Consider the following 72,089-nt stretch of genomic DNA (forward strand, 5'->3'; position numbering starts at 1 on the left):
TTTTCACTGACAGCAGATCAAATCAATGAGTTACACTTCAAAAATACTAACGTGGAAAGGAGATCCTCGGATATGTTAAAGCGACATGGCCTTAGAATATATCCACATCTACTGAATACACGTTCCACTGGCGCACTAGATGCAGGAATTGACAAGCATCTTTGAACTACACTGAAGAGCATTGGATACTCATTCTTTCTAGTCGCTCAGAAATGCAAAGAATCACCACCTTCAAATCTACACATGAGCTTACAGCAGTCCCTTACCGAGCGAGATAGTGTAATGGTTGTGCGTCCGGCTTCTCGATCGGTAGGTCATGGGTTCGATCCCCGGCCGGGTCAGACCAAAGACTCGAAAATTGGTATCCGCAGCTATCCTGCTAGGCGCTCAGCAATCACGGATAGCATGGAGGAGAAAAAACCGGGGGTGCAGACTAGATGACCTCACTGTAACGGCCGCATCGCATCTCCGTCGTCAAAGCATCTCGATGGTGCAGGCGAAAAAGAATACCATATATCTCTCTCTCTCTCCTCCAAGTACTTGACCATCTGAGTCATTTCATTGGTTCTAATTGAACTTTGCTTCGACTGTTCGCTTGTCTTGAGTACTTAGATTGCGGAGGATCTAATACCTCTAACTGGATGATTTTGTACATTGAATCATCCAGTGAAATATGCATTGCTACTATGTACCATTGTCTGTTCTTTTTACGGCGGCATATCTGATATCAGACGAGTGCAACAAACGCAGTGGTGACAAATAGCGATGTCGGCAAAATTCGTCAGATACATTGCGATTCGCAAATTTCTTCATCTTCAAGTCATATAAAATAAGCCGAGTCAATGACTTGGGTCGAGTCATGCGTAATGACTCGAGTACAAGTCGAGTCAATCCAAATATTGACTCGAGTCGAGTCATTTTCCCATTTCAAGAAAATGACTCGAGTCAAGTCGAGTCACAAAATAATCATGTCATGCCTCGAGTCATTACAACCCTGCGCCTTGATGAATATTTGTATGTGCGTCATCAATTATTAACCAAAGCATCAATACATTCCAAATTTATCCAGACAATAGACCGATCGGCGCTCATTTAAATTCTAGCAGCGAGATAACAATTGTGATGAAACTTTGGATCGAAAGGAAAGGATTCTCAAACAGCATCCAACAGGTTTCAGATCGATTGTTATGGATTAGTAATTTGATCGGTTTTCACATCACTGCGGTGTACTACTGCGACAAATTGCTGTCGTGTTGTATCAATAGGATGCGCCTTATACTAATTGCCGGGCATGTTATACTCAGCGACAGCCGGGTCATCTTCCTGTTAGAGTCAACGAGTTTCGGTGTTTCTGTGTTATCATCGTACAGTTGCCATATATTGGTAAGTTGTTGCACACATGCACCGCATGTAACTGGGCGCGTTGCCCGCGTCTTTTCCTTTACCACAGCAGTTGGAATTATTTAGCAAAGTAGGATCATGAAAATATCCTGCGGCTCGGAATAGGCCTTCGTTGATATTCGATGCAACAATCAATTATGACTGCGTCAGGGGCCTACGACTAGGGTTGTATTTAAAACAAAAATCAATTTAAAACAAACATGTTTAAAACAAGGCCCTAATTTGAAACATGCTTTTTTGTTTTTGTTTTTTAAGCTATGACCTCACGAATATTCAATCGTGACGTCATAGTAGATTGGCATTTGCAATTGAAAATGTAGGGTAAATAAAGCTCCTTTGACGAAATATCTGCACTATTGCTATTGAACCAGCTATTTTGAGGGTTCCAACCATCCCATATCGATATACGTCTGCTATATCGGGTGGTAATTGTCCGTAGGCTCAATGGCTCATACAACATGTTTTTAGAAAGTATTTACACAATTATGGCAAAATTTTGCAGCTTAAAAAAACACAATTTTTTTTTAATTTCTTTGTTTAAAAGACTGTTTAAAACATGTGTTTTAAAACACCGTTTATTTTAAATGCAAGCCTACCTACGATACTATGTAAAAATGAATCAACATATTTATTAGTAACTAAACGCTTCTCCGACAATAACGTAGGCTATGTTACCAAAATTATGTCACCAACCATCAGATAGTCGGTAAATCGTTAGGAAATCTGCGGCCTCGTCTTCCGTTTTGATTACTTGTTTTTATCATTCTGATTGTGCCGGGTCAGTCCTGCAAAGGTGCGATTTAGTGACTATAAGAACATAGTTTGCATATCCCTTTTTGCTGAATAATTACAGGTAAGGCTGTGAAGATCGCTCCTAGCTCTTAAATCCAAATTGAAGATCAATTGTAATGATTTGGGACGAGTAATCCGAGAATATTTTTTCATTGACTGAAGTAATACGCCCAGCGGCACTAACAATTAATATGTTAACTAGTATTGACGTAGTTTGGGATCCCTTCCACCTTCCTTGGGAGCTGTGAACTCTCGGTTTAGCGTATCACGATGTCAAAATTTTAAAAAATGCAAGGTATTGCTACTTATGGTCGTGAAAGCGACATTTATGTGCAATAGCGATCGCCACACAGCTCCAGTGTGACAAGCGCCATCAAATAGATGTGTATGGGAAACACCGTTTTTGTATATTAATGTGAAGTATACTGGAAGTGTTTCGTTGTGGTTCTGTACAAGGTACACGTTCGAATCTTTCGAATCGTCCATACTGATATGAGCCTGATACTTGACTCGGAATCGCAACACGCAGTTACTCGATTTTGCGGAGCCTTCATTGAAGTCAAACTCTGCAAAGCTAGCCCATGCAAAAGGCGTCCGAAAGTCTGTGGCTTTAAAAGTTTGTCGAAAGTCACCAAAGAGTACCACACCAGACCTTAAATAACAGTGATTTTCAGTGCGTTAGCGAGAAACCAATATAATCAAGTTTAATTCCATCTAGAAAGGGTTTTTTCAGCGGCGTTGCTTTCATTTTCAGCTACCTCTTTGGTGTTACCGACCGCATGGCAATTTTCGAGGGCTAGGCTTTAGAAAGTCTGTAGTCAGGCTTTCATTAATTGAACAGAGGTCGTGTGTCGAACCTATGATTATAGATGCCGGCTTAATTTCACCCTCACGTTGTTTTCGGGTGTACGATCAAAGATTCGGAACGCTCTTCATGTTGCTATAGAGGAGATTATCGTTGCTGCAATCCTGCTAATATGTTACAATTGTATGCGGTTGGCGTTGACTTGCTTCGATGCTATAGCATTTCCGTGATAGAACTGTTCCTGGGATAATTTTCCCCGTTCTTCGTTTTCCGGGCGCGGTATGGTCAAACTGTGATTCTAATGTGGTGTTGCTTCCATAGGGGGTCGGAGCTCGTACGGAAGTTCACGTAGAAGAAATGTGGAAAATGAGAGATCTGAAAAGTAACCAAGTAAATAGTTTGAAGAAGTAGATTTGGACAGCAACAAATTACTTTTACTTTTTCTGAGTAGGTTCCTGCTTGCACTGCTTACTCAAATGGTTATCTTTTTACACTATACTTCCACTTCTACATAATAATTGTGTGGCCATACTATACTTACTTTTACATTTCGGATTTCGTAAAGTGGAAAGAAGTTTAGGAATATGTTTGCGTCACTTTCACGACTACCATTTTCATAACAACTGGTCTTTGACAGCAACTCGCGATGTCGTGGAGCAGCACACATCTATAAATAAATAGATTGGTGTGTACTTCTCTGTTACCAATTCTGGCCGTTTTACGGACTTATGTCGCTGCGGATGGTGTGTACGGGTGTGAGTCTGCGAACTGTATGCGTAAAGAGTTAGTGGTGAAATGGCCCGCCATTGAAACGTGCTGGATCTGTGAAGCGAAGCCTCGCATAAGTTTGCTTATCACCCTATGAAAGCACGTGACCAACGTTGACGGGGGCTGACGAACTGTTGTTTGGTTCCGATTCTGCCATGACTGTTCGATTTGGGTTACCTTGCATCAATGCCTATAGGTAGAAACCACGAGATCGGTAATGTTTTCTTGTAATGTTGCTTAATTCCAACCACTCAGAGAACATGTTAGATATAGGTCTCTTATATAGTCTGCTATCAACCTTGTAGAAATTATGCAAATATCTGAGCCAAGTCTCTGCAAATCAATTCCGTTACTTGGATAGTTTTCAACATTGCTAATTCATATACCTAGAAATACATCCAAGACCCGCATTTACAGCGGCGTTATCAGCTGTAATAGCAGGACAATTACGCACAATTTTCTATCCTCGTAACTCGTGTTCCACAGCTGGTTATGTCAGTGTTATATAATAACGATGACTTGAAAAGCGTTATATCTGAAGCGGTGAGGTGTTCAATTTTGAATGGGCTCTTGTGACGTTATACCTCTATATTATCATTTTTCTAAATAATGACAATTACCTGATCATCACCATCTCAAGAAAATATGGCACCCGGTCGATGTGGAAGGTCCTCAAAATAAACGCAGACCAAGCCTGCATTTGCGTTGAATCACTGCGGCATATGGATCGACGATAACCATGGTCTATCAATATAGTTCAAACGCGAATCATGGGACTTTTTCCAATGGTCACACCACCAGTGAGTACACCATAACTCTATTACTTTAGTGAGGGGCAACATTCATGAAGGACAGAGTACTTGTTATATGCCCCCTGACGCATGAAATTACCGTTTCTCTCACGGTCTCAACCGCAGATTCGCATTTGATTAGCCTTCACCGTTAACCGATCTCTTATTCAATCGTCGAATATATTGGCTGTCTCGATTAATGTCGAGACAAACCGAGCGCGTGCATGGTACTTATCACTGACTTTGTAGGTTTAACATTGCGTACATATTCTTAAATAAGGTAATAGAGTAGTCATACACAACCGAGCATAAAATATCAGAGTATTGGAAATAGCAAATGTGTAGTTTTTGCTGTAAGTTAAGTAGACGCGATTTTGGCATATCGCCTACCGCGGCTACCGAGCGACTCCGTGGCGCCACGGCGCCACGTGTGACTCCAGATCGGAAGGTTGCGTTTTCAAATCACGTCGGGGTCACTCTACTGCGTTTTCGCAATAATTTTCCATTTTTGTTACTTCATTGACAGGGTAATTTAAATGCATCTACCAATCATAGAATCTCTTGTCACCGTGGGGTGGGTAGTTTGATCGGTAGGTTGAGACTTGAATTGAAGCAGTGGTCATTTCAATATTTCTATTCTTAATCATGCAACTTGCAGCATTCAATTAAAACAGGTTTACTATCCTCGGTCTTATCTAACAAAGCTCATCAGGCCACCTGTGAGTTATGAGTGTTGGAGAAATGATCCTACAGACATTGACAAAATTCGGCATACACAGCAGAATGCAGCTCCAGAATCCTAAGTATTTAAGTTTACGGGTTTCAGGCGTTTTTACGGGATCAAACCTGCTTTGTGGTTACACTGTATACAGTACGGCACATGTTCTGTCATGACAATTAATGTGAGGGAGAATCGGAGATGCCTCTTAGATCATCGTATATGTTTGAAGGACAGGGAGAATTGTAACTTTTTGATGTGCCCACTGGCATAACCTTGCTATACACTTATACAGTGATCTGCCCTGCATGAATAACACACCGACTATAAGTTTCAGTGCACCCTCTACTCTGGCGGGGCAACATTTTGTGGTAATATTGACTCCACTCGGGGCCTACGATAGGTTATCGTAGGCCCCGCTCCACTGTTACGCCATAGAAATATTTTGACACATCTCAATCGTGATCATAATTCGTAAGCATACATTTTCCCAGTCTCAGCACGAGATTATTACCACTAATCAGGTGTTATGGTTATGGCTTATCCATAAAATCAGTCAGATGTATGGCTGGTATTGTACATTACTAATTTGATAATCCATTATTGGTTGGTACATTTATGTACCTATATACTGTATTTCTCTATTCCCTATTTTGGAATGTTCAACGATCAAACATATTTCATTTCTAACGTGTGTGAAGAATAAACTGTCGTTATTGGTGTAACATTTTACTGCGAACCAGTAACTTGACGAATTAAAATATCAAGTGCCTCCATCCGACCCGATAATCCTCCTTAATATGTTCGAGTTGAAAAATTGAAACGTGTTTTGGATATCTTTCAAACGAATTCGGTGGAATTTTTTAACAGTTTTCTTAATTTATATCATATCTATGTAGGGTGAATCAATTAATGTTTGCGGAGTCACATATCGTTTTTCCATTTCTCCTATATTTTATGATTAGAAATTTTCGGAGTATGGTGAAACAGATGTTACTGTTCAGGACACTATCCGTAGTAATGTTAGCATAATGCGCAATCAGGGATTATATGATCTTATTTTGCGTTTTTGTTTTGTTTAACGATAATCTTGTGCAGTAATATATTCATCTAATTTCAAGTAATCCGCAATTAACCATACAATAGGCACAGAGCGATTAAGGATATTTTTGTTTGCGATCACGACGTTGCAATGCGGAAACGTGTGGCTAATCCCTCCAAACTAATGTACGAGACTTTGCTCTTCTCCGATGTCTATGTCTGAATCGCAGAATTGTTGTTACATGGAAGAGCGTGAGCCAGAATTATATTTTACTCACTTCACTAAGTCCGTGTTCAAGTGACGTGCATTGATATGACGGTTGGGTATAATTAGTATTTTGAAAACATTCCGAGACTATCTTCAAGCTTACAAAAGTAGATGTGTTGGAATGTCGCGTGTGTATACTAAATTTTAGAAGATATTAAACGTGCTGTTTTCTGCTTCCTTGTCAACAGGAATCGAAATTATCAACGTTGCCTGAGTAGGTGCGCATACTAAAGTAGGCCAACGCGGGCCAACGCTTCCTTTTAGAGTAATGCGACAATTTTTAACGCCCTCATATTTGTCCAAACACAGCAGGGGGCGTGGCAAACTAGAAATTCAGAGATATCTTTTAGATATCCCTGTAGAAATCCCGTCCTATCGAGTGGTAATCCAGTGCAATCTTATTTGTAAATCCATTGCAGCAATTAGTTAGCATACATAATACCGTGAGAATAAATCGTCGAGCAGGGCGTTAAAATGCACTGGTGTTGACAATAACCATCATCTACCTACGGTGTAAATTATTACGAGCACTGCGACAATAAAATCTATGCTAAGTCACTGCAGCTTCTGTCCTGCCGAATGCGAGGACTTGTTCTCTTTGGAAAGTAATGCGCGTACGTTCAACACATCCCACGTATCCTCATCGTCTAATTACCACAAGGCGTGAATGATAGTAGAACAATACGTTCAATCAAGGCGGAGGGTCCCAAAGTGTAGAAGTTTGTCGCACTGGATATCCGAGCGAACTCGAGTGTGGACATCGTTATTATTTGTAGTAAAATTCTGAAAGTCGCGCTTATCGCATCACAGGTTTTGCACGCCGGGTCTATAAGGATTATTATAGCAATTTGTTATACTATATACATGGAGGTGACATTAATGTTGGCGGATCTATCTTTGACGATAATGCGGGACCCTGTCCTTCAACACGTCTCTTCATCGCTTATCCACATTACGATAATTCTCTAGCTAGATAACTAACTTACGAATAGATGCTCAACACGTGATTGTGCGGTTGAGTTCACAGATATCGCTGGCGATTGATGGCCGCTTCGTAAGCAGATATTGTATCCTAGCGACCGGATAACATTATGTCTGGGGTAGATTCGAACTGTTTTACCTCTCGAACACCCCATCATGGGCATGTTCGGATTTTGTTGCCACTCGGGAGTCATATCTGGGGTCGCACTGTGCTCGCACTGTGTTCCCCCACTCGGACATCGTGTCTGGGGTAGATTCAGGCAATGGTGCCACTCGGACCTCATGACTTTGGTATGTTCGTACTATGTTGCTACTCGGACATGGCGTCGGACGTATATTCGGACTGGGGTATGTTCGAACTGTCTTAGCACCCCGGTTATTATGTCTGGTGTATGGTCGGACTGTGTTGGCACTGGGACATCATGTCAGGCGAATGTACGCAATGTGTCATGTCCAGGGTAGATTCGAACAATGCTGCCACTCGGTATGTTCGTACTGTTTTCTGCCACTCGGACATCATGTCTAGGGTGTGTTTAGACTGTCTTGCCACCCAGGATAGCATGTCTGGGGTATGTTCGCACTGTGTTCCGTCGCTCGGAAATCATGTCTTTGGTAGATTATATTACCGATATTCAATTAATTGGTTTCGGATGCCGAATTAGTTCATTACCTAGCTGGAAACATCCCGATTAATTGCAGCATGACGTTGGTATCATTATCTATGAATCTACCTAATAATTATCGTCGGAAATTAATAATTTCTGAGTTGAATCGATACCCGCGAAGATGCGGTAATCTTTTTTCGAATCTATAGCCTCTGTTGTAGCAATTCTCAAAAAATGACGGCTTTCTTAGATTCGCGGTGATAAAAACATAATCATTGTTTATCATTTACATCACTGCCTGCTAAGCCTTATTCACGCAAGCTCTTTTGCCTAAACAAGCAGTTGCGATACAATAGTTTCATTATGACCTTGCTGACTCCTGCCTTCTGCAAATTAATCTCACTTGCGAGTTTGGCTGAATTTTATATTCTATATACTGACTATATTGTATGCTTTCTGTACTCTCTGAAGTCTGATCGTTACACAAACAAACCAAAGATCTTGCAAAAATATAGATAAGTATATTGCACAAAAGGATATGAAATTGCACTTTAAGAAATATAGAAATTGAACTGCATTTCGAAGAGCGACGTATTGAAGTGACCGGCACTGTTGCGTTTTATTCCGAAAATTTAGAAAAACATTTCGTCCGATTCGTCGATTGCTGGCAGTGTTGGTGCCATCATCGATAACAAAGCTGATCTTCGATTTCTTTTGGCCACGAGTCTGTTAAATCTTCGATTGACGACGTGATTCTGTTTGCTTGAAAACGCAGGTATCGACACCTCATTTTTCTTTTCCTCATTAGCTGTAGCTTCTGTGATAGCGCCCAAAGATTTGAATGATTGCCTCAAACTGGTTCTTGTGCGTTTTGAACTGGAGACGTTGCTTTTTCTGTCTTTTATATTCCAGAGACTATTCACAGCTGACGAGCGTCTTACACATTCGTTGTCTTCAGAGTTTCGTTTTCGGCACGCGTAAATATTACGATCCATTTCGATGCGTGGGCAGCTTATAGTTCGTATTCAACTAGATCTTTTTCCGTATATGCCATATCCGGTCTCGTCCTTGACTTTTATAGATTATAGAGAGGTACCGTGGAAAAAAATTCGAGATAACTTGCCTTCTTCCTTTGTTGGTCCAGCGCTTAATGTACTTTATGTAAACTAGATTCCCTTGTGAAAGTGATCACTCACTTGATTTACTTATTGTACCTAAAAAAAGAATCACATGGGGATTCCAGTACTTAGCAGGACTGCGGAGTCGGGGGTCGGAGTTTCGCCAATTTTTGCCTTAATGGAGTCGGAATCACAAAAAGGTTTTAGCACTCCTTGTAGTCGGAGTAGTGAAAAAATACTGGTTGGAGTCGGGGTCGTAGTTTGTGGAAATCCAACTTCTTTATTATGAAAACAAGTGCTTCCGAAGGTCTCTTAAAATTACTAATAATAAATAAAATAAGATTTGTATGTAGCCTACCAACAATCAATGCTATTAGTAACGATATTGCTAAACTTTAACAGTCTTTGAGAATTGCAATTCAGTGCACAGAGGAAAAAAATTGCAAAATGCATCTTCGTGACCAACGCAAAATTTCTGATGCAATCACAAATTGGTGCTATTTTTGGAATTATGCCATGATACTGTAACAGAGTAAATAAATCATTTGGTTTAGAAAGTGACATCATCATTTTTAAAATTGATTCAATTTTAACCAAACGCTGCTTCCCACTTGACAAGATCAAAACTAATTCTAGTAAGTAGATCAGCCGCTTGGGTCGAACAAATCGTTAGGAAAGAGTGCAAAGTAGGGTTGGATTATCCGGATAACGGTTAACCGGTTAACCGGTTAACCGCAGGTATTTTCACTATCTGATATCCGGATATTTTACTGCCGGTTAACCGGATAAAAAAGAATCGTTGCTAATGCATTTTACACGTTTTAGTAAGCTTCAATAAGTCGTATTCAGTGTTGGCGCGGCCGATTAACGATAAGCGTGTTGCCAATTAGCGAGATGCGTCTGTACACATTGCACAATGTAATGTGACGCGATCTCCTGCTGAGAAGATCGTTAAATTAGGTCATTGATTGCCGCGCGCTCGGCTATCGTCTCTTGCCTGATTTATCGCGTCTTCAACAAGCCGATAGTTCCACTGGATTGAAGAATCGCATCTGCAATAGGCCATGTGAAGTGTACACACTATTCCATCGCTGGCCTGCACAATCGCATCTTCATTGGCTTGGTGCTCACGATATTATCGTTGACCTACACAATCGCATCTGCAATAGGCCCTACGAACGATATAATCGCTGGACTAACCATCTCGGACCCAGCATGCCCTGGCTCTTATCTCTCGATGGCTTGTTGACGATATGCCGTTAAGTGTATTCTAATTAGTGATTCTGAGAGTGACACCTCGAAACTGAATGACATCGAATGTTATCAAAAATGTGCGTGCGTGCAAGCGTAATTGATTTCCGCTGATGATTAATTCGAAGAAAAAATCGAAACCCCCTGATTTTATTTCAATCCCCCTACATTTTCGGCTGGCTGCGTGCCTGATCACGTGAATTACAGCATCGTATCATGTCGGCATCAATTCCAGTATCAGCTAGTCGTCCTTCTAGTACTCCAAACCTAAACATAAGGTTGGTCAAAAGGATGTGAAGCCGTTGAAGTTTCCGGCGTACGACCTGCCAACCTTTTGACTCTCTACGAAGCGCTGCTTTCTATTCAGCCCACTTCTGTGGAAGCTGAAAAAGCATTCAATGAACGTGGACTCTTTGTTACAAAATTCCGGTCCCGGCTACAGGATCCCACAATTGATGCATCTGTGCTTTATAAAGAGGGCATTGCAGAAGCAGTGAACATTAAATTTGCGTGGTTTTTCTCGTATTCGCTCATACTGCGCGCGTAGGTAGGTAGCTACTATACAATAACACTGTGTAATGATTTTGCGATCCGTTTTACATGCAGACCTAATGAAATCGATTGTCTCACTTAGCAGTTATTATCCGGTTAACCGGTTAGATAAATCCCAAAATGTCCGGATATATCCGTTATCCGGATAGTGAAAATTATTGATATCCGAACTAACCCTAGTGCAAAGTCCATGAATACGTAACTATAGCGAATGTAGGCATATGCTATTTGACTACTCCTTAAATTTCGTTTTTGATCAACGTTTATTACTAGTAAGAGAGTGTGCGCTTGTCATCAGTTTAGTGCGTAGTGAGAAAATTTGTACATCTCTCTATTAGTTGCTGACACAAGAGATACACTTCTATTGTTTTATCCACCTTTTAATTATACAGGATGGAATACATATCATGTTTGATTGATTGATTCATATCAAAATATCCGTTGCTTGTCTATGTTATTTAAACTTATAACATATGAAAAAAGGAAGGAAATTTTGAAATAAAAATTTCTGTGGCAATTGTACAGTGAGCATTTCGAGCTGTGCCACAATTAAACAATTTTGTATGCCATCGTGAATAACTTGTTTGCGTATCGTTATTGTTATATAAAAATCATTAAATCATAACTATAGCATATAATTTACGAAGTAAATTTGTAGAACACTGTTGGAGTAGAATTTGGAGTCGGAGTCGGAGTTCTGTGAAGAAAATGGTTGGAGTCGGTTGACTAATTGGCAGTCACTCAAGCGCAAACGCCATGGTTGAAATTATAGCCAAAATATCACAATTCCGGCCTCAACTCCAAATCAATTGATATCTGAAATTGTTAAAACTAGCGCTCCTGGAAGGCTTTTGGCACAGAACGCGCGCTTTCATGTATCATTACCTACTTCAAAAACATAATCAGTTGTGTAGTGATGTGTCAATAATGTTACTTCATATGGCTTCGAAGAACAATTTAACGTAAATTGCGACATTCGAAGTCCAAAAACAAATGACAAATACTCCTCGATGTGGCACATATGTTTAAAGTGTGCAATTATCAGCAAAGAGTATACGCACGAGAGAAGGTTCCTATATTTTCGATTCAATTTTGTCTTGTATTAGGTCCTCATAATTTAATATAAATAGACTATCGAAAACTATTCTATATCGAAAATATTGTTGTTTGTGAAATCGCTAGGCATCCGAATGATGTTCGATCCGCTGAAGCAGTCGATCCCATTTAGTCGACTGACTGGAATTATTAGTGTTTTCACAATTCCGTCCAGAATATATCTCATCCAGCGTGGGCTGGTGTCACGTATTAGTGACTCTGAGTTTTGGAATTGGGGGCTTCATTTTGGAGTCTTTTACGGTAATCATAGATAAGTTAGAAATGCATAATACAGTCATTGTAACAGGCAATGCTACCCCATGTCGGATGGTTGCGCGTTCAAAACACGATGACCCTACATTATAGAGTATGAGTCATACTCTATACCTACATTATGCAAACTTCGGAATGGTTGCTTAAATAATAGTACCCTTTTCACGTTTGCTACTTATTTATACTGTGCAAGTGTGCATGTCGAAATGAACTGAATTAGCGATCTAACACCGTAGCGCAACATTTGCGTGTGCCCTTAGAACAGAAAGTTGCGCGCTCAAGTCATGACAGGGTCCTGCATTTTGAAAGGCTAGAATTTCTGTTTACAATATAATTTTTATGATAATCAGCACGGCATATCTACTTGTGAAGAGCCAAGCGGACGTACGACTCCGTGGCGCAACGGTACCGTGTCAGACTCCAGATCAGAAGGTTGCGTGTTCAAATCACGTCGCTGTCAAAGATATATAATCCTCTGTGATTATATTGACGTTTGCTATTGATGTTGTATACCTGTACGTACGTGCACACTGCACACGTACGTTTGAGACAGGATTAACATACGATTTCGCAGCGCAAAAAGAGTGTGGGGCGTATGCTTCCGCGTCAGTCGTGTATACTTTGAATCATCCGCCCTCCACGAGATTCCCCAGCTGAATCCAACTAGTACAACTAAGTCACGGCGTGGTAGTCTCTAAAGGTCATGAATAGGTTTTTATTGTTCAAAAATTTGTATTCCAGTCCAGACTTTATATTTTCAACTTCGCTAGATAGTGACTAACCATGCCAAACATTGACTGCATCATGATCGTTGTCGTATCGGTGCTATATAACGATGCAAAAGGTTTGACAAATGATCGACAAGGCCGCACACTTAAGCTATCAAATTACTGAAGGTAAATGTAAGATAGATCGGTAAATTCATAATCTTGCTTCTTGGGTTATACAGTACATTGTTCTATGGGTCTATGATAGCATGAGGTCTGTCGATTAATGATAATTCTCTCGTGTATAAGAATCGAAATCACTTCTCCGAATATCACTGCAGGCTTATCGGATAAAGATTGGGAGAATAGAATTAAGTAGGGCTGCATTTAAAACAAACATATTTAAAACAGGGCCCTCGTTTAAAACATGTTTTTAATTGTTTGTTTTTTTCTTGTTTTTTTTAAGCGATGACGTCACGAACATTCAATTGTGACATTGCAGTGTAATGACATTGACCTTTGAAAATATAGGGTAAATATAGCTCCTTTGACCAAATAGGCTTCCAACCCCTGTCACATACGGACCAAAAATATCTTTAACCAGGACTGCATCGTCATGAAGCATTTCTACGGTCAACGGCCATCATCATCGGAACATTCATTACGTATACCAATGATAGATATCAATACGTACTATAGCTATTGAACCCGACTAATACGACGGCTCCATCCATTCCATATCATATATGTCGGCTATGTTAGCTGAAAATCGTCCGTGGGCTCATACTACATGTTTTTTCCAAAGTATTTACATAATTATACAACAACACACAATTTGTTTTAAAAAAGATCTTTGTTTAAAACACTGTGTAAAACATGTTTTAAACAAAGTGTTTCAAACAACTATTTGTTTCAAATGCAACTCTAAACGTAAGAATGTACATTTTGGCCTCGCTTAAATAACATTCATAATATGTTTCGAATCATATTATACTATCTGGGAATCTGAACACCACAATCAGGATAAATAGGTAAAAGCAAATGGGTTATCAAAAACGGCTCGCGTTCGAGATAGATAGTGTTAAAACAGCGAGTCCAAAACAACGAGTGTCTTCAGCGAGACATGCAAAATATAGTGAGTCATTCAAAACAGCCCAGTCCAACCCCAGCCCCATACCTGGCATACTTCATGCTAACAGATATTAAACCGGCCCCGATCCTAACCCTAACCCAAGCCTAACTCGGTATTTTGCAAAACTCTTTTTTTTTCGAATACCTTGCTGATTTTCCATTGCCAGCATTTGGATTCTAGCCGACGATTTTCAAATAAAATTGCCACTATCCTGTCTGCTAGATCGCAAGTATAATAAATATATTTCTCATAATACCCTCGAATTTTGATATTCAGGACTTCTTTGGGACGCATTCGCGGTTAGTGCCAGGCCGTTTTTTTTTTAAATAATTTTGCAGATGTGTCGTTTAGCATAAGACGCATCAAGGTATTGTTGTATCCCATTTCTCGGGACTTGCGAAAACACATCATCTCACCATGACATCAAGTTAATCTGTTGTTACATTAGTGGAGTATCATGAAAAAATTTGTTAGTGCTTAAAGTTCGTAACAATGCTTGCCCAACTTTCAAACCGCGACCATATTCCATTGTTATACGAATCACGATAATTTTCTGCAGCATATGCATCTCAATAAAGGGTAATTAACCATACAATAGCGATAGACAGATTAGATATAATTTTCGTTAGGTATCATGACAGCGCGGTAATGCAGAAACAATGCTAATCCCTCCAGGTTTACTGAAGGGATTTGTTTTCTTCGATGATGGCTAACCGCGTAAAGAGCAGAATTTTTTTGGAACACTGGAAACTGGGATAATCTTTTGCGTGAGAACTTACAGTCATTTTAAACTTTTTTCTTCACTTGACACCACATTACATTAGAGTAGCCTACATTAATGTGGCGACCCGCGTTTAACTCGGGTTTTGTATAACAGTTCACAAACTATTTTCAAGCTTGCAAAAGCATGTATGCTGGAATGTCACACGTGTTTACTAAATTTACGAATGTCATGTTGGCAAAATAAGTGAAATTGTCAACGTGGCTACAGCATATGTGTGCGACTTACAGATGCGCGTGTTTCCTTTCACGGTAATGTAGTTACGGACCGAATCGATTCTTAACAGGGCGCTGGAGCTTGGCAGCTGATCACTCCCACAGTATGGAGTTTCAATCAAGTAAGGGAGGCATAAAGGCAGACCCAGATCGGGTTGTAGGATTCGCATCAATATGCGTATTATTTCCAGGCTGTCTGAAGCTCTAATGAGACTTTACCCTGCGACTGACTGTTTCATATATTTGAATGACAGTAATCAAAAGTGTAATTGGATTGTGAATATCTAAGTTATAATCGAGTAATCATAGGCTTCTTGGTGGCGACGCTCAATGTCTTTACCATCGACCACTTAATATACTCAAATACAACAAGTATGAGTCCTACATTTTGATCCCGGAAAGTTCCTAATCGCTTCACGTTGAGTTATATCTACAGAACAACGAGTGACATGTGGGGTTCATGGTCTTCAATAACTTTTATTAGTGATTCAGTTTGTCTATAAAAAACTTGTCCTGTTACAAGACCTACGTAGGAAATTTAATAGATAAATTACAAAAGGGGTAAGATACAACTATAAACCGGTTTGTCTACGTTACTCTTTCATCTTCAGCTTCTTAAAACGCTGATGATATACATTGTATATACACATGATAACCCTCAACCCAATCAGCTTAATCTTTCAGTAAAAGTTCTGTTTCATCGTACATTCCATGTTACCGCCGAAATTCGTTAATTACGGTCACTTAAATGAAATTCGGTACGAGCTCTCTGTGATCTTGAATGATATTTTGTGTTCATGTAAATTATTTCACGTCTTATTTGCAATTGCCAAGCCTATATGCGAATATGTAGAATCACGAAGGATTCGTTGCACCTAATTATCCGAATTAGTTCGTGTCAATATTTCTAAAATGCGGAATACATATTCCCCAATCACAAATCTGTATCACGTTTGCTGAGGTATCTTGGTGAAATTCTGATCGAATTACATTTTAAAGTGTTCTCCATACCGTGTGCCACTGACATCTACAAAGATAAGTCTCTCCGGCCACATTTAGACAATTAAATAAAACCAGTAATCCAACGGTAACTATATGTTGAACACATCTGCTCAGTATCGTTTCATGAAACATAACGCACTGTTTTTCGTGAGAGATCTGGAACTGCGAGTTATTGATTATTGTGATTCTAAACGGAAGCATTCAGCGAAAGTTGGAGCAAGCGTGCAATGTGTGCAATTTTATCAAGAATTGTTAAAACCTTTGCTTTTTACTGGTCCAGAGATAGTTTTTAGAATTGTCTTCCACATTCGCGACGCTGCTGATTGAAACTGCGAGATTGCTGGTGGAGTAAGCCGGAACGATTCAAAAACGATTCTTTTAGGATCATAGCCTTAGTTGAAAGACTGACAGTAAATTACATGCTTCGACGGCAAGAGTTGAGGAGTTACTATGTAACATTATATGGAAATTCCGGGCTGCTACTTGCATCAAGATATCATTATTTACTCGTCGAGAATGCTTTCTCAGAGAGACAGGTTGTTGTATTTAAAAATCCCACTCATAACATTGGGATAAAGTGAAACGTTATTGACAAACGGAACTGCACTGTTTTTGATAAATATTGGCCCGGCTTCTTTGATAACCTTGTCTTCCTCCTCCCTATCCTATTCACGTATAATTTTGTTAACCACTTCATTACACAAAGGACTGAGCCATTGTCAGACGCATTAGCAATTGTCACAGAACAATTTGACCGCACGTGTCAGCCCAAGTGCGGGCGTAAGACGTAAAAATCCCCGCAACATATTGCAGATCGCAAAACATCCGTTCGGAAGTGATACAGCGGCAATTATTTACGCCATGCTGCTTACTTTTTGAGTTGCTTCCGCTCCACGCGAAGAATAGCAGCCGATATTTGCAGCACCGCACTTTTCAAGTAATTCGCATGGTTGCCGGCAGGCCGCAATGGTGGGAAAAGCACAATTGTCGTGCACTCGGGATTTTTCTCACTCCCACCAATCAAGCTAGAACATGCTCCTGCTGGAGAACCCGTTGTTGATACATTGCCTTTATCTCAAAAACAAACATGCAAAATATGTTGCTATCGGCGCGGGGTTCGTATCAGCTTTAATCAATCAATCAATCAATCAATCGACAGATTATATTTTCATCTGCCCAAGACACACCCACACAATGTACAATGCAATACACAATGTAAATCTGCGCCAATGCGCATTACACTGTAGTACATTTGATGTGCGAGTTTGATACAAGTTAAAATAGAAGGATCTAATGTCATAAATCCCAGGTCGGTTACTCGTTTACGGATTCTGTAACATCTACTCACGCTTTGAAGCAAGCTTCATTCTGGCTCTTTGGCCGGAGAGATGATACAGCGCCTGCTGTCCCTTCTTATATCTCTGATGTTATTTTTTCGCAGTCAACTTCCGGGGCGGATTAATTAGCACGCTGTCACATTGGAGATTCGCTACTCTTCTTTCTTGAGAATGTCAATTAATAAGTCTCGAATGAAACGATACTTCCGCTGATGTGTGGAACTCCGTTTAGTGTCCGATCGAAGATTGCTAGTACTTTCAAAGTTACAGGTTGTAACTTAGCGACTGTGCAGAATGATCAACGACACTGCAAATCGGTGCTATTTTCGAAAATGCATTCAGCTACTGTCACCAGGGACTATTTCACCCTGCAGACGTAATGGCAATTACACTCATAAACGGGATGGGAACATATCGCAAATCTCTGTCAGCTCTACGAAATCCAAGGTGCAAAAAGTAATTACGTTTTGCCCATAAATCAGTTGTTCCGACGCGGCACTGAAATCAATGAGTGGCGCTTTATCAGGTGTCGGGATCCTGTCTGCTGCACACTAAATCTGGCAATCTGGGTACTAAGCAAGCGTTGCGTATCTCAAATCTCTTCTGTTTCAAATACAAGCAGTCCAAAACATACAATACGGAATAGCTTGTTCAGAAGATACGTTAAATGGCGAGATTCGCAAGATTGCTTGCTCGTCCGATAGCAGTCGAAATAGAGAATGAAACAACAGCAACAGTGAAATATAAAGGAAAACGAGAACGGACGGTGCAACAATTAAATTAACCAATCATCAAATCAAACAAGAGCAATTAAGAGTTGTCGTGGAGAATAACGGAATGCAAATAAAGGACGGTAACTTAAAACATGACTCGTCAAAACACTCCCCCGCTTGACCGACTGTAATCGGTCAACAAATTCTTTCATCATCTATCCAAATCCCAAAGACGAACTAATGGATGTAGAATTACCGCCGAGCCCGCTAATGTCGAGACAATCGCTTTTAATCGGTGATAGCTTCAATGAATCAGCTAGATCACGAGGTACCAAGCTCTTCCGGGAAAAAGGGTCAAATGCGATTTTAACCGGTTTACCTTCACCATTGTGGTTGATCCGTCCCAACGCAATAGGCAGTAAAGTGTCTAAATCTGAATCCCGCAATGCAGGGGTGGAAACGCCAATAGTTGATACCATACACTTGGAGTTGCTCGATGATTCCGCTGAAATGTGCAACAATTTGTGATGGGGTTTCCCACAGCCAGCGACGGAACAACGCTTCTTACATTGATGAAAATGCTTCGGATGACCTTGATGTCCTTTCGGTGATAAGCATCTAAAACACACTTTCCCAGGCTTCATAAGCAAGTCAGTCCATCTGACTTGCCAGTATCACGACAATACACAAATCTACCGAAAGTAGCCCTACGATGAAAACGCCCTTTCTTATGATCGAAAGTGAGATCTCTTCTCTCTGTTGCCAACTAATCTTTTATTAATTCGCAAGGATGCTAAAAGTTCAGAATATTTCTCTTCCAATTTCCAAAGCCTACTTTAGATCATTTATACCTTGTGTTGATGGACTACTCAACGTTCTGAATCATCTTGGATTTCAAAATCTTCATCATTAGGCCTTCCATCCCTGAGAGGAGTTTCAAGTTATCCTGCGCCTATAGCTAATAGTAAATGTAATGTTTGTTTTTCTTGCCATATCCTGCAGTTTGCATTAAATATGCGTCAGAAATATCCTCGGATGATTGCATCCTCTAACCAAAAATGGGTGAAAGCATCGGCCTAGATCAGTGGTTCTCAACCGGGGATCCACGAAGCATTTTCAGGCCTCGAAGCCTCGAAATAGTTGATAACCTAATTTGTATTTTTTTTTAATTCGGAAAATCACGAGGCAGTTTCGCTTCATGACTATAGTAAAACTCCAGAGCTCTCATCAACGGAATGGCCATCTGAGATGAAATATCCTACTGTGCAGACTCATTGTAATTGCTAAATTGTCAATGGCCTACTGATACAAACATTTTGATGTTTAGGGATGTTTTGTTTGGGTTTGTGGAAAAAAAGTTGGATGAGTAAGGTCAATCACGGTGACTTCGAAATGTTTACAAAATCCATTTTCTCCTCTGACATACATGATATACATAACCTTTTGTATATTAACTTCAAGATAAGTTGCTAGATAGAAATGACCAGGCTTGACGTTATATGTTAAATAGAAAATTGTTCGTCAATTTTGGTGGCATATTTGTTGCGATCATACCCAAATGCGTCGTCGCCGTCGGAAGCGTTACGCGTTATTATTACATTCGCCACAACCTATATTTGTGGAAATGGATTTTCGGCACTCGTTCATAGAGAAGTAATATGGCTAAATTCGTGAAAATATTCATATTTTTGGTATATGTCGTATAGCAAAAACTTGACGTGCTAGAGCAGTGGTTCTTAACCTTGCCTCCAGCGCCCCCCAGGGGGCGCTGTAGATTTTGAAGGGGGCGGAAACGCTCAGGGGGCGATATGGGGGGCGCTGGGCTCAGGGGGGCGATATGGGGGGCGCTGGAGAAAAATGGCTTCGCAGTAGATGATGTGGTGGTAGAACATATCCTTAATGAGTATTCAGAGCAAATTAACACCGAAAACTTCGTTATATATAGCCTACAAAAGACATATAGGTTTAATTGTCCATGGGCGCCTAAATGACTGGCACCAAATGTTCCTGTCTTGGCAATCTGAACCTCAGAAGACGAATTCCATCTGGCGGGGAACAATTATATGTCAGTGAAAAAATACCAATTTGAAATCGTGTGCGTCTTTTAGTTTAGTACGATTGGGAGACAGGGATATGTAGAACTAGATATCCCTGTTGGGCGATATCCCTGTTAGGCGATTCGATATTTTTTGATATAGCAGACAGGAGGTCACGAAATAACATCATGCAACGAAGTCATACCAACGGGCCCGCCCGCCCGAATATGTTTAATTATTAATTACGTGATCTTGATTTTCCAATGTAACAGCTCACTCAGCGCTATACTGGTAAATCTGATTACGTGGGCTGAGAGGATAAAAAGTTTATAGCGACTTACGTATGTAATTACCACCTATTCATTCATGCATTATAGAAAATTTTGGTACCTAGGGCGACCAGGCCACACAAACTTTGCTGACCATCGAAATCACGCTACGGGGTTCTTGGGGGCGAAGCCCTCAGAAGTTTGGTTTATCACGCTATGGGTGCGCAAGGCAATTGTTTTAAGGGAGTTGACGAAGTGCTGTTACGGCCCTCCCTCTTACTCATTGTGTTTATTACATTTCTTACAATATGAGGTCGGGGGGCGCTGGAGCACGATAATTTTTGAAAGGGGGCGCTGGAGGAAAAAAGGTTAAGAACCACTGTGCTAGAGGAAAGCCAGCGGCATTTTTGGAATCAGCACACCAAAATTAGCCTAAATTAAGTGCAAAATCAAAGTCAACAAATTTTTCGTTCCTAATTGATGCCCATTTTTATCCTCGCGCACCCCATTTTCAGTCATAAACGTATTTGTAAATGAAGCTTGTGTGTATTCGTCACAACGATAGTTTTTCTTGGGTCGCATGTGCATCAGAAATGCGTCCAGGCACTTGTGTCCCAAATTAGTACGTTTCGTTGGTTTGAATTATACTGGTGGAATTCCCAACTGTGACTCTATGTATATATAGTAGCATTCACTGAATTATGTCAGACAATTCGGTAAAGGCACAAGTAGCCAACAACAAAATCAATCTCAAGTCTTAGCGGAGTCTCTAATCCCTTTCTAGAAGCTTTCACTCTCGTTTCAACATTGCGGTGCAAATCAGCATTGTGTATGTAAAAATGTAAAAAAAAATTCGGGGGAGAAAATCCGGTAATTATGGTAATCCGCATCACAGAAATCGAAACTTTGAAAACGAATCTAAATTACAACAGGAGGCAGATGTGGTTCAATAATAAGGTGTTGAATGAGGATTGCCTGGAGAATGGCAAAATCCACGCGGAAATCTACCTGACCAAGGTGAAGATTGTGTAGGATCACTTGACAAAATATCAGTCCTCAAGCTTGGCATGAAAATGCCACAATCATTATTAATCGCTAATTTCAATTATACATATCTATATTTAAACTCATGCAATCATCGAGGGCATTGTAACATTCAATATAATAACCTAAGAAGCATCGTTGTCGAATTATGTATCATTTTATGATATTCGTGCACCAGTCTCGTGTAGTCGACCTGTTGTGGATAATCCAAGTCTTGTGTTATAATTTCTCTTAACGAGATAGCCATATTTATATCCCATCGTTGTAGCTAAACAAAACGAGAACTTGTGGTTTTACTTTGATGAGCAATGGGTGTTCTAGATACAGCTTGTCAGAAATTAGGGACGTGAAAGTGTGCTCGAGGCCTGCAGTATCCCTAATTGTCAGTTGTAGTTTCCGTACGAATATATGTGATGATATAAACTATTCTGTGTATATTTAGTCGCAATCTGACTAATTCAAGCTCATTTCCTCTAACGCGCGCTTTCTACACGTCGTCTTAGATAATCATGGTACTCCTTAGCACTAAATTATTCTTAAACAAAGCACTTTTGCGACATATATGTACATATTGTACACTGTACATCTATAGCAAGGGAATCTAGTGATATATTTTATGTAACTGTGTTCTCGTACCATCAACTTTTTCAATCAACATGAATTTATGCGATTGTAACTTTCAAATAATATTTCGGTATAGTAGTTATATGCCCTATTTACCGCTTCTTTGTGGCGAATTGATTTACCTATCAAACCATGGGACCCTTTCGCCATCGCGCTGCACCGAAAGATCAGTACTAGAGAATGAATTATAGCACCATAGGACCACACCATGGGATCATCAAAACTGTGAAGCAATCCAATTGAGCGTATCACACATCTATTCATTGGTGGTGAGTAAGAAGTTGTTTGAGATACCGAAGATCTTAGACCAGACATTGCAAGCATAATTCTCCCATGCCATGTTGCTGGATCCAGTGAAGCGATGCCGTATCTTGGTCATATGTAGTCCAGCAGTTATAATTTGCAATGCGGCGTTTGAAATAGGAATAAAGAATCGTTGTAAGATGCACTATAATACCTAGAAGTAGAATTTAGCCCATGCGCTGTTTCAAAGACCGTATATACGCAATTCGTAAAGTATTTTTAGACAACATTTATTAGGTTTCAAATCGGAAAACATGACATTTCCAGTTGACACAGTCGTGCTGCTTATAGCTGAAAGTATATCCCCTTCTCCACACTACATACAGACATTTTCCTCAAATTCGTCAAAAAGTCTATCTTGTCAATCTAATCCGTAACAATCTGATTGGTAATCCATAAATTACTCCGACAAATACGGTGAATTGTGCATTTTAAGGTTATTATGGACAGGATAACCAACGTTAATATAGCATGAAATATCGCACTGAGTCGGATTATCAACATGAAAACAATGCGGATCATAGATAATCCCCAGTGATTTTTATCATTTCTTTGATCGGCGGAAGATATGCAATATTTATATTATTTTCAAAGTCGTGGAAATTCTATATTTTGTCTGGCGAGGCTGACAAAAGCGCAAAATGTGATATTTTATTTTATATTTCTACCTTCCGGTTATTTTCTGGCTCAGTTGGTTATTCTAGAGTCGACAGTGGAGATCTTTTTCACAATGACTTAGGATACATCGCTGTCACTAATCCCTCTCTTCACATACGATACTATATCAATATGATTGTACGGTGCATGGAAATATTTTGGAGGATTATTTTTAGATTGTACAATTATATAACATTTGTATATGGTGAAACGGTGTAAGCTTGTTGTAATCAAGATCAGTTGCTGCGTAGTTGAAGCATGATATGTCTTTTGGCTTGTCCTAGTCTAGTGGTTCTCCACGAGGGGTCCGCGAAACCTATAAAATTGCGAAATGGTAGATAACCGAATTTTTTAATTAATTTTAAATAAGGAAATTACGAGGCAGTTTCGCTTCATTACTGCTAAACCTTCATGACTCGCATCAACAGAATGACCGTTGGAGGTGAAATATCTTACTGCGCAAACTCATTTCAATTGAGTTTTAATTGAATTGCCAGATTGCCAATAGCCTACTGGTACAAACCTATTGCTGTTAAGAGATGTTTTGTTGGGGTTCGTGGAAAAATAAAAAGTTGGAACAGTAAGATCAAGCAGGTTGACTCCAAAATGGTTGCAAAATCCATTCTGTCCTCTGATATACATAACCACTTCGAAAATCCGACAAAACCGATGTTGATGGGATTCAGTAAAAGTCATGTCAGTGACCTCTTGAAAAACAGGCACTTCAGACAATATCCAGAGGCCCAGCGCACGCGCCTTCAAGTACTTTCTGTTGCTGCCGTCATGTCGCAAACCGTAAATTTCCAAAGACACCATGTGACACTTATAGTCTTTGCCTTAGTAGGTTGAGATTATTGAACTTTTTGATATTACGCAAAGCGTTCAACTATAACGGCTTCATTCTTCAAGCCATTGTGTAGACCCTTTGTTTGATGTGAGCATGGTCACCTCACCTTCTTGATTGCACGGACCGGGAAATATAATCGTGTCGGTGAATTATAGTAAAATTAGAATCTTTTGTTTTTCTCGGCCATTATTGAAATTCGACTCACGAAATTCCCGTCTGTGGGGATTTTACGGCGCAGATCATTGATATTTGCATTAAATTACAACTGAATCCCTATTCTTCGTAGTGGCCTACAGCCTGAAAATGGATATTTACTCACATCATTTTATATGGCGTAGCGAATAGTACGGGAAAAGCAATCTTGATCTTTCTCACTTGTGACCGTAAATATAAATGAACTCCATTCACTAAGACTAGTATTATTGCTCTGTTGTTATATTCTGTTATGTTCGTACGTGCATCATCAATTCATGTTATTCTGTAACCGCCATATATGTCACCAGATTGTTTCTACTTCATTTTGCAATTGCTCGTTATTTCGTGTTATCTCCTTTCTTCATACACTATAATATGTTCAATGACCGTAGCGCAAAACCGACAACAACAACAACTACTATTATCAACGAGAATTGTAATTTCGGAGCCATTAAACTTCGGTTGGTTCCATCACGGCGCCTAAAACATGGTACAAAGTAGGGATCATGTGAACCTCTGAAAGGTTCAGGTTCTGGTGAACGCGAACCTTTTTGAAAGGTTTTGTGTGAACGTGAACGTGAACCTATGACATCACGTGACGTCATATTGCTAATTCCAACTCTACATGTCAGTGAAGTGATGTATTAATGTACATTGTACACGCTAGCGACGACTCAGGCTACATTATGCCACAATGCTGAAGTACATGCTGACTTGCAAGGGAGCAAAAGCTTACGCCTTAACGGCGTAGGCAGGGGTCGGCAACCTTTTGCTAGTCGCGGGCCAAATTTCAGGTGCACAACATGTTGGCGGGCCGGACCGGAATTTTTCCTAATACTATATTAAACGGTCACGTCGGTATATTACCCTACAATGCTGCAATCTCAATCATACAAATCACAAAAAGAGCAAAACACATGTATTTACACTTCAACAACGCAGCATAAATGTGACACAGGGCGCAGCTTGCTTTGTGAAAGGTTTTCAACTTCTGGTAACAAGTCAGATGAAGCTAGAATCAGGCCATATTCTGAATGTGCGTTGGGATACGTGATCTTAGCTTGCTCTTCGTGAATTTCATTGTTGAAAACTATTGTTCACATGCGCACGTGCTACCAAAAGTCGATGCTATTTCTTTTGCATTGTTGGTCAAGCTGGGATGAAGACCCATTTCAAGAACTTACTCTTTGTCAAAGTCCATCAGCGATATGCTCTTTGTATGAAATTTGTCATTCAATTCAACTGCATCGCATTTCAAATGGGCCCATTTGAAATTTTCTGGCAATGGTATTGGCGCCCATATTAACCGGAGTACCTGGTAGTCAGAATTTATTTTGTACAGAACGAATGTCGGAAAAGCGGATGGAAATTCATTAATAAAATTTGGTATATCACAGTTACAAATGTATAGTGCTGGTACCAGGTTTACTCTCCTCCAGTATAGTAAAGTGAGGTTATTTAGTTGTTTCCCCCTGAAGTTGCAAATTCAATTTGTTTAGATGTGACGTTCAATATTCTACGAAAGCAAGATTAGATACCTATTTTCGATGACAAAATTATGAGTCGGCGATGTTTGTATTTTCAAGGAAAGTTGCTATTTCATTTCTCAGTTCATACACTCGTGCAAGCAGCTCGACGTAACAAAGCTTGTACCCGTTTTGCCAGTGACACTTGCAACCGACGGGTTTGCCCAAGACACAGAAAACTTCAGAAGAACGCATATTGCTTGGAATGCCGAACAGCGTCTTGTAGTTGAAGTGCTCTATGTTTCGTTGTTCTTGTGTTTGAAATATACGTGACAAAGCAATGCTTATTGGGGTAGTCCTATCTTCACTATTGCTTTTGGGTCTGCATTCATTACAGTGGAACATATTGACTCAAAGGCTTTTCGTGTGCGCCTTGTCAGGAGTTAGCGACACAAGAGGAGGTTACTGAAATATGGACATACGAAAACCAAATCGGCAAAATATGACGTAACAATGCAATAATAAAAAGGATTGCTAACAGCTGTACCGGTACTCCGGTAGTCATAACAAAGCGACAAGAGAAAATCAAATCATACAAAACCCAGACAATAAGCGGTATTTTATTTAATATTTTAGAATTGCATAGATAGGCCTACTCTTTGTGCTTGTTATTGTGCCGTTAACTCTTTGATGGGGACACACGGTGGATCTTTGAGGTGATGGATTATGCTGTGGTGAATGTGGTTCTGAGAGCAATATTCAAGTTCAGTACCGCCAGTAACATTTGAGGTATCTCTGCATTTCTCTGAGAGCTATTAAGGTGATCAACATTTAAAAAGTGGTATTCTGCGACTCACGCAGCAGCCAGATTCTAAAATCGGAATATGACGAACCCGGACCAGTACGGGGCTCGTTCACTTTCGGACCAAAAACCCCTTTTCTCCGTAACGCTGTACTGAGTTTGGTCCGAAAGTGAACGAGCCCCGTTGGTGCGTGAATTACATGTTCCGGAATCATCATCCGTAAGTGGAAGAAAACATTATAAATTTTGACATTTTTCGAAGCAGTGCTGCACTGCAGATTGGAACTCATTACGAAACGGCGGGCCGTATTCTTGTGGTAACTAATTATTTCGTCGCGGGCCGGACGATTTCGCTTGGCGGGCCGGATCCGGCCCGCGGGCCGTAGGTTGCCGACCCTTGGCGTAGGCCATACCGGACAATGTATTCGGCGTCTGACTATTGCTACATTTATATTGAGCAGAGCATTAACCGGGTTTTTATACTTTCTATACTGTATTACCCCATTAACAAGCTATAGGCCTACAGTAGCCAACACCCCAATCGCGTGGATTTCGTTTTTATGATACAATAAACATATTAAATCAAGATGGATGCCGTAGGCCACGCCTGCTAGATCTTTTACGCTAGACAACAGTGTGTTCTTTACATCAATTTCGTTGATTTGTTGAATAAGCCTCATTCACTGACTACCTGCATGTAGCGCATTTCGCTTTTGATGTCGTGTGATTGCGGGTCAAGCTCACAGCAGAGAGTCACAAAATATTCACAAACGGAATGCTGGACCTTTCGAACAAACTTTTGTAACGAAGCAAGTAAAATGTTTGAGATTGGTAAAGTGCATACTCGATTAGTGTTTTTTATGCTGTCAGCGCCATTCGTAGAGTGGACGGAAGTTGAAATGCAAATACTTTCAACCAAAGATGTTATAACGACGTGAAAATTGTTATAGATGAAAAAGGTTCACGGTGGAGAACCTACCAAGGTTCGTTTGTGAACTTAAACCTCTAAATTTCCGAGGTTCACACACAGAACGCGAACGTGAACCTGACGTTCACACCATCAGTAGTACAAAGGTTCATAAGTGACAACGACATTCAAGTCGTGATCAACCCTCAGCATAACACAAAGCGCAAAAATACCAAATTATCTGTAATGCTGTGTACAACTGGTATTGTTTTCTTTTTAGTCGCATAAAAGGTACTCCATCGAAATCGAATCACTCAGGCATATTGTATTTTTTTTTCTCAGTCATAATAATAAACTGTAACGGTGTGTGCAAGTGATTTTCTATAATTTTACACTTTTTAACTTACATCGAGCATGTTTGGAAGGTCCTAATGGGACGGAATGAAATTTACAAATCACTGACACATATACCGCAACCCAGCTAAACTTACGAATACGGTGGAAACTGCATACGTTGGCGGACTTCACCTCAGAACAAAATAGATACCAACGTTTCTCGACGTTTTGAAGTAGCACCGTCGCATCTTCGCGTCTGTAATCATCGGTTCAGCGTAGCCTTTTGCACACAGAAACGTGATAAAAGGGATTAAAACGAGTTCTTAAGCTCGCAATTTAATCGAAATTGAAAAGATTCGAAACGAAGAGAACTTAAATTTGTATACGCTTTGAATGTATCTTTTGAGATTAGCACTATGCTAATACAATAACTGTCAATTATCGCTTTTAATGAATAACATAAATTCGGACTTGCGGTTTTTCGGCGGACTGACAAACGGGAAACCGCGCCTATACGCAGACTTTCGGTCGCCGTTTAATGATAAAGTTTGCGAGACTGACTCGATATCTGACTGACCCTGTGAACTTGAAGTCCGATTTTCAATTTCGAGATGTCGTCTCAGAAGTCATTTATACTCCGCGCAATACTATGGGACACGAATTTTACACTTCCTAATACACTTAAATGGAACTAAGCTTGCAACGTTGTGTATAGGCAGGATATATTTATGTATCACCAAGATTGTCCGTTAATGAGCTGGATTGGCACAAAATAGTATACTATTGCTAACAAAAGCAAATTATAGCACAATAAATATCACAAATGGACTACTCCAGGCAAGAATTGAGTGCAGTTGACATATACCAGTGGTTCTCAAACTGGGGCGCACGCCCCTCTTGGGGGGCATGAAAGCATCTGAAGGGGGCGCGAAGCTGCAGTCAACTGAAATTTCGCGATTTACCTCCAATTCGCAATTGTTTCTCTGTGTATAGTTCAAATTTCATATTTTAGAATTCTCTCATCAACAGTCATCTCATAACCTTCCATGCCATCAAACTATCCGTTGGGATTGCTAGCATTCTGGTTTCATTTTGTGATACGACGATAAAGGGGGCGTGAAATTTTTCACCATCATAAAGGGGGCGTGTCTGAAAAAGTTTAAGAACCATTGACATATGCACAACATGTTTGTCACCGTGTGTAGAAGCATATATATGGTAAGTCGCATCTAATCTATGAGGCAAATTGTTTTAGCGTCTCAGATGAGCCCTATCATGGTCTGTGTATTTGTAAGAAATATCTTCACTTTCAAATTTACAATTATTCCCAAGCCGGAGCGAAAACGATAAATTTACATTACCGCTACTTTCCTAGGCGATTTTCACTGATAAATATATAGAATAATTTAATATGTTACAGTTTCGACAGAGTATTTCACTTGTATTAGATTAAAAAAGTTTTTAATTTTTTTTTCTAGTTTTAAGCCTCATCAACTGCTCAACTTCTCATATAGATTGAACTGACACAAATGTATTCTCAACGGCACGATCCAAGTGAATTGTGTTTAGTATTTACGTTCGAAATCTCTCCCGCTGTAAACATACGTGTTGTGTCACACGAGCTTTCCAACTAATCTAGAATTCTTGTACTTGATTATCCGCAATGTGACAACGTTTGTATTAATTCCAAACGAACCTGCCAAATGAAGCGCGTAAAATAACGTGTTATGATTTGGAGAAATCAGCAAATTTCTTACTAGTCGAAAATGCTATTCTAGCAATGTGGAGAAACAAACGGATTAAATATGTTCGCGACATATTTACTCGGACGATTTCCATAAATTCGCAAATTACATGCATCGAAGAATAGTTGTATGTCATAGTCTTCAAATTTAAACATATTTTTATTCCTCTTGAAATCGGGTATATCTGTGGCAATACTTTATTAAGGAGAGCGGGAGGTCTTAATGATTATACTACTATAGAAATATATGTTTGAAACTTCCTTTCACTTCATCATCTAGCTAGAGTCATCGGGCATGGGAAAATAAAGCAAATCGATTTGATTCTTTACAATGACAATCTTGTTGTTTCATCAAACGATTGAGGCAACGTTTCATTACCCGTTTCGGTTGCCGGATGACTGATAGTTAATGGCCGATAATAATTGTGTCTATACCTGTGAGTAAATTTAGCAGCGTGTACATTTAGTAAGTGCTGCTTTTCATCGCTGTAGATACTCGTATTTAGGTCCAACACCAGTCATAGGACAAAGCCGTTTTAAAAAAAACTGGTGACACAACACATGACTGAAGAAAACAGTGCGGCACCAAACACATTTGGCATGTAAATGTGACGATATGGTTGGCAGATAAGATCAGCGAGGTAATCGCGCTACAACTCAATGGGAAGTTATACGTCTCAATATAGCCTATATCACGCTTAAATCTATCCAATCTACGTATCCCCGTTTTATTTTCCGTTACTAAGTCGTTTTTGTCGTCATGGTGATATGTTCTTGATTGTCGAGATGGATTGTCATATTGCAATCGAGAAAATTTTACTTTCAGGTAGGCCTACCCACCTTTCATACTAGAAATATGATGTGACAGCCGAATGAGTGTCATATTACAACGAAATATGCATATTAATTTAAATATTACAACTTCACGACATGGCATGTCACCCGCAATTTCATCGGTTAGTGAATTAGCGAGTTTCAGGATGATATTGAACATTCAACCAATTTAACTTTTACATATAGCTCCCATCAATCTATAGGTCATCTACTCATCGACATGGTGTAATTACCGTCTATAGAGCATATGGAGATGGTTTTTATGATGTCATAGATTTTGGGCGACACCATCCCAAAACTATCCGTAGTAATCAAAGTAATTTTCGTATGAAACCTCCATAATGTTCTACAGAAAATATATAATAGTGAACAATGAACATGAAGAGTGAACACCCTCGTTTAAATATATATATATAAACTGTGATAGCCGTATTGATCTACTCTATTATAATGCCTGCGGTAATCACAAACGGAAAGGAAACTTGTGAGGCTGGCAATCAATTGCCCTCGCTACGAATACTGTATTTCATTTTACGTGTATTAAACCATATTGTCCTATATGGTGTCGACACAGGCAAATCTCACGCCTCAGTGAAATTGTATCACGTCACAATTTCCATTTGGCTACAGGCAATTTGACGGTAATTTTTGACCGGCTTGCCGAGCATTAAATTTGGTAAAACGGGTATCAATCGAAAGCTGACTCTCCACTGATTACGAAAATATAAATTTTATTCCGCTCGTGTCCCTGGAACTCCCACAATCAGCCTCGAATTTTTCATTGTTATGGAGATTGGCATTGGGACGCAACAATGGTGTCTGGCTCTTTTTCTCTTGAGCTACTCTCTCGTTTCGCCAGACAGCATTGTTGCGTCCCAATGCCAATCTCCATAACAATGAAAAATTCGAGGCTGATTGTGGGAGTTCCAGGGCCACGAGCGGAATAAAATTTATATTTTCGTAATCAGTCGAGAGTCAGCTTTCGATTGATACCCGTTTTACCAAATTTAATGCTCGGCAAGCCGGTCAAAAATTACCGTCAAATTGCCTGTAGCCAAATGGAAATTGTGACGTGATACAATTTCACTGAGGCGTGAGATTTGCCTGTGTCGACACCATATAGGACACTATGATTAAACTCTCACTGAGGGTTGGAGATGCAAGATTCACATTAGGAGAAAAAAGATACTCTCGTTTCCGTAAAGACTCTCGAATGGGAATGCCAGAAAGTATATAACGGAGTCCTAATCCAGAACTTGTCAGTTAATTTTTCGAGAGCGCCGTCTATTCGAAACGAAGGATAATAATGGAGCTTAACAACGTAAACGCGTGTATCAGTCGCAAACGAAATTCAGAAGGCAACTGCGGAATATACAGCAATCGCACGACGTGCATATCAAACCTTTGGCATAACAAGGACAACAAGAAGACATGTTCCAAACGTACGCGAACTAGTTTCAAGCCAAGTTTCAGCAGTTTGAACGCGATCACGGAAGCTTCGGCGATGGAAGAGAAGACAAACCAAATTTTAGCTGTTTCTGCCAATAATAAACCAAGCCACGTCGTGAGCCGTCGATACAACAGGCTTGCTAAGAGAAACCGGCGATCAGTACTGGCGAAAATGATGGTATCCTCGCTGCCTGTGATTGACGAGTCGGACGAGAAATGCTTATAAGAATTGTTCGCAGTTTTGATCAAGCGCTGGTCGTTGCAGTATTGTTTTTATATGCAAAATGCAATATTCCGTTTACTGATTCGTGCAATATATTTTTTACTGAAAATACTTTGTGGTCCATACGGGTTTTCCGAATGAGGTTGGGATTGCAAATTTGGAATGAAAAGCAGACAAATGACAGAACACCTGAAGCGTCGTCTTTCCGTCAGCACAAAATGAAGTCAGTTGACTTACCTAAAGTGTCCGAGTACATTCACTATGCTCCCTGGCATGGAAACTAATAAATACCCACTGTGTACATGTCTCCTTAATTTTTAGCTTGATCGGCATTCACAGTCGGCCGGTACTTAAGTGGACTAACGGAGGAGCTACATACTTAAAACAGTTGTTTTAACCTGTGGGAACCCCAAGGGGGGTTTGACATTTTTACGGTTACATTTGGCCCAATTACACTAGATTCATTCAATACCCTTAAGACATTCTAGCACTTTGCGCCATATTCTAGTGAGTCCAGCCTTGGTTCTTGTGACGGCAAAGTCGGGTCACCGGTCCCTGTTGAAATCCTTAGTATGTTTTCATTATATAACTCATTGTCATTGTACATATTTTGTTAAGTCTTGCATGTGAATAGACCTGTCGTACCCCCACAGCAGTTACGACAAAGAACGGGAAACCGATATCTATATTTTATTCTTGGCAGCATGATATAGTCGGCCTGAGAGAGCACTGCGCTTCATTATTGCCATGGGCCATGCAGTTGAGTGGTGTATGAGCATACAACCGGTGGCGAACGTATGTACTGTACATGCAACTGCGTAATACATAAAAATATCATGTATGGCTGTGTAGTCTGTCCATTAGGGTTGTTCAAAAATAACTTTTTTTCCGGATCCCGGGGATTCGCTAAATAAATTGTTAGGTTGCCAAAAAAAACACTCCACACCAAATTTGGCTAAATTTCAACAAGTATACGCCGACGAAGACCCAATTGAATTTTTCGAATTTACTATAAAAAAAATAGGAAATAAAAATTGCAAATTTTAATGTCAACTCATGAAATTGTTGAGCTGTCTACAACAACGATGAAAAATAAATTTGACGCAATTTTAACCCGTCGAAACAAATTATTTGCAGCTGAAAGTTGTGGATTTGCAAAAATAGCATAGACGGTAAAAAAAACAGAATTATGAATGAAAAACTCAAATAACTTCGCGTCTTGGGGTTGGAATTACGTAAAATTTGTTTTGCATCGTTTTTGTAGACAGCTTAACGATTTATGGGGTTGACAGTAAATTTTGGAGAAAAAATTCAAAAATTTCAATTGGTTCTGTGTCAACGCATACTGGTTGGAATTGAGCCAAATTTGGTGAGCAACGTTTTTTAGGCAGCCCAACAATTTAATCAGTGAACCCGCGGGATCCCTAAAAAGATATTTTTGAACAACGCTACTGTCCATGTTCCTGAAGGATGTTGGTCGTCGCACGACAAGGTCAAAGCACCTCGTTTCATTAATGCTCTAGCTACCAAATGTACAATGTACATATATTGTTGGTGCCTAATTTGCAAGTCTTCCATTATTTCATACGCCAGTACACTGCAACCACATGCACGCAGGTAACACCCACAGATATTGCTATTTACATACTAGTGAAGAAAATGTTTAGAGCTGGTGCGAAAGACCATCAGATAGAAGTAGAGCACGAAAATTTCACCCATACAACAACAAAAATATGGGCATTATACAGCTCGCTTGAGTGTTTGATCACAAGTACTGAGGGTTATGTATATATGAAATGCAGTAGATCTACACCAAGGGTCACCAACCTTTTTGCAACAAAGAGCTACTTCCTGGGTACTGATCGAAGCGACGGTATACCATTTAATCCATCTGTTTACCCGTATCACGCTGAATTTCCGCTTTGATACTCATAGCACTGGGCAGGAATCACACTGCGGTAAGACTTCTAAGGGAGTATTTTAAATCAAAACATCTCATTTCAACTTGCTATAGCCACTAAGATTTTTTAAAGAAATCATAAGTTACTTCGCAACATGTTGGTATAAATGACACAACAACAGTAAACTCAAATTTTAAAATAAATCATGTCACATTTTTAGACCGGATATCATGTTATCTGTTTCTATATCATTCAGTGGGAAGCCTAGCACTGCATGGTATCAACTAGTGCGCTACTCTGGTATTTAACTTGGCACTGCAACTCTGAGTGAGTGTTCCAGATGTGCATTAGTGAGGCGTGTTCTGTGTTTGTTTTTGATGAAGTTCAGGTCCGAAAAGGCTGATTCACAACGATAAGTTGAACCAAATACGCTTGCAACCTTCATAGCTTTTGCGCATACACCACTATAGTTTTCCGTGTCAACAAGGCACCACAAAGGTTTGCTGCAGTCTGGTGGGCTTTGAGGTGGAGGTCATTTTGCAGTGTTACAATTTCAATTTCCAACTGTTCAGCATCCAGACATGAGTGACATGACAGATTTCATTATACTGGACAGCAGCAACGATTACAAAAGGTTAGAAACATCGTACTAAACTGCGTTGAATGTAAGAGAAACAAGCTGTGTCAAAAGATACACTATACAGATATTGAAAATCTGCTAGTATTTCACGGCTATCTGCTATCGAATAGTAATGTTGTTTACGACTTTGGCATTGTCCTGAACGTCGAGCTACCGTAACGGAAAACCCCTCATGGATGGCATTCCGTCATGTCGCCTGTAAAGGCAATGTGCCGTATCATTTACGTCTTCGATATCTTGTGATTCTATTACATGTCGGTAATCGGTATATTATGCTACTTATTGTAATTGAGGATATTTGATATCATCATATAAAGTGTTTTTATATATGTATTGTCATTTGTAAGTTGCATGTTAGTGTGATTTAAACAAGAATAGCTAAATCAATATATATATATATATATATATTTACCTATTAGACTACTTTGGTGGACAGTCCTGTTTTGAAGCAGTTGGGCGACAATTATCGCCAACAGAAGGAGACAAGCTACGCGACTGAAAATATCTCGATTGGTTTGGGAATATCGATTCCGCGCGTTGTCACTGGTGATTTGCAGTTTATATCGCAGCGTTTAGAATATACACGACATGTCCTCCAACTGCGGTCGCCCTAATTTTTCCCAACTTTTGCAATATCTAATAGACGACTTCAGTGGACATTTGATACTTAGGGAGACAATTCGCCATTTTGAATTACCAGACCATGACCATTGCTGTTACTGAACTAAGGTGGACATTGACGTCGTATTATATGTCAAGGTTCGGGAACCAGTTTCGTCAAAAGAGTCATTTACCAATGACAATCAGTTTTGACGTCACTATTTGAAATCCACGACGTCATCGTTGTACGATATCGATGATCGCTATATGTAATTCGCCGTTTGTTTGTTTTATATTCATGGCGTTTCGACTAAATTGGTAGTTTTAGAGTATGCCTATATTCATTATTTTGATTCCGTATTCACTGACTTTGAAAACCTTCCACGAAGCAAGCTGCGTCAATTGTCACATCTATTCTGCGTTGTTGAAATGTAAATAACTGTGTTTTATGATTGGTATGATAGAGATTGCAGCAATGTAGGATAAAATACCGAAGTGAGCGTAAAATATAGTATGGAGAAAAATTCCGGCCCGCCAAAAAGTTGCACACTCGAAATTTGGCCCACTCCTAGGCTTTTATAAATCACCGCTTACGCGGATCACGTGACGATGAGGAGCCTAGATAAACCTCTAACACTTGGGTAGGAATTCTGGAGTCGTCCTCAGTCGGATCGAACCCACAACCCATTGGTGTTGCAGCTGTGGATTATACCAATGACTACGCCATTTCACCACACACATATTTGCGTTTAATTAAAAACTGCTGTGAAAATACGGAACATGTGTCTTTATAAGAAGCTACAGCTGGCATACTGCAGATTAGATCACCAGTTTTCTACGGCTAGTATGCAAATCACTACGACATTCGTTGGCCAGCCGTGGCTACTTTGCCGCGATAGCAGATCTCAGTTCTAATGAAATAATAAATATATTCGGTTCAATATAAGCGGCCCTAATATCCCTCGCAAGCTTCACGTTTCATGGACCATACAGTCTACTAGCAGGTACGAGGCAATTTTTCCACTACCGCACTGTACACTTTTTGATCCAATATTACCAGTGCTGCAAGGCAGAATCTTTCGAATAAAGACCACTTTAACATGTCTCTTAACCGATCTCAGACTCTCGCCATGTTATAGCTGTAAGGAGTTACCGTAAACCGCATAAACTTCGCTCCGCATTCATGTTTCTCCTAAAAAAAACCTACAACAGATCACATTGAATCTTGATTCGTGATAATCTTGGGCACTTGATAATTGCTAACTTCCATTTGTTTTAAGCCATACGCCAACTTGTTCACTGTTCAGTAATTCGGACCTCGAGCAATACGGCTACGCCCCATGGTGAACCATGGGTGCATCCAGCAGCCAATGTTGGAAGCGGCCAAAAAATCCTTCGATTCTAACAATGTCAACCTGCTAAATCACACCAAGAAATGAAATAGTTCGAAGCATGTGATCGAAACCAATTTATAAAAACACATCCGCAACAAAATGTTGTGAAGTGAATGCAACGAAAATTAAAAAACGAATTGCACATTTAAAATCGCAACCAGGGTATCGCAATCGGTATCTACAGTCGTCAGTGCTAGAGATCACTGACGCTACGTGCTGAAAGTCGGATGTCATAGTCTATGACTATTCGTGCATTTGTGACATTCCCTTATGCACTGCAGAGCGGCATCTTTTTCTCTCATTGAAGATTTTGGTTTTAACCATTTTTATCCTCTGCATGTCCAGTAAACCTTTCAGGATGTCACTGCTTTCCACAAATTCTCCAATTTCTTTGTACCCTAAAAAGACACGAGCATATTTCATTAAATCTATAATTTGGGCAACTAGCTGCATATAACTATTGTTAGATTCATTGGTATTTCAACGACGACGGTCAGAAGAAATCATATAACATCAAAGGTTGGCCTGGCTCGGAAGTAGGATCCAAAGAAATCGATATCTTCACTGCTGTGATTAATAACTAATATATGTATATTACGCAAACACACAACATCAATTTCCATTCCCCCTCGCCATCTTATCCCTGTAAGCGGCGTCTTATAAAAGCTCAGAAGTGGGCCGTGCTAAAAGTCGGCAATTATGGGGGAAAATGAAGAAATGTGGTCTGGTGTAAATCACCATAGTAGTCGACAAACACCATGAATACCACAAACGAACAAACCCATTCCACTCTACCTGGCAAGCTGCCTTTGTTGCTGTCTCCTTCCTCATAAATTACATCCTTGAATCTGTTTAGGATTTCAGCTGTTTCTTCACGAGTCCATCTATGGCGCTCTTGACGCTCTTGAAACGAGAAACCAAGCGCTCTTTATGATTGTTGGCACATTTATCAGGTGCATTCACCGCGTTCTTCGTTTTTGACTTGCGACATTTACCGGCCGCATTCACCACTTTTTTCTTTATTGGCGTTTGTGAAGACGTCATCTCGCATTGCGCCTCACTTGCATAAGCATGGGGCTGTCGTCGGTGTATACTTTCCGACATATCAGGCTGTTCCTCGGGAGAGTATAGAGGCCCACCCTCGTCAGAATCCCTTTGTTCACAGGTTTGATCGGGTAATTGTGAATTTCCATCATCTGAAACGAAAAAGCATAACTTAAAATGAGAAACTGCACAATGTTCTCTGATTCGGAATTAGTGTCTAAAACGTAACTCAAAACACGAATACTCTCGCATTACAATACGTATAGAATTCATCATGTAGTACCATAATTAGTTTAGCGAGGTGAAGAATTGTATGAATCATATGCATTTATACTCACTATTCAAGTCGAGACCATCCATATTGGCGAAGTGCTTGCCAACTTTCGTAATTTCTCGAATTCCAGGTGGGCACTGATACACATTTTTGTTCATTTCCGCTGAATGCCCCATATGGCTGTAAAATGCCTGTCGCTGATCCTCAGGTATGTCGAGATTGGCGTAAAGGGTTGATGTTCTGTGACGCATTAAAGTCGCTGTTATGTGCGTGTCCAATCCCGCTGCTTGGGCCACACTTTGTACACTGTGATATCCACTTGCATGTCCGTCAGAATGACGTGTACTTGCAAATAGAAACATATTCCCAACGCGTATTTGGCATTCTTTGCGTACACCTTCGTCTGCTAGGAAATCAAGGGCTTTGACGCAGTCTGGTGGCACCAAGACTGGAACCAAATGGTTCATCCCTTTCCCACATTGGTATATGACCTTGAGATGTTGCGGGATGTTGCGGGTTTCCGGGTTTTCTCTTTTTCCCTGCCATCATCGCTACTGAAACTGTCCGTAGTCGAAGGTGAAGACTGTGGCTCATATTCCGAAGCTTCACTGATACACGACTCCTCAAAGTCTTCGTCTAGTTCCTCATGCGCATCTGGGTCCATTTCATAATCTGAAAAATGATGACTTGGGTATTTATGCATTGCCTGCGGGATAGAGGAGTTCTGCGTGTAACATTTCACTGATCCTACCAACCATGTACCTATATGACAACATTCACCGCAAAATGCTAGAACGATAAATGTATTGGAATAGTAATACCACTACAAATTAATAAATTGCCATCAATATATTTTTGTACTGTTGAGTGTGAGAATATTATGTCGAGCACTTATGTTGAGAATGAAATGTGGCAAAATATTGTAAACTCACCCTCTTCATGTCCACTGCGTCCAACCACTCCGTCGTTATGTTGACAATCGAGTGTTTTTAGTCTTTTATACATAGGAGATGTTTCACATGAGTCACCTCGATCATTCTGCATCTTATTTTGACTGATGATATGTAGCGAAGATCCAAGCCTCTTGCGGGCATTGACACCATCTTCATTATCAACAGTATCTGTTCGATGCATATTCCGATTAGCTGTGATGAAACGAATTTGCGTAGGTTAGACTATTGTGTTGCATGTATCATGTATCATGTTGCCTGTCATTTTAGATTTAAGATTGACTGATGCATCGCATTTGAATTGATAGTTTTCTTAAAACGAGTGCCCATACTGTATTCAACATTAACAGTGAGTAACTGGTACGCTACATCCAGGTGTAATTGATGCTGTAGACAATTTTACTATCATATAAATGTATCGTATCATTTTGAGATGTTGGTTGAGTTCACTCGAAGGTGTCAAATTAAATAATTCTCGAGTAGCGTGCAATCGCCCATAACATGATACCTTCCTTACAAAGGTAATCAAACTTCGAAGTTTTATTCGCTGATGATGACCGAGAAATGACTGCGAGATAATTCACAGCACGTTTTAGATATCGCACAGCTCACCATAATTTCCATTATATTACTGGAGATTGTTGGACTAGGTTCTAGGGATGGTGTGAACCTCTGAAAGGTTCAGGTTCGTGTGAACGCGAACCTTTTTGAAAGGTTCTGTGTGATCACGAACGTGAACCTCATGACGTCAACCATATCTTTCAATGATGTGATAGCCTATATTAATGTACACGATACCTACCGACGACTCGGGCCACATAATGCCACATTGCCGAAGTGCCTATTGGTGTTTTAAACGTCCCTGAGGGCGGAGATAAAAAGTTAGCTTATCCGAAAGAATGCTAATCGTGTGATTAAATACTGCTAATCGCGACGCATGAAGTTGGAGAAGGTTACGCGCGATGGTTAGTCGCGGTGTCCCGAGTTTTTAATCAAGTGACGTTATCTGTTGCATCATAATGCGAAAATGCGTTACACATAGGCTGCTAGTTGGTGAATGAAACTTGGAGATCCCACAATCCCCATAATGAATCAGCAGCCTGCAAATGACGTTACTGCCACTGTAACAGGTCGAATTATCAGCATCGCGAAATGAAAGTCGTGTCCAATTCGTACGGTACAGCTAAGAAACGAATATCGCTTTGCAATGGCGGGTAGGAATACATACTTAGTTGATTGTTTAGTGAAGCCATAACCTAGGAGACAATCGGCACGGTCATTATCCGGAATAATTAGACGTAGGAATGGTACGCAGTTTCTATATATAACTAGAAATGTACGGCTGTTCCAGTTTGTTAAATCATGAGATTAACACTAACTTTATGCGCCGCGATCAACCGGTTTCCTTAATCCTGGGTTGATAAATCCTGACGAACGCGCTAATCAACTTAATTGCTAATCCAACTTCATTATCTTCACCCTAAATGTATCAACTGAGGCAATTAAAGGATAAAATACTCCCATAAAATCAATATCTTCCGTCGCTTTGCCAACAATTTCGACGAGGACTTAACAGGGAACATAAACCTACGCCTTAACGGTCGAGACCAGACCGGACAATGTATTCGGCATCTAAGTATCGCTACATTGATATTGAGCTGACTGTAAAACAGGTTTCTATACTCGCTACAAATATTACCCCATTAACAAGTTATACACTATACAGCAGTGGCCAACACCTCAATCGTATGGATTTGGTTTTATTGATGCAGTAAAGATGTGAAGTCAAGATTGACCCCGTACGCCTGCTAGATTTTTTTCATCAGAAAACGATATCAACTTCATTAATTGGTTGAATAAGCATCATTCGCTGACTACGTATATTGCTCGTGATGTTTTTGAATGCGGGTCAAACTCACAACGGAGAGTCACTCAATATTCACAAACGGAAACCTGGATATTTCGAGCAAACTTTTGTAACAAAGCAAGTAAAACATTTGAGATTGTCAAGGTGCATCCTCGTTCAGTGTTGATTTTTAATGCTGCCAGCGCCATGTATAGAGTGGCCCGCAGTTGAAATGCAATAAATATGAACCAAAGATGTTGTAATGAAGTGAAAATTGTAATATATAAAAAAGGTTCACAGTGTAGAACCTACCAAGGTTCTGTTGTGAACGCGAACTTCTAAATTTCCGAGGTTCACACACAGAACGCGAACGTGAACCTCACGTTCACACCATCCCTACTAGGTTCTGTTACTGACGTGAAATTCTATTGCTTGCGAATAACGGGTTTGATAGAGTATAACACCATTATACATGGGCTGTATAATTGAGTATTCAAGTGCGCAACTGAGGCGTAGATTTTGAGGTCACATTTTTGATTGATGTAACTGGTCCGCCCTGCGAGCGATTTGAAGGTCAGAATCCGGCCGGCGACGCAACTTGAGTTTGACACCCCTGGTTCATGGTACACGGTAGTGATAAGGGAGCGAACACATCACGTAATATCCTTGTCAACAAACCGTGACACATATTGCCCAATGTACATTGTACATGGATAACAACGCTATTTGATGAAATATACCATCTCATCGATCATCGAAACATTGCAAAACATTACTCCTCATCAAACTGACTTAATTGATAATAGTCATAATGATGAATGGTTCATTTTCAAAACTTGGGTCAGCATTTGAATTATTTCGGGCTCGAATCAATAATTTATAACTTTGTATCATTGCTCTGTTCGAATAGTAAATTAACTGAAATGTGGTATAGACATTTGATAGTTGAGAGTAGAGATTAGAGATAATACTTCTAGTTTTGACTTCAACATAGATATAGGCCTACTGTAGGCCTGCTTCAAGCGAAACAACTAATGTTATGCTACTCGTATAAGAAGCTGTATGATCATATCAGTAAACTGAATCATTTGTGATGGTACTGGGAAGAAACATACCAACACTATGCATAATTGTATACGCACATGACACACATTTTACATAAATTACGATAACCGAAACATGTGGCTCATAGTCCCTATGTCTCAGAAAGCCCAACGAACATGCCGTAACTTTATGTATTGGTCAAATGTAAATTTGCGATTATAATTTAATCGAAAGATTGTTATACCACCTTTCTGTTGTCCTTTAATACCCTCTAGACTATTTCCACTTGTTTAATATATAATTAGGAACCACTGATATATTGAAATACATGTAATCATACGGAATTACATGGTACGTACCTTTGTCAGAAGAGACATATCTTCCGAGCTTTATTGGCTTAGGATCAAATGCTTCGTTGTCGCAGTCAGAGTCGGTTAGTATATCCATCATATAGTCAGACTAGTCAAACCTAATTCTAAACAGATGCGTGTATGAATATTCTGCTTGATACCGAAGAGAACGCACCGCCAGAAATCCAGCAAAGCTAACCCAACATTCGCCTGTACTCGGAGACACGTCTAGATCTCGAATTCAAGGCCACTCAATTAGTGAGAGCGTCGCGAGAAAACGTAGTGATATGATCCACAGTTGCGATACCAGCCAGTTGCGGTTTCGAACCTCCTTAATTACCTTGGCGCATGATGAGATAATCATCATTGTAAACGAGGTATTGCATGCGACATGTGATTTATTAGGCTCCAGGCTCCACCTATGTCCGCAGGCCTGTGCTTCAAATCCCGCACTAATCATAAATGTACGTATGTGCTTGTGCACTCGTACTGTACATTTACAAGTAGAAATGTACGTGAGACAATAGCATTTCATTATGATATCTCTAGATATTACCATCCCGGCCACTTACAAAGTATTTGTCTCAGCCAAATCAACTAACGGTTTCGATTCGCCCATATGACTTCCTTTGGTAATAACCCTGCCCGATCAATTATAACTACAATTATCAACATGGCCAAAGCGCCAAACCCTGTATAAACTAATCCCAACCTATCTTCATTTCGAATTGCGAACCTCCTTGATTACATTGGCGTTTAATGGGGTCATCATCATTGTAAACGGGGTATTGCATGGCATGCGACGTAATATGATTGGTTAGGCTCCAGGCTCCGCCTATGCCTGCAGGCCTGTGCTTCAAGTCCCGCACTGATCATAAATGGACTGTACGTACGTACACTAGGGCTGTTCAAAAATAAAGTAAAATTTCGGATTCCAGCCATTGACTTATTAAATTGTCAGGTTACCCTAAGAACACTGCACACCAAAGTTGGTTCAATTCTAACAAGTAAAGGACTCCGCAGATCAAATTAAAAATTTTAATTTATTAGGTGAAATTTTGAAAAAGAATTCAAATTTTTCTGCCAACCCCATGAAATTGTTTAGCTGTCTTCAAAGACGATGCAAACCAAATTTGACTCAATTCCGACCAGTAGAAGCGGAGTTATGTGAGTTTTTCGATTATAATCCTCGGATTATCCTGGATCGGTGGCTCATCCGAGAAGTTCACGTTTTTCATAGGCGGGCTTTTCGAGGTTCCGTCTCGGTCGTTCACACCACTGGGCCATACGAGGTACCGCTGCGTTCGTCTTCGGGCCCCGCGTAGACCGATACCCGATACGATCGTATCGGACTTTCAGCCGACTCGGGATCGGCCTTCAAAAAACAGTGTATAGCGCTTTTTCCACAGTTTTTTTAATCACCGATTTCTCGCCAACCGAATATCGTAGCCGGATAAATTTGGTACCGGCAGACGCGTAATTCGATTACGATTCCAACGATACCCGGGAAATGGGGCTGAGACGCGTAGAAAAAAGTTTTCTTCCAAAAACCCGTGATGGTACGCCAATACGGGTTACGCAGTTGGTTTTTCGATCGGTCGGTATCAGAACATAGATCGAAATACCGATCGACAACCGCTGGTCTTAGGGGTTCGACAGAGTTATCCCCGTTTTCCTCTCGTCGAACTGAACGCGATGATATCCGATTCAACGGCTTGGGCACGGGGTTGGCCCGGTATTGGTGTCTGAAAAGTCGGTTTTTGTCTCCCAAAGGCTACCGAATTCGCAGAATATACAGATCGATCAGTAGCTTAGGAATAGCCTACTTTTATCACAAAAAATTTAACATGCCGCCTTTCTTACAGAGATAGGCACAATTCACAATGTTGAATTAGGTCGATGACTTTTGTATTGTATACGTACGCGCGACCAATTGCGTGCCATCAACTGGTAAGGTCTCATGTCCGCTGTCACCGAGTGATTGAAAGATTAGTTTCAGCGTATTAGCAGGTTATTGTAAATGGACGTTACTTTGGACGATGGACTAGCAGATGATGTAGAATGATGCAGAAGATGTATTAGCACCTCATGGCCCTAAAGTTTCATGACAAGTATATCAGCATGAATCCTTAACACGAATCTTATATGAAAAGTTAAAGACGCAAACATGCGTGATGGAGTTACTTCCCAATCAGTGTTTTCATCGAACGATTCGTTCTGTGTATTGAAGAGTATTCTACATAGCTGCTGAATTCTGCGTACAATAGCGTACAAATTTGGATCGCCACGCTGACTCCTTTTCCATGACAAAAAGTGAGTATTCAGTATAGAATGCATTTCCCTTCTGTTGTAAGTATTATATTTCGTTAACTACGTCACGCGGAAGGGTAAGTACTGGACAGAACAGTCGCCAAACGGAGGCTGCGTCCTGTGATGTTTCCCTCACTAATTCAATTCGTGCCGTGGTAGATTTTCACTGCGTAACGTGCTTTCTGACAGATTATTAAACGTCTATGTGAGTAGCAACGGATTTAGAATCGTCCTTGAAAAGGTGTTCACAGAACTCAATTAGTAAAATGTTGACTTCACGCTCAATATATCTGGGAATAGGCCTACTTTTATCGCGTAACGTTAACTTTATATTGTTTCCCGATTAATTTCAAATAATTCAACTAGCTAGATACTTTCTAAATATTGATAAATCGTATATATACGCTGTGTGAGTGAGCACATAGTTACGATAACATCTGCCTTTTCGTTTCATTGATTCTAAATCAAGTGTGTGGCCTATGATAAAGCTCCATCTTGATGAAGCAACCTATCGTGTTGCATTTTTGTTTTGAAATTTACTGGAGTTGTGTATAATCTTCAAACGTATGTACTGTGCATGGAGCTAACAATTTGGCATTAGATCGCTGCCTTGTTTTTCAGCCACTGCAAACAATCGAGACGTCAAGATAGCTGGGAAGACACTTTAATGAATTTGCCGTCAAGCAATTCTGATCAAAGTGCCTGCGGTCTCCCTAGTCTGCCATAATGATCAACGATGATGACGTGACGGTCTGATCACTTAAACATCAGACTGTCAATGTCAATATATGTATTGTTGCCTTGGCTTGAACGGACGGGGCCGTAATTGATAGCCGAATCTGACTGCTTCTTACCGTGTGTTAATATAAGGAAAATAGAATATCTGTACCCATGTTTTAGTTAGTGCAACGCATATAATGTAAGATTATCGGTTGTAAGCCTAGATTATACCGAGCGTTGTAACCAGCGCATTGTGCGAAACCGACACTCTGGGTATTTACAACTGATACCACAATATGTCTGATAGCCAGTGATAGGTGTTTGAATGGACACTCTCTTGCCGCAGCATTGTGACGTTATGAAATGACAAAACAAGTCAACTTTGCAGTTGGCTGCTTTCCGAACCTATATCGCCACATTTCAGCCTGATCATCATTATTTGTTTATGTTAGCTTTGCAGAGTCATTTTATCCTTGTACGTGATGACGAATAAACGAGTTTGATTTTTCAAGCAACACTGCTGCATGGTATGAGCGGATGACATGAGCTACGTCAGTTGAATTTAATGTTAAAATTACGGTTGATTGATATCACGCGTTTTCAACCCAGATATGCGTTTCTGGTAAGATGATAGGGTGATTACAATCATTTAAGGAATTGCTACAAACTTACGAAGGTATGGAAAGCTGATTGAGGTCACATGGTCCGTTAGACCTTGCACATAATTTGAAAATTACGACGAGATATATTGTTATTATGCTAGTCGTTGCTGTTCTCCTCTCTCTAGCAACGAAATTATTGTGGGTGTGGAGAGGGATGATTACACCCGCGGCCATATTAGGTCACATTTTATATTCATCTGGTCCAGATTGACACGACATGAATATTCGGCGCCAGCAAGACATTTTTATATCGAAGTTTACGGTCAACATAAGGGAAATCCTTTTCGGCTAATGTTTTCTTGCTGACGATCTTTTTGGCTCACTTCTCTGAGACCCATGTTGACCCACACTTTATATGTCTTTTTACATCGTGGCGTGGTAATGGCCAACGCTCGCTTAGATGCCTACGTCTACAGATGATGCGCATTTTTTGTGGAGGAAGGGTGCCTAATAAACAAACATTTATCTACATGAAATCGCGTACAGCGCGAGAAAAATTAAGAAGTTACGAAAATTTTCAAATAAATAGCGAATAATTAGTGTTCATTCACGAAATAATTTTGGCACCATTCGAGCTCGCCCTCCCCCAAGCGGGGTAGGAACATCTGGGTGTGGCAGGAATGGGGGAGATAGCGTAGCAGTGATGCGTGCGGCTTTTTGATCTGTAAATCGTTGGTTCAATCCCCGGGCGGGTCAGACCTAAGATTCGAAAACTGGTATCCACGGTATCCGATGGTTAAGATAAAAATAAGTTTGTTTGCTTTCTCTCTTTCTCTCTCTTGAGCATTAGTAAGGTGAATCCTTTCTTATTTGCACGGTTAGAGCAACAACCCTCCTTGGTTTATCTGGGCTACTCCTCCGACAAAGACATGGATTTGCGAATGCCAGGAAAGCGAACACTGAATTGCTAGGACAAGCAACTGAAACACAGCTGAAGAGAAAAAAATGGAAGCCAATCACCTTCACGATTAGGCCGAGATGGATGCTATAGATTAATAATAACCGTGCTTGGTAGTTTTACCATTCTCTTCTCTGTTCAATATGTCGCAATGCATCTTTAGTACCGCATTGCACATTGTCTGGCTTGAGCGGAAACAATAATTTGAGCTAAATTAGAAATAAAAGTCGGGGGTTCGCTGAGGCTCGCGACGGTTCAAAAGGGGTCCGCAAAGACATGAAAGGTTGAGAATAACTGACAAAAGGTATATGCCTTACGCTCGCAACTGACAGAGCATCTTAAAGCTGTCTTGACACAAGCAAATCAACGACCTATCAGCTCGATATATTGGGTGCGGGAAATACTACAGAATATTTATCATGCTATAACCAATACATATATTTGATGGAGTTGTATTAAGGTAAAGCAGGGATTCTTTTTCACAATATGTATCAGGAGTGTTAAACAACAAAATTTAACGATGGTATAGTGCCCTTTCGCCTTTGCCAAGAGCTAATCAGGGCCCAAATAATAGGAGTCGTCATTAAAATCGTACGATCCGCGGTGTCTACCAAGATCGCAACTAGAACTTATGTCGAGTCATCACAATGGTAGTCAGCATTTTTTATGTCGTCATTTTTTAAAACAGTGTATAAAGTCTTAAAATCCCTATATATACTGGAATGGTCTAAACTGAGTAAATCCTAAACAAAAACTATCATGTATGCAAAGCGGTGTCATTTTATACACGCGAAAAGTGGAAGAAAATCCCCCCTATTGATTGTCGACTTAATGCCACTTTTCAAAATACGGGGTTTATACAGGGGTCAAAATGTCGCCATTGTAACTCGAAATTCCTGCTACTTCATGACTTGATTTCTTTTGGAAGGGACAAATGAGGGACTAATAAGCGTGGTCCCAAACGGATTTGCTTAACAGACGATAGCAACCGAGGGAAAAATGTCGCCAAGAATTAGGGGGACACAAAATTGTCTCCCAATTTTTTTCGTCCCCCAACTGCTACAAAAATAAGTGCGATTGTCTCCCAAAGTAGCCTAATAGGTAAATATATATTTAAAAGCTCACTGGTAATTATCTGACGAATATCGGTGAATGCTGCTACTCGATCTATTTTGGTAACAGACTCGCGGGCTACTCATCTGGTCCTCCCGGGCTACCTGGGGCCCGCGGGCACCGTGTTGGTGACCCCTGGTCTACACTGTGTCCAAAATCAGCTGCTTTCAATTTCGGTCATTCAACTTTTATGATTTGGTAAAATTCTCCTCCTTTCCCGATTTAAAAATATGGTAACCTTGCTTTAGGCCAGGGGCGGGCAACTTCTCCAGTCGGCTGGCCGTACAAAGGAAAATTAAAGACTTGGCGGGCCGGATTGCTGAATCGATACATGATACAACCATCATTACATACATGATACAACCATCTTTCTTGTATTCGGTTAGGAGAAAATTCTCAGCCAGATAAATTCATGAGCGATAATTCGACGTTGCTGTGAGTGCAATGTTAACCTTTGCTTCCGCATAAATTAACCGTTGTGGGGGCAATCCATCCCAATCACAATTGGCCTTTGCGCAATTTTGCTACATCCGTTCTCCACACTTTATAAAGGCGTTTGTGTGTTTGTATTGTTTCTGTGATAACAAATCTCACGTAATTATCCCTATAATCCGGTGATTACAATGGTACATATTCATTATGCATTTGAAATGGAACTCGTTGACATTCAATATGAGAAATAAGGCACTGCACGACGCGGAAATAACATGTATTTGCTTGTGATTGTGTCGTGGCATCAGTCAGATTTAAAACTGAATTATCGGCAATATTATAGAAGGAGCGCCCGTGAATCTGTGAGGTAATTTTCAATTCAAGTACATGTTCCCGTTTACAGCATCCGGGAATACTTTCTCCTTGTGACATCAAATAACTTCTTACACCCGATGCATCTTAACTGGCCGTGTTACGATTTGGGGAATGAAGATGGTACTACACAAACTATTATACATACGGACATCAATACTTTCTACACAAGCAATGCAATTGGTCCGCACACCGCAGAAATGAGTTATATTTCAGGCACAGCTTCACGGAACACCCTGCCACTCTTCAAATGAATATTTCCTGATTTTATCGGACGATTTATCGGGTGTTTCCCAACTGCTTGCACATATACCATAACAAGTGCGTAATGCGCATACACACCCTAAGAATATGTGTTTGCCGAGAAGCAAATGCATTTGAGACCTTCATCTTATTATATAACACGATTAGACCTTATATTTTGATACATTGAGAATCATGACACCGCTTGGATATTGTATATATATATATATTGTCAATATGAAATTATTAAGAGCATCAGGAAATGAAAGTGTGAGCCTTGCATATTCGGTTGGAGTTTTATCAGCAAACAAAAACATTTACTTTCTCAATGTCTCGACCCATTCTATTTTCAAAGCTGCATCTGGATAGCAGACATCATTAGACTCCGAGATAACTTTTTCTGTATGATATGCTCGTTATCATATAAGAGCAAGCATTTCCAATCTGTTGTTTGCGATCTCGCTAGTCGTTTCGCGATGTCGTTGGTACCAAGCTTTGCTCGACACGGAAACTAATCTAACAACTTTATCAGCTATAGACAATGCACTGCGGCCAGCACTTTCTGTTTATTATTGCATTACCATACCAGATTATCAATTCTGATAATGTCAGAGTGCATCGTCACTCGTTACCTGCATTCGTATTTGCTATAATATTGTTTATGTCTGCGTGGTGTTTGTTTTAAGCAGGCCCGCATATATATATTTATTTTGCAATTCTGTGCGCCGTTAAATGTTATATTGAACTCGGCAAAAGGTTTTGTCTTTCGCTTTGTGATAAGCCACAGCTGTAGCACTTGCTTTGCGAATAAATGGATACGAGATAGCGAATTACACGCTGATAGTGAAAGTACTTTTGCATTTTGTCGAGAACACATTAGCGATATGGATGTTTTATTTTAAATTAAAGACATATGATTTAAAGTCAATGTCAACACTAAAGCCTTTTAAAGATACAGGCTTTGCACGCACGGAAACAGGAGCCGCTACTTCTGTAAAAAGATAACCGCCTAAAGCAGGGTCGGACAACATACGGCCCACGGGCCGGATCCGGCCCGCGACGGGATTTTGTCCGGCCCGCGGACAGTTTCCCGTCTTACATGATAATGTGGCCCGCGTCCCCAGTCTGCCGAGATTCCCCACTACTTGCTGGTACGTCAAATTTTAGTGACTGTATGTTATTATATGCGATGTGTGCGCAGCGTGCGAAAGTGGCATAGATGAGCATGAGCATGAGCAATTGAGCATGTGTTAGGATTAGGATTTGGGAAAACCGGATTTGTGAAATTTTGTCGGATTTGGATTGGATTAGGATTTCATATTTTTTATTGGATTGGGATTAGGATTGGATTTACCGATTTTCGGGAGATTGATGTCCTATGGCGAACGGTGACAAAGTTTTTAGTATTACCAAAGTACTCAAGCACTGAATATGCGTTCTATTTCTTTTTACAGAATTATAGGCGTAAGATGTGGTCTTTCTTAGTGGAATTCTAAGTTTATGTCGGATTAGGATAAGCATTAGGATTGGAATATACGAAATTTCTGGATTAGGACTTGAATTAGAATTTGAAGATTCGGATTTGGATTGGATTAGGACATAAAAATTTCAAATCCGCTCATCTCTGGTGAGTGGAGCTTACGCGTAAGTTCGTCGAAGCGAGAAGACTTGCATTATCGACATTTCCGATGTACTCAACTAGTGAATTGATGATATCTTGGTAAATTTGGGGTACCGGGCTTATCGAACGCCTTGAAATCTTAATTACGGATTGCACCGTGTGTTAATTGATCAGAGAGAAGCAGACATGCCGGCGCCTGTAAGACAATGCTGTTCTCAAATCCACATTGTCTTCGTCATTATCGACGAGAAAGGCTTTGAAGCGACATTGCTGTCGATAAAATACACTCATTAAATACGATTTATTCCTTGTATATGTGGCGAAGGCTCGTACAAATCAAATCGGTACTATTGTTACATCCCTGTCGTGTTCATGGATGGATTCTTTCGAAGACTGATCAAGTTCCAAACAGCAGCAACGACAACGTTAAAGTTGCGAAGGTTTTCCTTTACCACATCTTTTCAAGCTTCGATAGCCACCCAATAATAGATAAAAGGAGACTGTGACTCGAGATGATTATTATGGCATGAACATCGTGCGTCACGTAGTAAAACTTTTGCTCTGCTTACCTTGATCTTGATATTAAGTTTACCAGTCAGAAAGAAAGGCTCACTGCCTTGTATATATAGGCTACCTACAGTACATGTGTCAAAAGTAAAAATGGCAAGTCATCCCATAATGTACATCATCGATTCACAGTGCTTTTTCCGTTCTATTATTTTCCAGCTATACCGCATGCATCGCAAGTCACGGCGAGTATATGTTTGTTACATAATCGCCATAGAATACATCGAAAGGTGATAAAACCCATTCATTTCTCCTATACAAATACACATCAAAGCGATGAAGAACATGATATCCTATCTTTATCGCCTATACGCTGTATGTAATCAGCATATATGCTGTCAAATATATGATAAGCAGGGAAGCGGTGAGAGCATTTCATAAACAAACAAGCACAAGGAAGCTGAAATTCGCTGAAACCGTGGGGTGATACTCGAACTACATCGCAGACATAATAAACAAATGGAAGCATCAATCTTCAGGTTCAGTGAAAACAATATTATAATAAACAAGTGATTTGTGGTACAGAACTTCAGAATAACGCGAAACAATAACTTCATATTGTTAATTTATTCGCTAAAAGCTTTTCGACTAACTCTCATCAGTAGCGAACGTTAGTGATGGGGTGAATCAAATTCGAAATGTAAGAACTATTTTGTCTGTATGACGTAATAATAACAAAAACAAACAACTAGTAGACGGGCTAGATACGGTAGTAACGGTACAAAACAAACGTTAACGAGTACATATTCGGTTATAAATAACCGAAAACACAACACATAACATTAATGAAATATTCCAAGAGTGTAGAGGCGTTCCTTCTGGCGACAGAGAATCGGCTTTCGTAGCTTTATGATCGTAGATTCCAGGACCTTTAAATGAAACAGAGAACGGCCACGAGCAAGTATAGAAAATTGACTGTCATTGTAATGATCAGCACATTCTGGATGGGATAAGAGATGCTGTCCAATAGCCGAATTACAAGCAGTAACTTGATCATAATCACGCAGTGTGTCAACAGACTGCGATGAAGGAGTTGGAGAAACAATATTTATTCTAATTTGCCGTGGGACATGCTGGCGAATTCTTTGCTGCAAGCGCTGAGACGTGCGACCTACATACCGACTGTCACATCGGCACGTGTATTCATATATTATGTTGCTTTGATTTGTCGCAGGTAGCACATCCTTTTGCGTTGCAGGCATCAGAGATTTCGTCATGAAGATTATCTGAGGTTCTACTTGTGAAAAACAATGGCTCACTGACGATTTAATTTGTTTTTCAAACCTGTTGGACACTTTCCCAATCCAAGGAAGATGCAAATAAACAGGACATTTTCTAGGTCCAAACGGTTTAACTTTTCTGAAATCTTTGAGTTTACGATCTATGGTCATTTTAATGATATGATCAGGATAACCATTTGACTGAAAGATTGACCGAATGTTCTCCAATTCAGAATCAAGTTTGACTTTACTACAAATCATCAGAGCCCTGTGTACCAGAGTTCTTATCAAATTTACTTTACGTTTTACTGGACAGAAAGAATCCCACGAAATGTATTGCCCACTGAATGTAGGCTTACGGTAAACTGATGTAACAAAATTAGCACCCGTCTTTTCCACTACAACATCAAGGAATGCTAATGAATTATTGACCTCTTTTTCCATGGTGAATTTCAGTGATGGGTGAAGACCATTCAATTTGCTCAGAAACAAATCACACTGGGATTCATTTTCAAATATGGCGAAGGTGTCATCAACATATCTTTGATACATTAATGGTCGATCAATATCTTCGAATAACCGTTTTTCGTAATACCCCACAAAAATGTTAGCCAGAATGGGACCAAGCGGCGATCCCATTGCAACACCATCGATCTGTGTATATATGGTGTTATTGAAACTAAATTCGACATCACAAGTGATCAATCGCATTAATTTAACAAAAGAAGACCTTGAGAATGGAGGAGATGGAAGGACACCGCCATAGAGTTCATTGGCACAAATCTCTATAGTCTCTTGAACTGGCACGTTCGTGAATAAACTAGATATATCAAACGAACACATAGAGATTTCGGACTCATCGAGATCAACATTACGAATGGTATCAGCAAATGTGAACGAGTCACGAATGCAGTTACCACCATAGAACAAACTCACCGGCTCAAGATATCTCGCAATCCACTTCGCGACTTTGTGATACGCTGATCCAACCATCGATAGTATCGGACGTAAGGGTACATTCGATTTATGGGTCTTCGGAAGACCATACATACGTGGTCGAATGGAGCCAGTGGGTCTGATGTCGTCGTATTCAGCAGAAGAGATTTTTCCCGCCTTCTTGAGGGTCAATAGTAGACGCTGAATACGAGCTTCTATCTTGGAGGTGTTGTCATTGTCACACGCAGGGCCAAGGATTTCGAATTTAGACTTGTCGCCAAGAATTAAATCCATTTTAGAAATGTAGTCACACTTATTCAAAATGACTACACCAGATCCTTTATCAGGTTTGGTTATGTGAATTGACTTATTGGATTTCAGGGATCTGATGCTCCTGTAGCAATCGGAAGTCATCGTGAAATCACTTCTGTCGATTGGAGTTCCACAAAAACCATGCGCTAAGCTACTTAGTTTGGCCACTGGCTCCATTCGACCACGTATGTATGGTCTTCCGAAGACCCATAAATCGAATGTACCCTTACGTCCGATACTATCGATGGTTGGATCAGCGTATCACAAAGTCGCGAAGTGGATTGCGAGATATCTTGAGCCGGTGAGTTTGTTCTATGGTGGTAACTGCATTCGTGACTCGTTCACATTTGCTGATACCATTCGTAATGTTGATCTCGATGAGTCCGAAATCTCTATGTGTTCGTTTGATATATCTAGTTTATTCACGAACGTGCCAGTTCAAGAGACTATAGAGATTTGTGCCAATGAACTCTATGGCGGTGTCCTTCCATCTCCTCCATTCTCAAGGTCTTCTTTTGTTAAATTAATGCGATTGATCACTTGTGATGTCGAATTTAGTTTCAATAACACCATATATACACAGATCGATGGTGTTGCAATGGGATCGCCGCTTGGTCCCATTCTGGCTAACATTTTTGTGGGGTATTACGAAAAACGGTTATTCGAAGATATTGATCGACCATTAATGTATCAAAGATATGTTGATGACACCTTCGCCATATTTGAAAATGAATCCCAGTGTGATTTGTTTCTGAGCAAATTGAATGGTCTTCACCCATCACTGAAATTCACCATGGAAAAAGAGGTCAATAATTCATTAGCATTCCTTGATGTTGTAGTGGAAAAGACGGGTGCTAATTTTGTTACATCAGTTTACCGTAAGCCTACATTCAGTGGGCAATACATTTCGTGGGATTCTTTCTGTCCAGTAAAACGTAAAGTAAATTTGATAAGAACTCTGGTACACAGGGCTCTGATGATTTGTAGTAAAGTCAAACTTGATTCTGAATTGGAGAACATTCGGTCAATCTTTCAGTCAAATGGTTATCCTGATCATATCATTAAAATGACCATAGATCGTAAACTCAAAGATTTCAGAAAAGTTAAACCGTTTGGACCTAGAAAATGTCCTGTTTATTTGCATCTTCCTTGGATTGGGAAAGTGTCCAACAGGTTTGAAAAACAAATTAAATCGTCAGTGAGCCATTGTTTTTCACAAGTAGAACCTCAGATAATCTTCATGACGAAATCTCTGATGCCTGCAACGCAAAAGGATGTGCTACCTGCGACAAATCAAAGCAACATAATATATGAATACACGTGCCGATGTGACAGTCGGTATGTAGGTCGCACGTCTCAGCGCTTGCAGCAAAGAATTCGCCAGCATGTCCCACGGCAAATTAGAATAAATATTGTTTCTCCAACTCCTTCATCGCAGTCTGTTGACACACTGCGTGATTATGATCAAGTTACTGCTTGTAATTCGGCTATTGGACAGCATCTCTTATCCCATCCAGAATGTGCTGATCATTACAATGACAGTCAATTTTCTATACTTGCTCGTGGCCGTTCTCTGTTTCATTTAAAGGTCCTGGAATCTACGATCATAAAGCTACGAAAGCCGATTCTCTGTCGCCAGAAGGAACGCCTCTACACTCTTGGAATATTTCATTAATGTTATGTGTTGTGTTTTCGGTTATTTATAACCGAATATGTACTCGTTAACGTTTGTTTTGTACCGTTACTACCGTATCTAGCCCGTCTACTAGTTGTTTGTTTTTGTTATTATTACGTCATACAGACAAAATAGTTCTTACATTTCGAATTTGATTCACCCCATCACTAACGTTCGCTACTGATGAGAGTTAGTCGAAAAGCTTTTAGCGAATAAATTAACAATATGAAGTTATTGTTTCGCAATATTATAATATGCCAATATTCATTTCAAACTGGTATTTTTTTAGAATGCTAATTGATTGTGGAATTTCATTATTCCTTATTCGAATTCAACTTTATCAACTGAAATATATATGGCTAGCTCCTTTATCTTTAGTCCCCATTCTCGAAATGCACTAGCGCAATGTTCATGATAGTTTTCGAAAGACATGATCCATTTCAACCCACGTCTGCATTAAGACGATATGCGTAATGATAATAGTTGGGCCTTAAACGCATATTATATTTGAACTTCTTATATTCAGAAATACCTGGTTTTGGTAATGTTATTACATATGTTGTTATCAAAGCAAAATCCTTATCCCCTTCATTTGGAGACGGTTACACATTGCTCCAGTAGATATTGTGTACATGGCTGTGGACAAGTGACTTATTGGGTCTCCCACAATAACCGATTGCAAATAGGGAAAATCTTAATAAAATCTTAATATTGATAGATATTTCAACAGACGAATAAATCTTTCTTGAATGAACCAGTTATACATGCGCCTATTTCATAACTCCTGGGACAATGGAACCAACTATTTCAATGCATACTCTAGTCCAGTGGTTCCCAACCTTTTTCGACTCATCGCCCCCTTTTCAAGCTCCACACCGATCATCGACCCCCCAAATATTGGGAACCGAAAAACAGCACTTCGTCAGCCCCCCCCCCCGCCCCCCGAAAGAAAGCGTTGGTCTTTTGGCGCCATAAAGTGATAAACCAAACCCCTAACCCCCCTCAGCCAGTGGGCATTTTGTCACTACATATCAGCTATACCCTATTTCATGTACTATTTGGTGAGTCACCGTATTTCGCCTAAACGCGCGAAGCGCCACAAATTTATATAATTAATGTTTGAATCGGTCAATATGGTCGATGTGGTATGTTGGAAAAGGTAGGACCCCTAAATAATAATTAAACATCTTTGGCGGAATCGTTGTTATATTGACTTCTTTACATGATGCTATTTCGTGACCTCCTATATCTGCTATGTCAGGAGATATGGAAATCGTCAAAACGTACCAAACTAAAAGACGCACATGATTTCATATTGGTATTTCTTTACTGGCAAATAATTTTTTCCTTGCGGGATGGCATTTGTCCTGTAGGGTTAAGGCCGCCAGGACAGGACCATTCGACGCCAGCCATTGAGGCGCCTATGGACAATTAAACATATATGTATATTGTATATATATTGAAGTTTTCGGTCAGCACACGTGCATTTCTTTTGGCCAAGGTCTTCTCGCTGCTGATCGATCTGACACACTTCTCAAAGTCGCATGTTACATGGCCTTTAACTTCATATGTCTTGGTGCACCGTGGCGCAGTAATGGCCGACGCCGAAGTCTCCCATATCCATAAATCATGCGAATTTTTGTTGGGTGACGGGGACCCCAACATCAAGATACACGGAAATATTAAATCGCGCACAGCGCGAAAACTTTTGAAAAAGTCGCTTGAATTTCTAAAAAATTACTCTATCATTCATGTTACTTCACGAAATAAATTTGGGCTTCCTTCGATTTCGGGCCTCCACTCCCAATGTGGGGGTTTGGGGTGCGGTAGTTACGTTCCCGACTCCAATATAGCCGTTTTAACGCGCCATCGCCCCCTTCGTTATTTTCGCCCCCCATCGCCCCCTTCGTCCGCTTTCGCCCCCCTATCGCCCCCTTCGTTATTTTCGCCCCCCTAGACCGCCAAATCGCCCCCTGGGGGGCGATATCGCCCACGTTGGGAACCACTGCTCTAGTCTAATGCCATGCTCAGTATACTAAGAATAGATCACTAATGACTTCATCAACAAAATGTCACTGAAATACAATGCGCTCTCGCTGCCATAAATGTATAGCGTTTGATCAAAAGCGCGAGGTTTTATTACACAATGGTTCCGATTGCAATTACTCGTCATTGATGTACAATCCTGATCAGCTCTATTTCTAAAATCGATCTTAAAATAGCTTGAACTCCTTATCACGCATCTGGACAACATATTTCTACAAAGCAAAAATGCACAGTCAACACAATAGGATTTCCTCTTGCTGCTGTATACTTGGCAATTAGAAGAAATTACTGTCACTTGGCTTTGTTAACTTGGGAAATATAGTATGCGTATACGCAATGCCACGTAATCACAGTTACAGAAAGAGCGACTCAGTGTTAAAGCCTGCATGGTATGCCAATTTCATTGGTGTAAATACCTCAAACAATTTTTTAAAAAAAATTCAATACTGTACGCACATACACGATTGCAGGTTGCTTTAGTCTTTTACCTATGCCATACATTAGACTCTACTCTTTACTGTATACTCACTAGAATGGAGCAGAATGATTTACCATAACGTAGGAATGGAGTCGATAAAAGGTCAGATTTCACTCTATCTAATGGCACATTTTGCACTCGAATTTTACGTCGCGTTCATGCAGCTCGCTGCTAGGATATATTGAGTACCAGAAAATTATGTTTCAATTGCTATAATCTGCAAATGAGAATTTCCGGAGGCATAAATTTTATTTAAACAGGACACATTACCCTTAGTAAATGTAGTAGGCTTGCCGACAGTACCCTCACGTGACAAGTGGATTCCTGGGATTCCACTTCTATATGGAACGGCGGCTTCAGGTGGCGGCCCGTCCGTGCGGAAGTTGCATTGGGTCCGTGATTCCATTGGAAATTAACAGAATATTTGAAAATATTCAATTTATTCCGCGTAGATGTGATGCATCAAGTACTTGTAAGCCGTGCCGTAGCTGCTGCACAACAAACTCCCCAATTTAGGAGCGAAAACAAGGGTAACCCAAAACATATTTTGTAAATCTATATCAATGGAATGCACCTATGTACACTGTACAGTCCTTAGAATCGGCTCTTAAGTGCCTGTCACTATAGCATTGAGCAACCGTGTCTTTCTGAGCGTTAGATGGTAAATAACATTTTGTTTCCATATGAAGCGATACAGAATGCGAATGAAAAGGATATTGTACCGCGTATAGAGAGTGAAGACTCAAGTTGATGGTATCACAATTAAACCCCGGAACCGTCATATGATTTACTAGATTTTGGGTATCCACAAAGTTGCCTGCTAATTCCACAGCACAAAAGAAAAAATGACTTCAACGTTCATGGTGGGTGACGCGAATAAATGAAATGGGTTGAATCCATCTCAAAAGGAACACCCAAAAGATGAGACCAAGTGTGTCAATATTTCCCTGCGTCCATTTATGTCATGTAGATCTTCTAACAAACTGTCAGTTACTGGGGAATACTGGACTATTTTAAACTCTATTGGAAATCCTTGTCTTCATTAAATCGGGAGCTGAGAATATTAAAATTCAAAGCATTCCAAATGTCAACTCTTACTAATGCGTTTCTCCGATTTATGATGTGATGCAATCTGGTTCGTACAGAAACCGTCTTGGAGGATATTTGGATTTGCGTCTTCAATTATTAACCAAAGCATCAATGTATTTCAAATTTATCCAGACAATAAGCCGATCGGCGCTCATTTGAATTCTGGCAGCGAGACATCAATTGTGACAGAACTTTGGATCGAAAGGAAACGATTCTCAAACAGCATCCTACAAGTTTCAGATCGATTGTTATGGCTTTGTTATTTGATCAGCTTTCATTCATTGCCGCAGTACGCGACAAATTGTTGTCATTTTATATCAATAAAATGCGCGTTATACTAATAGCCGGGTATGTTATGCTCAGCGACTGCCGGGTCATCTTCATGGGAGAGTATAAATGAGTTTCGGTGTTTCTATGTTATCATCGTACAGTTGCCATATATTGGTACGTTATTGCACGCAATTGGACCATTTTGGTACAATATTTGTCCATTCACCGCATGTAACCTGGTACGATACACTTGTTTTTCTGCACAAGATGAAATTGTTTAGCAACGTAAAATCCCCTGTGTGACCATGGAAATATCCTACGGCTCGGAATAGGCCTTCGCTGATATGCGATGCTATATTCAATTATAACTGTGATATTATGTAAAATGAATCAACTTATTGATTCATACGTAAGTGCTTTGCCGACCATAATGTATTATGATGAGTGAGTGTGCTGATGTCAGCAACCATCAGATGAACGTCAGTTGATTGGCGTCATCTTATGTTTTGATTACTTGCTGTTATCATTCTGATACCGCCTGGTCAGTCCTGTGCAGGTGGGAAATGGTTACTATAGAAATATTGTTCGCATATCCATTTATTGCTTAATAATTACAGGTAATGCTGGTAACAACGCTCCGAATCCAAATGGAATATCAATTGTAATGATTGGGGATGAGTAATCCGAGAATATTTTTTCGATTACCGAATTAATACGCTCATCGTCATGAAATAGATGTGTCCATGAAATACCGTTTTTGTGTACTCATGTGGAGTATACTAGCAGAGTTTCGTTGTGGTCCCGTACAAGGTACACGTTTGTATCTTCCGAATCATCCATCCATACTGATGGTCGACTCGGAATCGAAACACGCGGGTATTCGATTTTGCTCAGCCTTCATTGCAGTCAAACGCTGCAAATCTTGCCAGTGCAAAAGGCGTCCGAAAGTCTGTGGCTTTAAAAGTTTGTCGAAGGTCGGCAAAGAGTACCACACTTGAGCTTAAATAACAGTCATTTACAGTGCGTTAGCGAGAAACCAATATAATCAATTTAATTCCATCGAGAAAGGGATGTCCAGCAGCGTTGATTTCATTTTCAGTTACCTCTTTGGTGTTGCCGACCGCAGGTCAATTTTCGAGGGCTAGGCGTTGGAAAGTCTACAGTCAAGCTTTCATTACTCGAACAGAGGTCGTGTGTCAAACCTATCATTACAGATGCCGGCTTAATGTCGGACTTGGAACGCTCTTAATAACGGTATATGGGCCAGCCAGTTGCTGCGATGCTGCAATGTTACAATTAGCCTACATGCGGTTGACGTTTACTCGATTCTATTGTATAGCATTTCGCAGGTAGTATTGTTCATGTTCGATAATTTGCCCGGTTTTGCAGTTGCCAGACGCGGTATGGTGTAACTGTGATTCAAATGTGATGTTGCTTCCATAGGTGGTCAAAGCTCGTACGGAAAAAACAAGTAAGTAGCATGAAGATTTGAAGAAGTAAAGCTGGACGAAGCGTCCTGCATATAGGCAGAGGTTGTTGTTTGTGGTATTCATGGTGTTTGTCGACTACAATGGTCATTTACACCAGAGTTGGATCAACTATATCAGTGGTTCTCAACCTCTTTGGCTTCGCGGACCCCTTTTGACAGTCACGGATTCTTACGGACCCCCTCAAGTTTTAGTTCAAATTTAGCTCGATCAAGGTGCAACCGTCATCTGTCTTGTGCCAATATGAACTGTAGGCTTGTGATAAACAGCAACAGAATGACTTTTCTCGAAAATAAAATCATACTATTTATGTAGAAATTGGGTAGACCTTTATTATTTCAAAGCTTATTTTGCAGATGTATTTCTTAAAGTACGTGGTCGTGTGTTGAAAATCTGCGTCTTCGATTTGATATGAACCATGAGTGCCGAAAATCCATTTCCACAAAGATAGATGGAGGCTAACGCAATATTAACGCTGGGGTTATCATACGTCCTTATTTTTCAAGTTTTTGAAAATGTCCTCCGAGGACGCCTAAATGTCCTCCTTTTTGGCGATTCATCCTCCTTTACAGCTTTTACCTCTAAGATTGCGGATATATTCGAGTGAAAATGGGCATAAATGACGCTAAATAGGGAATTCGTGATCCGATAGCAAGCGACGAAATATGGTAACCCTAATTAACGCTTAACGGTTCCTACGATACTCTTGGTGTGATCGCAACATTTATGGCACCAAAATGAAGTAACATATTTCTAATTCCCATATCTCTTCGAGCCTAGTCATTTTCATCTAGCATCTCGTCTTGAAGTTACTCTGGAAAAGTGGTTATGTATAACACGAGATAAAGTGGATTTCACGGCGATGTATCAATCTCTTTATTGGGATGAATTAGGGAAAATACTTTAGAAATTTTTATTTCAAACGACTGTTCACTAATTTGATGAGACTGACAACTTCGAATCGAAAAGGTTTTGCAAACGTTACGAAGTCGAAGCTGATTTACCTTACTATATCTCCATATTTTTATTTTTTTCCACAAACCACAACAAAACGTCTATAAACAGCAATATGTTTGTATTGATAAGTTATTGGTAATTTGGCAATGAAATGAATTTTCACAGTAGGATATTTCATATCAGACGATTACTATGATGATGTGAGTCATGAGGTCTTAGCAGTTGTGGTGCGAAACTGCCTCATGCTTTCTAAAATTGGAGAATAAAATAAAAATGAGATTATCAATCATTTTGAAAATTTAGAGGTCTCGCGGACCCCCTGAGATTGCTTCGCGGACTCCCGGTTGAGAACCACTGAACTACATCAATTCAGCTCAATTACAATTACAATTACTCTATCCTAAAAATTTCAAATTACAATTACAATTACTGTTAAACATGTAATTAATTAATTATAAATTAAACTTCAGTAGAGAGTTGCTCTTTGACAACCGCAGCAACGTAATAAGCAAGAATGAAAAGCTATTCATGTATCATTCATGATACGTAGAATACCGTTTGATTTTAAGAAGCTCTAACGTTTTCGAACTATTCCTAATCATGGTTACTGAAAATGTTTTAGCACAGGTTCGGAAGAGTTTATTTGCTGATCATCCATTTTTGAAATATCAAGATTTCGACCAGGGGTCACCAACACGCGGCACGCGGCCTGATTTGTGATTTTGGAAGAACGCTTGGTAAAGCATGTTGTAATACTCAAATTGATTTCAGTTTAAAAATAATATTGTTGTTGTTGTTCAAAAGAAACTATTCATTTGTGGCCAACATCACTATTCCTCACTCGCTGATACGGCTTCAGCGATGGTAATAGCATTTTATGAAGGTAGAATTAACCGACATGATATGCAATGGCCCAGACACTGCCAAGACCGAATATTGCGATGACTTCTTAACCTCAGAATCAAAAGCGCACAAGTACGACACACGCGTGTCCACGTCGTCCAATTATCATATGATCGACCTAAAACAGTGGTTCCCAACCTTTTTGTTTCCATCCCTCATTTCAGATTTATTTCGAGTCTTCATTCCCCACTTACCAAAATTTTTGTCTTTACGGAGAAACCATTTGCTTGTTTGAGTACACAAGACACGCAATCACACACACACACAGTACACAAGACAATCGCCTATAACTGCAACATAAAACGTATTGTGAACCGATGTCTGTAATCCTAAAAATTTAGCGAAAACGGTATTTCAGATCATACTGATCGTGCTGGATGCAATAGCTCCTGAATGTCCAGAATGGATTTCGACCCTCCCGCGGTACAACAGAGCATATCCTGGCACTGCGCACAATCATTGACACCTGCCGCTCACACAAAAATAATATTGTGGCTGTCTTTGTTGACTTTGCAAAAGCCTTCGACTCGGTCTCGCGCCCAGCCATGGCGAAGATCCTCAGATTTTATGAAATTCCTGAGGTGATAAGGAACGCCATTATGGCCCTCTACATTGACACACGAGAGCGAGTCCGAACAGATGACGGTCCAACCGGAGATTTTACCACTTCGGCTGGCGTGCTTCAAGGTGACACCTTGGCACCATTCTTGTTCGTGATAATTCTTGACTTCGTGCTACGAACGGCCTTCCCGGACAACTCGGACTTCTTTGAATGGCGGCCACGGCAAGGAACGCGTACGCGTACGACTCGTGAGGCTGTCCACGTAGGTATTCTTGCCTACGCAGACGACCTCGCCTTGCTTGCCCCGAATACCGCATCGGCACAGCGCCTCATCAACCAACTAGAGGCCACCGCCGCTCTTATTGGCCTCCAGATCAATGCCAAGAAGACTGAGGTTCTGGCCATACCAGCTCTGTCGGAGAACGACACACCAATTCAACTGGGAGAAGTCAGGCTCAAGAATGTCAAGAGTTTTATATACCTCGGTATTGACGTCGCGGACTCTGGAAAAGCACTGAAGGCGAGGCGAGCAAAGGCCTGGGGCGCGGCAAGACGGCTACATTACCTCTTCCACTCTAGTGCCTCACCCCAGCTCAAGACCCGCATTTTCCGTGCCACTGTCGAGCAGGTTCTTCTCTACGGAATAGAAGCACCCACGCTGACAGAAAAGCTGGCTAAGACACTCAACGCCGACTACGATGCACTCCTCCGCTACGCACTCGGCATCCACCACCCGGAGCACATATCCACCAACGCTCTGCGCAAACTTACAAAAACGGTCCCATGCCGTTTGCTGGCTTCTGAACGACGCTTCCACCTGATCGGTCATCTAGTGCGGCATCAAGACGATCAACCAGTCGCCGCCATCATCAACCACATTCCGACGGAGCCATGGCGCAGAGGTGGCTGGAATAGAACCACATGGCGCAGAGGTGGCTGGAATAGAACCACATGGCGCTCGACAATAGAGACCGAGCTAGCCCAACGCGGGCTTTCGCTCGAAGACGCCCACGACCGCCCACGCTGGAGGTGCTTAACAAGGGCCCAAAACGGATTATCTTGATGTTCTTTTGTTTCCTGTTTTCTTATGCCCTTTTATTTAATTATTTAATTGAAAGTCGATATATATATATAGTGACGCCATCATTGGTTATCGAGAGTTGAAAATAAGTTTTTGTGAACAACTCGCAATATAATTTTCGATGCATACATTCCAGAGTAGTTAACATGTAACGGTAATCGCGCACGTGTCTCCGTAAATATGTAGACTATCCTGTATATAATGTTTAACATATGCGTCTATTCCCCACCAGAGACCATTGAATTCCCAACCGGTTGGGAACCACTGACCTAAAACATCATCGCTCTATCAAATATGCCGTACCTGACGTGCGGAACAGTATCCCGCCGGCTATATCCCACAGTCGACGAGCATGTCCACATTAAGTCGAAATACAAGCAATTTCTATTAAATGAATACTAGTCCGTCCTCAAGATTACCGGATCACGACCTGACCTATCGATCTCGCCTTCCGTGACATGCCACCTCGTTTTTGTCGCTTGCTTTTTATAATATCTTCTTTTACTTTTCATTCAGTGTGCATGCCTCCTCTTTACATCGCCTAGGCCAAGGTGGGTGTCTGATATCAAAGACTACTCCAAGTCGTTTCGACACATTCCTATCTTTTCATTGTATCGCAATTTCGGTGGTGTATTGAACTGATAAAAATTGCTAATAAACTGTACCCGAGACCGAGACACTTAGAAAACTACTTGGGGCTACCCCACAATATCAAGGTTTACGATGAGATATAGTTTTCCGGCAAGTACCGTGTCTGTGCAGCTAACCCCAATCTCGACTTTTTAGTCGCTGAAGTTGTCAGGTAGGCCTATCGTGCGCAGCTCAGAGTTCCAATAGAATTAGAATGATGATCGTGAAAGTGATTTTTGTAATATTTGTATTTCTTTATTGAAATATTATTTCTTGTGGTAAATATGGCTTAGGGATGGTGTGAACCTCTGAAAGGTTCAGGTTCGTGTGAACGCGAACCTTTTTGAAAGGTTCTGTGTGAACGCGAACGTGAACCTCATGACGTCACGTGACGTCATATTGCTAATTCCAGCCCTACATTTCAGTGAAGTGATAGCGTATATTAATATACACGATACCTATAGTGACGACTCGGGCCATATGATGTCACTATGCTGAAGTACATATTAACGTTTCAAACGTCGCCAAATGTATCAACTGGGGCAATCATATGATATAATAATCCCATAAAATCAGTATATTCCGTCGCTTTGCCAACAATTTCAACGAGGACTTGCAAGGGAATATAAGTTTACACCTTAACGGGTCTAGGCCAGACCGGACAATGTGTATTCGGCGTCTGAGTTTTGCCACTTTGATATTAAGCAGAGTGTAAACGGGTTTCTATACTTGCTACCGATGTTACCCCATTAACAAGTTATACAGCAGTAGCCAACACCCCAATCTCACGGATTTGTTTTTTATGGTACAATAAACATATGAAATCAAGATTGTCCCCGTGCGCCTGCTTGATTTTTTACATCATACAAACGACAGCGATATCAATTTCATCGGTGGGCTGAATAAGCATCATTCGCTGAATACCTATATGTAGCGCATTTCGTCCTCGATGTTGTGTGATTGCGGGTCAAGATCACAGCAGAGAGTCACTAAATATTCGAGCAAACTTCTGTAACAAAGCAAGTAATATTTTTGAGATTTTCAAGGCACATGCTCGTTTAGTGTTGATTTTTTATGCTGGTAGCGCCGTGCATATAGTGGTTCACAGTTGAAATGCAATAAATTTCAACCTAAGATGTTATAATGAAGTGAAAATTGTAATATATGGAAAAGGTTCACAGTGCAGAGCCTGCCAAGGTTCGTTTGTGAACGTGAACCTCTAAATTTGCGAGGTTCTCACACAGAACGCGAACGTGAACCTCGCGTTCACACCATCCCTAAATTGGCAATGCCCGTCGCCCATGTTATAGACAACAGCGTTGCACTGATGTAGTTTTAAAACTGTGATTGCTAAAGTGAGTGGCCTCTTTTATCTCGATATTGAATTCATGCGGTCCGCGTCCTCTGCGAAATTTGAGAAGTGGCTCGCAACCCGTTTTGAGTTGATGACCCCTGATTTAGGCTATATTGTTATTTACTACGTTTTCTGTTGCTACTGAAGTATGGAAAACAGTTTAGCGTGGCTGAATTATCTAGTTAGCGAGGCACGCATAGCACACCTATGTAAATGTTATGTTGTGCTTGCCAGGTCTCAATAACAATGTAATGTAATTAAAATTGTAATTAGGCAAAAGCATTTCATAACAACTAAGCATAGTAGCCGCCGTCACGATAACTAAATATATTTTATATTACATGAATGAAATTGCGGGAGCAATTTCGAAAGTAGCCACACCTGATAAACGGCTAAAAGTGTTCGCCGAAACTTTCGATGTACTGTATATATGTCCGTTGTCCATATGTGCCTAATGACTGGCGCCGAATAGTCCTGTCCTTGCAATCTCAACCCTGCAGTACAAATGCGACCCGCAGAGGAAAACGATGCGTCCCGTGAAGAAATACAAATTTTGTATTGCGTGCGTCTCGTGCACATAGCTTTTCGAAGACATCAGCACCTCCACTATGATCAACAAGTAATAGTAACATGTCTCATTACCAATATCATTGAAAAAATTCAATCATTACTTGGAAATAATTTTCTGGTCAAAAATGTCAAACAGTCAAAGAATGCACAGCACTGACAGCAACTCGCGATTTAGTTGCGGAGTATATCGATAGAAATCAATACATTGGTGTGTACTTCGCCGTTACCTATTCCGGCCGTTTTACGGACTTACATCGCTACGGATGTTGTGTGTGTGTGTGAGAGTTTGTGAATTGCATGCATGAATAGTTATTGGTTAAATAGCCCACAGTTGGAATGGGGATCTGTGGAGCGAAACCACGCATGCGTTTGCTTTGTCACTCTATGAGAGCACACGACCAACGTTTGGGGGGGGGGCTGACAAATTGCATTTTGGTTCTGATTCTGCCATGACTGTTAAATAGGGGTTACCTTGTATCAATGCCTACGATAGAATTTACGAGATCGGTAATGTTTTTTTGTAGTATTGCTTAATTGCAACCGCTCAGAGAGCATATTAAATATAGGTCTATAGACGGCAGTCTGCTGTCAACTTTGTAGAAAGTTTTCAAATATCTGAGGCAAGTCTCTGCAAACCAATTCCGTTCCTTGGATAGTTTTGAACATTGCTAATTCCTATACCTAGAAATAGATCCAAGACCCACATTTACAGCAGCGTCACTGGGAGTAATAGCAGGACAATTACGCACAGTTTTCTATTTTCATAACTCGTTTTCCACAGCTGATTATGTCTTATTGGCAGTGTTATGTAATAACGATGACTTGAAAAGCTTTCTTAAGCGATCAGGTGTCCGATTTTTAATGAGCTCTTGTGACGTTATACCTCAATTATTATTTTTCTAAATAATGACGATTACCTTATCATCCCCATCTCGAAAAGAAATGGCATCCAGTCGATGCGGGACGCCCTCAAAATCAACACAGACCGATACCGATCAGGGTCGTGTATTTATATAAAGGATACAATTTAATGCAAAGTATATTGTTATTTTTAGAGAACCAGTCAGACATGTAGTAAGGGAAACTTATGAAAATCTGTGAACTATATTGTTATCAATGAATTTCTTCACCAATATGTTTGTGTAGTAACATGTGTAAAAATGTTGAAGTTCCCACAAGAGTTGAACACATGTTATAAGAGACCTTGGCATACATATTGGTGAAGAAATTGTTTGGTAACAATATAGTTCACAGATTTGTGAAATATTCGATGAAATGCCCTTACTAATGTGTATTTTCAATTCGTTCTACGGACGTATGACTCCGTGGCGCAACGGTAGCGCGTCTGACTCCAGATCAGAAGGTTGCGTGTTCAAATCACGTCGGGATCACTTACCTACCTTCCCCCCGATTTTTGAATTTTTGCTACTTCACGCCCTCATGTAAAGTGTAATTATTATCAACCTACGAATCATACAAACCCCTGTCACTGTGCCGTAGCTAGTTCGGATTGAATTGAATTGAATGGAAGCAGTTGTCATTTCAATGTGCCTATTCTTGCATGCGACTGGCAACATTCAATTAAAGCAGGTTTATGATCCTCGGCCGTATGACAATGCTCATCAGGCCACACGTGAGTCGTGGAATGATCCAATAGACATTGACAAAATTAGACATACCTGTACATAGCGGAATGAGCCTCCAGAATCCACGGTATTTAAGTTTACAGGTTCACACGTTCTTTGCGGGATCAAACCCGCTTTGCGGTTACACTGTATACAATACGGCAGAGGCTCTGCCACATAACAATTATAGTTAGGGAGAATCGGAGATGCACCGTAGATCATCGTATATGTATAGGTTTGTAGCAGTGTTGGGATGACTCGACTTGTCTCGAGTCAGACTCGAGTCATCTTTTTCGTATGACTTGACTTGACTCGAGTCACTTTGCCAAAATGACTTGACTTGACTTGACTCGGCGCATCAGAAATGTCGATTGACTCGTGACTCGGAGCAAAATTCACGAGTAAATTTCAAGTCATCAAGTAAGCGGTGTCGATAAAAATCACAGTATCTCGCATATGTTCGGATTGTTCGCGAAACGCTGGTGTCCCCCGTGAGAGCAACCAATCATTCAATGATCGTGCGTTTTACTGAGCCTCCATTGTTCTCTCACAAATTCATTGTAATTTGAAGTAATTTAAGGGGCTAGGCTACCCCAGAAAAGGAAAAAAATCAAAAATTTTTTATTGTTGATATTTGTTGTATTAGATGTCATCTTTCATATACCCAAGTATTATAATGATTGAATTCACCTAAGTGTCACAAATTGACTTTTTTCATGAGACTATGTAGTCAATCTCCCCCCCCCCATAATTATGAACACGGCCACAACCACCGCGAATATCCGAGCCCTTATTACCTACGCACGTCGCTGTCGATCTAGTGCTTTTAAGGATATCTATGGTGTAATCAACGATGCGTTACAACAGATCAAAACAAGCGGTATGCCGGTCTCAGCACTTTGCAGCTGGTGGTTCGTAGGTTCTCAGTGACTGGGTTTGGTGACTGTTTTTTGTCAATCAAAGCTGATATTGATCACTGTTAGAGGCTGGATTGGAGTGTCACATCTATCACAGTGTTATTTGATGTGTCATGGCATTTGTAAAGACATGCAATTGATCACGGAATCGGATCTTGTTCGAGCCGTTCACCGTTTTATGGTCGACTATTGAGCGACTATTGCAAAATGTGGGAAATCAAGGGGGGGAAATGGGAAGTCAAAGAATAGAAATCTACTCATTCAGAACTGTGAACGAATGGAAAGGGCTGTCAAAAGCAGAAAACATGGCAATACAGAAGGAAAATATAGCATCCTGGCGCTTTTTAGACTATTAACTGTGTGAAATTTTCGATTTTCAGACTGATAATGTGACTTTTACATGTTACGAAATTAAAGTGGCTTTTTCTCAAAATTTTCTATTTTTCGTACCTTGAAAGTTATGAATCAGTAAAAATCGTCCAATCAACTTGAAAATTTGCAGGTATATGTATCTTAGGATGCTTCTCCGGATGAAACTGGTAATTTTATTTTATAAGTGAAGGGTCCCTCCCTTTAGGTTCAACTAACTCAAAAATTTGCAAAAAATTTTATTATTTTTTAATTTTCAAATTTTTTTTTCAGAGAATAACCCTTGTTGAAAAAAAAAGAGTTTCATCCGGAAAATTGGGGTAATTTGAATGTATTATAAGCAACAAGAAAAAATTTCACTCAAAAATTTTGCCAGAAAAAAATTCACAAAAAAATAGTTTGAAAAATCATAAAATCAGATGAAAGTCAAAAAATCGTTGACCATTTTTCACCAAATTTTCACCAAAGTTCGAATGTCCTACACAGCACCTTGTGTCAAAATTTCAGAAAGATTGCTTCATTAGTATCGAAATTATGGTTATATGACTGATTCCCCGATTCGAGGGGTAGCCTAGCCAAATGTATAATTCTCTTCCCCGTTCTTGCCCCAGCAAAACCTCTTGATTTATTGAGATTAAATCCGAATGTAGTTTATATAGTCCTCAACCATTGCCGCAGGCTCGAATTGTATCACATCATATCAATTTGTAAATCTGTAATGGATTGCATGTCATCAATTCGTTTTCTCTGTTCTCTATTTTGGCTGGTAACTATAAACTGAGGCTATGCAATTACTTAGTTCTACGTATATGTGAGCGATACATCGCGTTCATGAGTAGATATTTAACACTATATCCGTTCATCGGTTCAAAATCAATGACCGATCAGTCTGTAAACTCTATTTCAGACAGCTAGCGAAATGCAATGACGTCAGCATGCCTCATACTTCGAAAAAGCAATTTGACTTGAACTGTGACTTGACTCGTGACTTGACTTGACTTGACTCGACTTGACTCGAGTCACCTCCAAAAATCAAGTGACTTGACTCGAGTCACCTTCGAAAATCGATTGACATGACTTGACTCGAGTTAAAATGTGCATTGACTCGAGATGACTCGTGACTCGAAGGGAGTGACTTGATCCCAACACTGGTTTGTAGGTCAGGGAGAATTGTAATTTTTAATGTACCCATTGGCATAAACTTCATGCCATAAAGTGATCTCTGTCCTGCATGAATAAACACACCGACGATGTTTCAAAGCCTGCTTCAACATCCGGGAATCTAAGCATCTTAAGGTAACGCTCGCGATACCATGTTGTAAAGGATGGGATGGATGTGTTTAGTTATTTCATCTAATATGGTCGGGGCAACATTCTGTAGTTATATTGACTCCACTTTTCCGCCATATAGAAATATTTTGAGACATCTCAACCGTGATTATTATTCGTAAGAATATGTCGTCCAGCACGTGCTGATTATTATCATTATTCAGGTGTTATCGCCTTTCCATAAAATCAGTGAGGCATATGGTTAGTATTACACGTGCCTAATTTGATCATCCTCTTTGTTTGCGCAGTTGGTTAAACACTGCAGTCACGACACCAATGGTTGCTGGTTCGAGTCTGGGCTCTGCTATGTGTTTATGTGTCGGAGGTTTATCTGGGCTCCTTATCGCCGATCCCGCTGTAAATACAGCGCCTTGAAAAGTCCAGGAGAAGAGAGAGAGCCGACTCCAAAAAGATGGAAGCAAAGACCAGAAAAGGACGCAAGAAAAGCGGGAAAACATTACGAACATTACTGTGCGGGCGCAAATGACCCGAGTGTTTATAAGCGCTAATTTCGTTAGTAAAACAAACAAAGAAAACCTATTTACTGTATTTCTCTATTCCATTTCTTTAAAGCTCAACCATGTTACGTTTCTAACGTGTATGGAAAACATATTGGGGCGGTTTGGGTAACATTTTACTACGAACGAATACCTTGACAAATTAAAATATCAAAAGCCTACATCTTCTTCTTCTAGTTAGACCATAAACGTGACGTGTCCTGCTATTCTGGAAATCCGGCTTTTTTGAACGTTACACCTGTTTTAACAGATCACTTTTGAAGCTTTATAGGCAAAAGACATGAAATATATTTTTCGATTTTTAGAATTCCGAGTATCATACTTTGAGTTCTAATTATTTTCAGTTCTTTTGTCTGCAGTACATACATGTTGAAGCATGTGTAGTAATGCCTCTATTTTCCTAAAATAAAGCTACACTAAATATAAATTTTACGATCCACAATATTTGTTATTAACGTATACTAATCGCGCAAAGGGATGAAACCGTATCCGATACAACTTCCACGTATTGCTCTACGCCTAAACTTGGGGCCTTATGGGGTAGGGCGCCATTCCTTGATATTTTCTAAAACGGGGTCTTCCAGTAAACAAAAAGGTTAGTATGGCATTTTCATATCAATACTATAATTTGCATCCCATGATGCGAAAAAATGCTTATTGTGTCGTATATTGATATCTCCTGGGATGCATCAGTACGA

The 72,089-nt window shown here is 40.3% G+C and overlaps 1 protein-coding gene, 1 long non-coding RNA gene and 1 other non-coding gene across 3 annotated transcripts; 2 read left to right on the forward strand and 1 right to left on the reverse strand.

The window, feature by feature from the left end:
- Positions 1–36,665: 36,665 nt before the first annotated feature.
- Positions 36,666–39,583, reverse strand: LOC145457207 (uncharacterized). Its single transcript, XM_080335388.1, has 4 exons — positions 38,868–39,583; positions 38,000–38,607; positions 37,413–37,813; positions 36,666–37,015 (listed from the first exon to the last, which is right to left on the reverse strand). The coding sequence occupies exons 2-3, from the start codon at positions 38,400–38,402 to the stop codon at positions 37,470–37,472; spliced, it is 747 nt and encodes a 248-aa protein (XP_080191514.1). The 5' UTR covers positions 38,403–38,607; positions 38,868–39,583; the 3' UTR covers positions 36,666–37,015; positions 37,413–37,469.
- Positions 39,584–42,931: 3,348 nt separating this feature from the next.
- Positions 42,932–45,670, forward strand: LOC145457208 (uncharacterized). The gene is made up of 2 exons (XR_013920805.1): positions 42,932–44,438; positions 45,057–45,670. It is a non-coding gene; the product is annotated as an uncharacterized LOC145457208 (long non-coding RNA).
- A 22,282-nt stretch (positions 45,671–67,952) lies between these two features.
- On the forward strand, positions 67,953–68,024 carry Trnaw-cca (transfer RNA tryptophan (anticodon CCA)). Its single transcript has one exon. It is a non-coding gene; the product is annotated as a tRNA-Trp (tRNA).
- Positions 68,025–72,089: the final 4,065 nt, after the last annotated feature.

The sequence above is a fragment of the Botryllus schlosseri genome, chromosome 15, assembly GCF_051294905.1.
Source record: "Botryllus schlosseri isolate E-star chromosome 15, Bs_hap1, whole genome shotgun sequence".
Classification (NCBI taxonomy): domain Eukaryota; kingdom Metazoa; phylum Chordata; class Ascidiacea; order Stolidobranchia; family Styelidae; genus Botryllus; species Botryllus schlosseri.

What these genes read in the sequence shown, in the direction of transcription:
- LOC145457207 (XM_080335388.1), bottom strand. Translation starts at nt 38,402, where the DNA reads ATGAACCATTTGGTTCCAGTCTTGGTGCCACCAGACTGCGTCAAAGCC. An exon ending in GGATGGTCTCGACTTGAATA is followed by an intron (nt 37,814 to 37,999) that starts GTGAGTATAAAT and finishes TTTTCGTTTCAG; the next exon opens with ATGATGGAAATTCACAATTA.